Below are 72,089 nucleotides of genomic sequence, written 5' to 3' on the forward strand. Positions count from 1 at the left end.
TATTTTAATGTTTAAGGCACACGAGAGCGAAGGAGGTGGAACTTGTACCTTGAGCTGAGAGGACGCTAGGACCCAGCGCTGTGCGGTATGAGGCGGAGCAGCCTGGAGCGCGTTGTTAAGTGAATGAGCGGTGAGCCCCAGGACAGAGGGAGTGGAGTAGAACAGGCATGAAGGGGTCTGCATCAATCCGGTAATAAATAGGGCAGGGAGAGGCTGAGATTTACTGCATCAGCAAGAGAGAAAAAAAAACATCTTCGGGAATGAAAGTAGAGCAGAACAGCCCGACATAGAAATCATAAGGACGGGCCATTAGACAAACAAAGGACAAAGGAACGAGGACAAGGCTGCAGCTGAGATGTGATGTTGGAAAGCTGCTCAGTGACCAGCTGCTGGTGAATCAGGAGAGGGGCTGCAGAACAGTTCCCCCTCTCTTTCCGCCATCAACCTGCGCCCCGGGCTCCTTCTTCGCTCCAAGGGAAGGAAACTCCAAAATTCCAGCTGGGCAACAAACAGCAAAGGCTGGAAGAGCCGAGGGAGAGGGTTAGGGAGCATGTGGAAGCGGCTCAGGTGTCGAGAAGCTGCAGGTGAGTCTCCAGCCGCAGGGATGGTGAGGTGCGGGGATGGGGAGAGGCGTGGTGGGTAGGGGGAGGGGGGTTGCTGCTCAGAGCCCCAGGAAAACCTGCCTCTGCCATCAGAGTTTAGCAGAGCCATCTCGGAGTGTAACTGTCGGGAGCTGTTCGAAGGGAGGACGCAGGTTATGATCAAACACCCACGTCCATCCTCTCCACTGGATCAGACTGGACACCGCTCCAGGGTACTTGTCACAGTTGGGACATTTCAGCTCGCCTGTTTCTGTTAGTACAGATGACCGAGAGCAATCAACAACTCTGGATTCTAAAGAGTTCGAATCCCCCCTTAATGTTCGAGGCTTTCTAAAGCCGCGGCTGGTTTATTTATGGTATATCGGAGGACAACTCCTCGAGTGTGTTGTCAGGGAGCAAGGAGTTTTCACTCCTTCTCCTCGCTGCCTTGATTTCTTCTTCTAAATTTTTATAATCACGTTTCTTGCTTCTTCTGACCGTCCAGATTGCTCACTGAGGCACCGGGGTACAGTTCCACACATCCAATGGGACCACACCCACGATTCTTCAACTTTGAACAATATTGTCAACAGCGAGTAACAATTATACGTCAGACCTCGCTGGCCACCGGTTTGTTAATCCGTTTTTATAAAGTACAGTCACTGTCATAGAGATCTACAGAGAAAAGTTCTTCGGCTAATCGAGTCTGCTCTGGTTAAAAACAACCGCCGAACTATATTAATCCCATTTTCAGCACTTGGCCCGTTAGCCTTGTCTGCCTCGGCATCTCAAATGTACATCTAAATACTGTATGTAGATCCGGAATGTATGATGTTTCTAATCACTTCAGTAACATTAAGTATAGCTCTTACAGATGAAGTTTTCTAAAGGAGATTCTGTTAGTCCTTTATTTAAATATATCCTCGGAAACATCATGCAACCAATGTGCTGTCAGAAGCTCCCTGAAACGCCCTAGACTGAAAGATAGGTGCCATGTCATCTATTGGACGAGATGTATGAAGTGTGAACAAAGAACAGTTTATTTGTTTGTGTAGTTTCTTATTATTGAAGAGCATATCTTTATTTAAAGAGTCATCTGTGGATCAGTGGTAGGACTCTCATCTCTAAGTCAAAGCATTTTTCATTCAACTTCATACAGAAGTCCCGAGTCCTGAACCTCAACAGCCTCAGGGTGTTCTGCACTGCCCGAGGTGCGGTCTTTCAGCTGAGACTTTAAACCAAGATCCCGTTTGCTGTTTCAGGTGAGTGTAAAAGATCCTGGTGCACTATTCAAAGGAGGGTACCCCTCAAGTCCTAGCAAATATTTATTCCAAAACCATAATCACTAAAACACGATGTAATTATGAGAGGCATGTGTAGGGTGCATAGTCGGAGTCTTTTTCCCAGGGTGGAAATGTCAAAAACGGGTGATGGCAGAGATTTAAAGTGAGAGGGTAAAAGTTTGAAAATGTGCGAGGGAAGTTTTTTTTACGCAGAGGGTGATAGATGCCTGAACACGCTGCCAGGGGAGGTTGTTGAGGCTGATATGGTAGCAATGTTTATGAGGCATTTAGGCTGACACATAAAAGGCCGGGGTTCTGAGAAGGGTCACTCGACCCGAAATGTTAACTCTGATTTCTCTCCACAGATGCTGCCAGTTCTGCTGAGCTTTTCCAGCATTTTTTATCCTGATTTCCAGTATTTGCAGTTCTTTCGGTTATTATTTAGGGAATAGTGGGATACGACCATGTACAGGCAAATGGGGTTAAGTTCGAATGCCATAAAGTCGGCACAGACCTGGTGGGCCGAAGGGCCTGTTCAGGCGCTGTACTGTTCTATGTACTTATCATTGCTCTTTGTGTGATGTTGCAGTGTTTCCTGCATTATATTGACTGCACTTCCAATGGCACTGGCTGATAAGCGGCTCGGGTGGCCTGAGGTCATGAAGATTGCTACAGAAGTGTAATTCTTTCTATCGGTTCTCCCCAACAGTTTCAGGGAGTGTCCGAAAATCAATGCAGAATTTACACTAAACAAGTTTTGTTTTCACGTTTCCATGAAAATTGTAGGGCAAAATCTCTGCTTTGACTTGGCCTATGATATTTTTTTGATCCAGGCAAATGCGGAAGAGAAAGAGCATTCAGTCTATTCTATAGTCTATGCATCACCTTCACCCGGAGATGAGTAAGGCTCATACATACAAGCTGGCCTGGTCCCCACATCCCTCAGCCAGCTATCAAGGAAGACCTTCGTTCCTGCTCCCCATCCAGCGGTTTCTTAGATGTTGCACATTAACATAAGAACCGGGGATGCTGGAAATCTGAAACAAAAGCAGACTCAACAGGTCCGGTAGTATATGGGGAGGGAGAAACAGAGTTAAAGTTTCGGGTCCACGAGCCCTCTTCAGGATGTATGCTTTTCTTTCCACTGAGGCTGCCAGACTTGCTCTGCTTCTCCAGCTCTTCAGGTTTTTACCTTAAATCCTTCAAATGTTTTTCCAGCCTCTAGTCTCCTGATTATCGCTGGCCGTTTTGTTTTTGTATTCGCATGTAAGAAGGTGTCCATCCCAAATTTACCTTTAAGTGCCTCGAGACTGTGTCCCCTTGACACATGTTGAGCTGAAAAGACGGTTTGGTTACCGATACTGACCCATATTGAGCATGTGACCTTGGCAGTGGGAAGACATTGTCAGAGAAGCTTTGAGCATGAGAGGATTCGTGTAGTTGGCGATGGAGCCTCACAGTAGGAAGATCAGGGTGTTGGAGTTTGGAAGCCAATGGGGCCGTATTTTCGACATCGACACATTGTGATCTGTAGACGCCACCGAAATTGCCCCTTTGCCAAGAACGTGCTACATGTCAGGATCTAGCAATGTTTCAAGGAGCGCTATGATTGATAATAGCCTCCTGTGTATGTCAGATTTAAATGAAAAAAAGTTACAGCTGGTGAAATTATCAAGAATGTCAAATTACAGAACGTAACCTAGTGGCTTCAACATTGCTGGTCGGAACATTATTGAAATCGGGTCTTTGGGTAAAAAGGATTAGTCAAGGAGAGCCTTGGTGAGCAACGTGATGAATCAAGGTGGTTTCCATTATGTTTTTCTCCCATTTATTTGTCAGTTTATTCCTCGGTTTGATGTGATTGAGATCCTATTGGATTTTGTTCCTGAGATGGCGGTTGTTTTATTATTTCCTATCGCATGGTTTTGTTGCACTAGCTTCTCCTTTCCACTTTAATTGCGTCTGGTTGCCATTGCTATTATGTCTCTCTCTGCCAGACCCAGTGTGCAAAGGATGCTCTTGCATGGACTCTGCTTTGGATGGCTTTGGTTTGGTGGGTTGTCCTCCTTTCCAGCCTCTGCAGCACTCAAACAGCAACAAATTAGATTCAAAAATATCCCACGATCCATCGAGTTCACCTTCTGTTATCCGGATAGCACAGCCATCAGTCTCCATCAGTTAGTTTAACACACAAGGTGAGGAAACTGCCAGTGGTGGCGAACATTGTGAAGCATGGACCCAGAGACACCTGCTGTTCTCAAGCACTTCAAGCCTCAATTAGCAGATGTCAGGTTTCAAACGTCTCATGCGCTGTAATCCAGATTATTGTTTCCTGGATTTATTTCAATGAAGTTGTGGGTCCTCCAACAGTGCTCAGAGGCTGTAGCCTAATATGAAAGTGAGTGAACTTTGCAGCAGAACACCATTACTAAGACGGTGTGCGGAACAAACCAGCAGGAGTGCGGTGATGTAAACTAAAAACGGGTGTTGGAGTGTGTGGCTCTGCATTTCAACAGGGATAGAAGTCCATGGATCAACCTGTGTAACACAGCATTGTGAAATATCATGTAGCAAAGGCCGAAAGAGCTTTTCTGGTAGATAATAACAACCAACATAACAGTGAGCCACATAGATGTGCTCTCACTGAGCTGGGGCAGTGGCTTGAGCTGGATTGATGGCCTCGGCCTTTCTGGGTTTGTGAAGTAATGGGAAAACATTCCGTTCGTCTGTGCTCGCCACCCCCGTGTGTGTGCGTTTGTGTGTGTCCAGTGAGCAAGGACAGCCTTGGGCTCGGCTCTGACTTCTGTCGAGTCGAGGTTCACTCCTGACGAAAGCCATTGAGCAACTCTTGGAACGTACCCATGGAGCTGTACCCCAGCATTCTGAGTTAGTGTCTTCTGGAGGGTCGGCGGAAAACTGGAATCAGGTAAAGGACTGGTAAAAATAGCTTCCAAAATGCTGAACGTGTTAATTAGTTGATGAAATCGGTTGCTGGTTGATAAATTTCTGTGCTGAATTTCCAAAAGCCTCGGTGAACTGAGCTGACGCAAAGAACAGAAATATGTCATGTCCTTAGAGATTGGAAGTGAAGTGGAGCAAGAGAGAGAGATTGGGGAGGTGGGGGGCTCCAGCTCACGCCACGGCACTTCAGCTGACTGGCTCCGATTTATGTTTGCAGTTAAGTGACTCAGATGGAGTTGCTGTATCTGGGTTTGATCGAGATGAAGTCTGTTTCCGCTTGTGCAGACCCTCTCTGCTGAAGCCTTCTCCCTCACCGAGCTGTCCTTCCCTTGTGGTTCCCTGTTTACTATCGCCCAGAGCTCATGGCCAGAGATCGTCCGCATTCCGAGGGTTATGCAGGCTGTGATCGCAGTCCGCAGGCAGTTCGCGTCGGGGACACTGTGGTGATGGGGTGGCTTGAGCTCACAGGAAGACCTTGACTTCGTTTAACTGGATACTGACACCTCCCCCCCCCCCCGCCCAATGAAAGGGCAGGTACTGCAGCGCCTCCTGGTGCGAAATGAGCTAAACAAATAAGCTCGTCTTCTGACAGACTGGCGAGTGCTGGTTTGCAGGGATTGGGTTACAGAATATGAGGAAATTGTGAAGTTGGATGGATAACTAACAATCTCATTCCACTCACTGCCATCCGAGACATGGGGTTTACCGCAACAGTGGGTGATTGTGGGTGACATTGAGCTGTAGGTCAGGCTTGAGTCCCCCCGACAACTGTGCTCCAAGCACGAGATCGTGGGTCCCTCCATGGCATTGTCCTTGTGGTTTGGGGGTTTTAAATTGAATGAATGGGGCGGGGTTGAGATTTGTGCCGACGCCGCAGGGGCTTCGTGAGCCATTTCTGAACTGCCTACTCCTCCGGGCGAATGATTTGGTAATCTGCTGTTTCTTTTGTTGACTTGTCTTCAGTGCAAGGATGAATGTCTGCGGGACTGAGCAGGACCTGAGCCGAAGCTCACTTGGCACGGTGGGCGACACGGAGGATCTGCAGGCAATGACCGTGCGCAGTCTGTCGGCGTCAGATATTCACAAACATTATGATTTCATCCGAGAGCTGGGCAAGGGGACGTACGGCAGGGTGGAGCTCGTCATTCACAAAAACGCAGGTAAACTTCAGGCAAACACGAACAGTTGCCAGCGCTTGGTGCCTTCAGTCAGTGTGCGAAATGGTCAGGATAGACCCTGGTCACTGACCGCTGTGCTGACCAGCAGCCAGAAGTTTGGCTGTCTTCTGGGGATAGCCTTGAGGAGAAGAACAAGGCTGAGACAGAGCTCTAGTCTATGGCCAAAACTTCACTCTCCCTCAACTGGGGAGGGAGTCAGAACGGAAGAGGTCACTCAAAGAATTGGAAGGTGGAAATAAGGCGACGGCTTGGAAAGTGAATAGAAGGGACCGATATAATAGGAAGAAAGTGGATGGTTTGGGATTTAGTACGGGACAAAAGAACATCGATTGGACTATTACTGTGTGTAGTTCAGAACATTCCAGCTAACAAACTAGAAAGATTCACAAGTATTCGCTATTAAAAGCCCGCATATATAGTACTTAAATTAGCAAATGAGTTCAAAATGGAGTTAGAAATTCCTGGGGGATGGCAGCCTTGGTAGTCTTCCGATAAACAAAACACGGTTTGGACATCACTGTGGTAGTCTCTGCTTACATACACTCTTTCCTGTTTAGAAAGCAGCGGCAACTCCCAACAGGAACTGATTTCCCTGCGTTCTCGGCATCTCTCTGTTCGTCTCTTTCTCTGTGTCTTTGATTCTCATTCTAACATATACTCTTTTATCCGCTGTTTTGATATGTATTACACAATAGTGTTTTTTTGTTGGATGTGCTGGGAACTGTGGTTTTTCAAAGCAAAAGTGTATGTTCCGCAGCCAAAAGAGAAATGCTGGAAAATCTCAGCAGGTCTGGCAGCATCTGTAAGGAGAGAACAGAGCTGACGTTTCGAGTCTAACTGAGCTTTGACAAAGGGTCAGTTAGACTCGAAACGTCAGCTCTTTTCTCTCCTTACAGATGCTGCCAGACTTGCTGAGATTTTCCAGCATTTTCTATTGGTTTCAGATTCCAGCATCCGCAGTAATTTGCTTTCATTGTGTATGTTCCACAGGTTGTATGGACTAGCAAAGGCTCCCTTCTTTCCCCATCACGCCAATAGGAAAGGATGATTGGATGAGTGGGTTGTGGTGGAGAGATATGGTGAGACAGTGGGGATTGAGGAACACCTGGTTTCAGGGATAAGGTGAGACAGTAAGTTGAGAGATACGGTGAAAAATTGCGTTGAGGGATTTGGTGAGGCAGTGGATTGAGAGATACGGTGAGACAGTGGGTTGAGGGATATGGTACGACAGTGCGCTGAAGGATATGGTCAGACAGTAGGGGTTGAACGATACGGTGAGACAGTGCGTTGAAGGATATGGTCAGACAGTAGGGGTTGAACGATACGGTGAGACAGTGGGTTGAGGGATACGGTACGACAGTGCGCTGAAGGATATGGTCAGACAGTAGGGGTTAAACGATACGGTGATACAGTGGGTTGAGGGATATGGTGAAACAGTGAGGGTTTGGGCCACATGAAGAGTGGATTGTTCTGTCTGTTGAGATTACTGCATCTCTGTGGACTGAATTTGCGTATAGAGGAAACCTCACTGGGGTGGATTGAGTTTAGCACTCCAGACATTCAGTGTCTTCAAAAAGCAGTCAGAACTGAAACCATTTTTAATCTCCTGTCTCTGCTCAATTGTTGCTAAGGCAACATGGCACATTTCATAGAAAGACCAGGGAGAAAGCCAAGGAACGTAAAGCAGTCTGTGCTTGTCCTGCATTCAGTGTCTCGCTGACAAAGAGCTTGTGTTTACTGCAATGAGTGCTGCCTTCAGTTCTTTCACTATCCATTCACTAGCATTGTGAACACTCATCTTCATCTCTATTGTTCACTGCCTTTCTTTAACATGGAGCTGAATGTTCAACAATACTAACAAAGGAAACTGGCAGGAGTACACTGAGTGTTTAACAAAACACAGCGTTAAAGATTAGGAATGTGCAATCAAAGATCTCTGCTGTCGACTCTGTTATAAATTGGTTGATTCGACCGCTAATTTTAATTAGCCTATTTTTTTCACTGATGTAAGATGGACTCTATAATTAGGTCAGTTTGAGCTTCCTGGCAGCGAGTCTGCAGCTGTAACTGAGGCTGAGGAGTGCCAGAGATTAACCCTGTGAATACAAATTGCTCACTGTCATTTCCTTAACTCCATATCTTCAGTCACTTCACGTTAACTATAACCCCACTTGATTTTTTAATACAGTATTAATCCCATGAGAGCAATGCTTTCATCTGCAGTATACCAGGTGTCAGGGGTGGAAAATGGCCCTAAACAAGGTAATCACTGACGCCCACAATTTGCAGTGTGATTAATTGGAAGCAAAAGAGTCGAAAAGTATAAACTGCATGGATAGAAAGATGAAGGGAAAGCATGAAGAAGGTGAGACTTTTTAAATGGAAGCTGCAGAGAAACACTAATCCTCACTTAATTTCAAGCAGCAGTTTTCAAATGGTTTTGTATCAGAATTCGTTGCTTGTGATCAAGCCCTTACATATTACTTGTTGGAAAAAACTCCACTTCATTCACAAACAGCAAGTAAAAAGAATATATTTTGGATCCCAGTGTCATTGGCTACATTTGTCATAGAAACAGAAAATTGGAACAGGAGTAGGCCATTAGGTCCATCAAGCTTTCTCTGCTATTGGACATGATCTTGGCTGATACTCCATCACAGCAAAATACTCATACTCTCTCCCCATACCCCTTGATATCTTTGGTCTCTACAAACCTACTTATTTCTTTCTAAAGTATTTCAGTTACTTGATCCCCATAGCCTTCTGTGGTAGAGATTTCCATAGGGTCACCATGCTCTAAGTTAAGGAAAGTCTCCTCATCTCAGTCCTAGATGGTCAACCATATATTCTGAAACTGTGACCCCCTTGTTCTGAACTACCTAGCCAGGGAATCATCATCCCTGCATCCTGTCTCTTCAGCCCTGTCAGAATTTTTAAAGTTTTAATGGGATGCCTGGTCATTCCTCTAAACACCAGTGAGTATAATAATAGCTGAGCTGCCTTCCCATGCCTTAAATTTCTTCCATTCCATTTACTTCCTCTAGTTTAAAGAATATTAACTGTGTACCAGAGACCTTACCTTAGCTCTTATACTTTAAACACTCTGACTCCAAACCAAAGACCAAACAGTAGAAATACTCATCTGATCTTACTTACTTAGACCACCAATTGTCCGAAGCTGCCTCTCAGTCCCACACGTGGAAACTTATGCTCTCCTTGCAGTGTTCACTTTGAATATTTTAAAATTCCTCGTACAGAATGTGGTTTGTAATTTGTAGGTTCAAGCCCCACTCTTGGTACTTGAAGACATATTATAGTCTGACATTTTTGCAAGTTATTGAGGGAGTCTGAAGCATCAGACTTTATGCTGGAATTTAAAGTGGATTTTTTCGTTCTATTTAAAAAAGGTAAGGAGTTTGCCTGGTGTCCTCCTTCAATAAATGTTATCAAAAAATGTATTAACTGGTTAAAAGCAAATTACTGCAGATACTGAAATCTGAAACCAAAAGAGAAAATGCTGGAAAATCTCAGCAAGTCTGGCAGTATCTGTAAGGAGAGAAAAGAGCTAATGTTTCGAGTCTAATTGACCCTTTGTCAAAGCTGGTTACCTGCTGTTTGTAGGATGTTCTTGGTGTGGATTAACTGCCACATTTCTCCCCATAAAACAGTTATTGCAGCTTCAAATCAAATGGTTTTGTAAAATGTTGATAATATCACTTTGCCGTGACTCCAGTATAAATACTGTATTTTTGACCCTCATTTCGGGTCTGGTATTTTGTTAAATATAACTGGGGTACACTAAAATTCCTGACAGTGGCAACCCCCATGATATGCTGTGTGCAGTCAGTATCTCCTGTTCAAGTTACTACTCTCACTACATTTATTTTGTCTTCACTATTGTAGAAAATATTGGGAACTACTCGATGAATGCCTCTTCACCCAGACTTTGGGTTTTATTATAACTTGGTGTTATATTCCATAAGTTTCCTATCCCTAGAAGGCACTGATTTCCTTCACCATCACACCTCGTTGCTGCCTGGGTCAGTCTCACATACCCAATTCTTCTTACAGTATTCTTTCTTTTTTTTTCTCTCTGCAGGAACCAAAATGGCTTTAAAGTTTTTGAATAAAAACAAAACAAAGCTGAAGAATTTTTTGAAAGAGTACAGCGTCACTAACAATCTCTCATCCAACCCCTTCATTATCAAGGTCTTTGACATTGTCTTTGAGACTGAAGATTGCTATGTGTTTGGTCAGGAGTACGCTCCAGGTGGAGATTTGTTTGACATCATTCCTCCCCAGGTGAGGGACTAGAAATTTCCAGAATTGTTTTTACAGAGAAATAAAATATTTGTCCAATCTTGTAGCCATAGAAGCTGTTTCAGGTCAGATACAGGTTAATTACCATTTGGGCAAAGATAAGGGTTGTGAACAGCAGTTTCTATTTCATTATGAATAAATTACTGGAAACAGTCATTGTCAAGGTGAATAATAGACTCATATAGTGGGAAAATGGCAGCTTGGTTTTAGGGTATGGTGTGTTGGGGCTGTTATTGCAGTACAGCTAGTTGTCATTTATACTGCTCTGTTAACTCTAGTACTTCATTGAGAGGCCCAGGTGGAACTTTAGTGTTTCCATATTTCCAATTCATCGCATTTGAATCTGAACCTTGGCCTTGACTCTCTCTCAAGCATGACCCATGATGTTTATATGAATAATGCTTTGTGAAGTGTCAGACCAGCCAGCAGACCATTCTCCCAAATGAAACATGTAGCCTTTGGTGGTTCATGTAAAGCTAAGTAAATAAAGGCAAAGCATAACTTGCACTTCAGCCATCTGTGTATGGTTCACAGAGGGGACATGAATCCAGCTGAATGAACACGTAGAGTCATAGAGGTGTACAGCACAGAAACAGAGCCTTTGGTTCAACTCCTCCATGTCAACCAGATATCCTAAATAAACCAAGGCCCATTTGCCAGCAGTTGGCCCATATCCACCCAAAGCTTTCCTATTCATGTACCCATATAGATGCCTTTTAAATGTTGTAATTGTACCAGCCTCCACTACTTTCTTTGGCAGCTCATTCCATACATGCACCATCCTGTGTGAAAAAGTTGCCCCTTAGGTCCATTTTAAATTTTTCTCCTCTCACCATAAACGCATGCCCACTAGTCCCCTTTGGACTCCTCTACCATGGGAAAAGGGCCTTGGCTATTCACTCTATCTATGCCCTCATGATTGTATAAACCTCTATAAGGTCACCCATCAGCCTTTGACGCTCCAGGGAAAATAGCCTCAGTCTCTTCAGCCTCCTCCTATAGCTCAAACCCTCCAACCCTGGCAACATTCTTGTAAATTCTTTCTGCACCCTTTCAAGTTTCATATGTTCATAAGATATAGGAGCAGAATTAAGCCATTTGGCCCATCAGGTCTGCTCTGCCATTCGATCATGGCTGATATGCTCCCCACTCTAATTTTCCTGCCTTCTCCCCATAACCCTTCAACCGTTTATCAAGTAAAAATTTGTCAAACTTCTCCTTAAATTTACTCACTGTCTCAGCATCCGCTGGACTTTGGGATAGTGAATTCCACAGATTCACAGCCCTTTGGGAGAAGTAGTTTCTCCTCAACTCAAGGTTGGGTTAGTAAGTTTGCCAATGACACAAAGGTGGGTGGTGTTATAGATAGTGTTGAGGGCCGTTATAGTCTTATCCTCAGTCTATACCTTCTCATCCTAGAATGCACCACAAGAGGAAGCATCCACACCACATTTATTCTATCCATACCTTTATTATCTTAAATACCTTGATTTGATCTCCCCTCATTCTTCTAAATTCCAGAAAGTATAGACCTAAACTGTTCAATCTCTCTTCATACGACAATACCCTCATCTCTGGGATCAATCTAGTGAACCTCCTCTGAACTATTTCCAATGCCACAACATCTTTCCTCAAATAAGGCAACCAAAAGGAGTGTCCGGAATAAGAGTGATGAACTTAGTGAATGGATCAGTACTTGGAACTACGACGTTGTGGCCATAATGGAGATATGGATTTCAGAGGGACAGGAATGGTTGCAGGATGTTCCAAGGTTTAGATATTTCACAAAGAATGGGTGGGGGTAAAAGAGGAGGAGAAGTATCATTGTTAATTAGAGAGTGATCATGGCTGAAGAAAAGGAGGTTGTTGAGGACGGTTTATCTACTGAGTCAGAATGCGTGCAAGTCAGTAACAGGAAACTAGTCAAGCAGTGGATGTGGTGTATATGGATTTCAGCAAGGCATTTAATAAGGTTCCCCATGATAGGCTCATTCAGAAAGTTAGGAGGTTTGGGAGACAGGGAAATTTGGCTGTCTGGAAACAGAATTGGCTGGCCAGAAGAAGAGTGATAGTGGATGGAAAGTATTCCGCCTGGAGGTCAGTGACCAGTGGTGTTCCACAGTGATCTGTTCTTGGGACTCTGCTCTTTGTAGTTTTTATAAATGACTTGGATAAAGAAGTGGAAGGTTGGGTTAGTAAGTTTGCCAATGACACGAAGGTAGGTGGTGTTATAGATAGTGTCGAGGGCTGTTGTAGGCTACAAGACACTGACAGGATGCAAAGCTGTACTGAGAAGAGGCAGATGGAGTTCAACCTGGATAAGTGAAGTGATTCATTTCAGAAGGTTAAATTTGAATGCTGAATATAGGGTTGAAGACAGGATTCTTGCCAGTGTGGAGGAACAGCGGGATCTTGGGGTCCATGTTCAATGGACCCGGATTCAATTCCTGCCTCGGGCAACTGTCTGTGTGGAGTTTGCACATCCTCACTGTGTCTGCGTGGGTTTCCTCTGGGTGCTCCGGTTTCCTCCCACAGTCCAAAGATGTGCAGGTTAGGTGAATTAGCCATGCTAAATTGCCCGTAGTGTTAGGTGAAGGGGTAAATGTAGGGGTCTGGGTGGGTTGCTCTTCAGAGGGTCGGTGTGGACTTGTTGGGCTGAAGGGGCTGTTTCCACACTATAAGTAATCTAGTGTATGTAGATCCCTCAAAGCTGCCACCTAAGTTGATAGGGTTGTTAAGAAGGCGTATGGTATTTTGGCTTTCATTATCAGGGGATTGAGTTTAAGAGCCATGAGGTTTTGCTGCAGCTCTATAATACCCTGGTTTGACCATACTTGGAATATTGTGTCCAGTTCTGGTCTTCTCAGTACAAGAAGGATGTAGATGCTTGAGAGAGGGTGCAGAGAAGATTTACCAGGATGCTGCCTGGATTGGAGGGCATGTCTTATGAAGAGAGGTTGAGTGAGCTAGGGCTTTTCACACTGGAGAGAAGAAGGAAGAGAGGTGACTTGATAGAGGTGTACAAGGTAATGATAGGCATAGTAGAGTGGATAACCAGAGACTTTTCCCCAGGACAGAAATGACTGTCACGAGGGATCATAAATTTAGGGTGATTGGAGGAATGTATAGGGGAGATGTCAGAGGTAGGTTACTTATGCAGAGAGTGGCGGGTGCATGGAATACACTGCCAGCGGTGGTCGTAGAGTCAGAGACATTAGGGACATCTAAGTGGCTGCTGGACAACCACATGGACAGCAGTAAATTGAGAGTGTGTAGGTTAGGTTGATCTTAGATTAAGATAAATGCTTGGCACAACATTGTAGGCTGAAGGGCCTGTACTGTGCTGTACTGTTCTAAAACTGTGCACAATAGTCAAGTATCTCACCAATGATTTGTATTGTTGCAACAATACTTCTTTACCTTTATGTTCGAATCCTTTAGCTATAAAAAAAAACATTCCATTCACTTTCTTTATTACCTGCTGTACCTGCATAGTTTTCATGAGAGTGACTCATGAACAAGGACACCCAGATCCTTCTGCACCGGAGCACCCTGAAGTTTCTCCCAATGTTTTTGACCGCACACTTATTCATGTTAAACTCCATCTGCCACATTTTGACCCACTCTCTTAACCTATTTGTAACCATTTGAAAGGTTATTTCTCACTGCGATTTACCAACCCGCCTATTTTTATGTCATCCACAAATTTGGCTGTCGAGCCTTCTATCCCTGTATCCTAGCTGTTAATATAGATGATAAATTGCTGGGGTCCAAGGACTGAACCTTGTGACATCCTATGAGTTACATTTTGCCATCCAGAAAAAACATTATCCCACCTTTCTGTCTTCTGTCCATCAACCAGTCATCTATCCAAGCTAATAAATTATCCCAATCCGATCCAATTTTGTGAATTAACCTTTTGTATGGCACTTTATCAAACACCTTCCAGAAGTCCATATATATTACATCTACAGAATTCCCATTATCTACTTTGCTTGTTATATCTTTGAAGAACTCTAGCAAATTTATCAAACATGATTTGTCCTCGTAAAACTATGCTGACTCTAATGGATAGTGATTTGACTTTCCAAATGTCCTGATATAGCTTCCTTGATAACTGATTGTAACACTTTCTCAACAGCACATGTTAAACTAACTGGTCCGTAATTTCTTACATGTTGTCTCCCTCCTTTTTGAGTAAGGGCATTATAGTAGCATTTTTCCAATCTACTGGAACATTTCCTATGTCCAGGGAATTTTGGAATATTGTAACCAATGGCTCCATTATCTCTGCCACCAAATCCTTTAATACCCTAGGATGTAGACCATCAGGCCTGGGGGACTTTTCCCTATCAATATTGATTGTTCTATCTTTTTTATAGCCTCTGACTTGTCCGTTCCAATAGGAATGTTAACATCTTTCCTGTAGCAGGGAGACTAGAATTGAATGCATATTCCAGAAGTTGCCGAACCAATGTCCCATACAGCCATAACATGACATCCCAACTCCCATACTCAATGCACTAACTAATAAAGGCAAGCATACCAAGTGCCTTCTTCATTATCCTGTCACTCCAATTTCAAAGAATTATGAACCTGCAACCCAAGGGCAACATTTCCCATTAAGTGTGTAAGTTTCACCACGATTTGTCTGATCAAAATGCAACATCTCACATTTATCTAAACCTTGGCCCATCTGATCAAGGTCCCATTGTACTCTGAGAAGTGAAGGAAAATGCAGATGAACAAATGAAAATTGGTCTGTGAACAATAAATATTTAATTTCTGTCTACGTGGAAATTCTGTAGAGAATAGAAAACTCTCTCAATAATAACTGTCAGTTATAGCATAGAATGTCCATAGGCTAGTTGAGTACAGTTAAATTATTAATTGTCACTAACCAAGTTCCATCAACATCTACAGATCTTACAAACATTTGAATTCAGAGCAGGAGTAGGCCATTTGGCCCCTTTGAACGTTTTCTGCTATTTAAAGATAGCAGGAGTTAAAGACATTACAGACATCTCAGAGATGACGAATGGACTACCCCAGCTCCTTGGCATCATGGTAGCCCACAAACGTACGAACACAGTTCTTGATTAATATAAAGCATCCTTTACCAACAACCAGCAGAATGAATGTCAAATACAAAATACTCTGCAAGGAATAGGAAGGATTTGGAGGGATATGGGTCAGGTGCTGGCAGGTGGGACTAGATTGGGTTGGGATATCTGCTCGGCATGGATGGGTTGGACCGAAGGGTCTGTTTCCATGCTGTACATCTCTATGACTCTATGCCTGCAACAAACATTATTTAGGGCAGACTGGCAGAAAACTAGCCCCCAGGATACATGAGCACCAACTAGCCAACATAAGACACGACCAACTGTCACTAGTATTGTTACACATAGACAACGAGGGACACCAGTTCAACTGGGACTTTACATCCATCCTGGAGCAAGCTAAACAAAGATACGCATGGGAATTCCTAGAGGTCTGACACTCAAACCTGAACTCTTATCAACAAACACATCAATTTGGACCCCATTTACCAACCTCTCAGAAAATGAACCGGAAATGATACCATCTACCACAACAGACCAGGACACATAAATAGAAAGCGGGATAGTACACCAATGCTTCAGTGGAGGCTCACTGATCATGTTACCTTGCATGGTGATGAAAAGTCTGAAAACAAATCTTCTAGTTCAGCAAGCAAACTTATAACCTAGGCTAGTGCCACCTGCCAGTCATATCCCTCCAAAAATCTATCTAAATGTCTTCTAAACATTGTAACTATCTGCATCCATCAGTTCCTCTGGAATTTCATTCCATACATGAGCCACTCTCTATGTAAAAAAATTGCCCTCATTTTTAAAAAAATCTTTCTTCTCTCATCTTAAATATATGCCCCGGTTCTTGAAATCTCTCATCCTAGGGAAAAGACACCTGCCAGTCACCTTATTTATACCCCTCAAGCTTCTATAAATATAAGGATAGCACTCAACCTCCTATCCTCCAGTGAAAAAAGTCCCAGCCTGTCCAGCCTCTCCTTATAACTCAATATTCCTGGCAACATCCTGGTAAATCTCTTCTTAACCCTTTCCAGCTTAAGAATATCCTTCTTATAACAGGGAGACCAGAACTGGACACAGTACCTCAGAAGAGGCATCAACAACATCCTATACAACCTCAACATAATGACTCAATTCAAAGGTCTGAGCAATTAAGGCAAACACACTAAATGCCTTCTTAACCACCCTATCTAAGTGTGATGAAAATTTCAAAGAATTATGTACCCAGACCCCTAGTTCTCTACTCAGATTAGCCAGGTCTTATTAAATAGCAGAAAAAGTTCAAAGGGGCCAAATAGCCTACTCCTGCTCCTAATTCACATGTTTGTAAGATCTGTAACCTTGGCTGCATGAACATTACTTGAAAGGGTTAAAGATTGGGGGAGGTGAACGCTGGGACTGGCCACACTTAATTAACTCTTGTCTCTGTGCAGGTGGGTCTACCTGAGGACAATGTGAAGCGCTGTGTGCAGCAGTTGGGTTTAGCTATCGACTACATGCACAATAAGAGCCTGGTTCACCGGGATATAAAGCCAGAGAATGTCCTTCTTTTTGACAAGGAGTGCAGACGGGTGAAGCTGTCTGATTTTGGTATGACACGCAAAGTTGGCTGCAGAGTGAAGCGCATCAGTGGGACCATCCCATACACAGCTCCAGAGATCTGTCAGGCCAACAGGACTGAAGGCTTTTTAGTTGACTGCAGCATTGATGTCTGGGCTTTTGGTGTTCTGATCTTCTGCATGCTGACTGGGAATTTTCCTTGGGAGGCTGCCATGCCATCTGACACATTCTATGAGGAGTTTGTGCGGTGGCAGAGGGGCCGGCTGAATGGGTTTCCTTCACAGTGGAAAAGGTTCACAGATGGAGCCCTCCGAATGTTTCAGAGGCTGCTGGCTGTTGATCCAGAGAAAAGATGTTCTGTCAAGGAAGTGTTTTATTTTCTGAAATGTGACTTGATGGTAGAATTGAGGAGGAGGTCTTCTTATCGATGTAGAACCCATTCGTCTGATAAACCGGCACACAAACATGAGGGAACAACCCCCAACATGCCTACTCCACTGAGAAGAAGCCTTCTGTCAGAAACAGCAGGTTCCAGATTCACATCCCCATCAACAGAGTCAAGTTCACACCCATCTGGAAGCAGGATGGAGGGAAGACAGGACAAGAGCAAAGGTCGAATGATTGTTGCCACGGCAATTGAAATATGTGTTTAACTTTCCAATCCTCTAGTAGGTGTACACTGTTATGGTGAGACGAGGGGAGAGAAGAATGATATGCTATAATTTTCAATCTTTTGATCCTTTAGCTCTGGCAATAAAAACACACCCTGTGGGTGGGTTAAATGTGCAGGAAGTCCCTCCTCCCATGACCAGTGATAAAGTTTACAAACTGTTTCAAAGGTGCAAACTACTCTTAGGAGATGGGAGAACCCAGTTAGGTACAGGTCCTTGATCTTTGGAAACAATGTTTGTGTTCAGCGCAGAGCGGTGGTATAAAAATGTCTTATCTTTTTTTTAGATTCCCTACAGTGTGGAAACAGGCCCCTTGGCCCAACAAGTCCACACCGACCCTCCAAACAGTAACCCACCCAGACCCATTTCCCTCTGACCTAATACTAACATGGCCAATTCACCTGACCTACACATCTTTGGGCTGTGGGAGGAAACTAGAGCACCCGGAGGAAACTCACACAGACATGGGAGAATGTGCACACTTCTCACAGACATTTGCCCAAGGCTGGAATTGAACTTGGGTCCCTGGCGCTGTGAGGCAGCAGTGCTAACCACTGAGCCACAATGCTGCCCTGTGAAGGTCCTAAATGAAATAAATTCATTAAGACTCAATTCAGTTCCAAATTGTCATGGAAAAAATTGCCAATATTTAGCACTATTTGTCATTAAACAGATTGGGAGAAAGTTAGGATTGCAGATGCTGAAGATCAGCGTTGAGAATATGGTACTGGAAAAGCACAGCAGGTCAGGCAGCATCCAAGGAGCAGGAGAATTGACGTTTCAGGTGTAAGCCCTTCATCAGAAATGGCTTATGAATGATGAAGGGCTTATGTCTGCAACGTCGATTCTCTTGCTCCTCGGATGCTGCCTGACCTGCTGTGCTTTTCAAGCACCACAGTTTAAACTCATTAAACAGATTACCTGGTTACTATATCTGAGGCTACTGTTCAACTGAATTGTGCAGTAAATTGATTATGAAGGATTTTCATGCTCAAGCTTGATTCTGCTTGTTCCTGATGTGTGCCTGCATACACTTGTTGATTGAGCGTAATGATGCTCAATACAGTTGAGATATTAGATTAAATTACTTACAGTGTGGAAACAGACCAACAAGTTCACACCGACCCGCCAAAGCGCACCCACCCAGAACCATTCCCTTACATTTACCCCTGCACCTAACACTACAGGCAATTTTGCATGGCCAATTCACCAACCTGCACATTTTTGGACTGTGGGAGGAAACTGAAGCACCTGGGGTGACCTGGGGGAAACCCACACAGACACGGGGAGAGTGTGCAAACTCCACACATTCAGTTGCCTGAGGCGGGAACTGAACCCAGGTCTCTGGCGCTGTGAGGCAAAGTGCTAACTGCTGTGCCACCATGCCGCACACTTCTCTTTGTTCAGCAACACTCTCCAGAACCTTACCATTAACACTGTAAGTCCTGCCCTGATTTGCCTTTCCAAAATGTAGCACCTCACATTTATCTAAGTTAAAATCCATCTGCCTCTCCTCAGCCCATTGGCCTATCTGATCTGTCACTCAGTGTAGACTTGTGTCTCTCAGTGCCACACTGGACTTGCCTACTAGGCCTTCAGAGGGATCTTGTTGTGCTTAAAACACAGCACATTAGTAATTATCTGTGTATTGGTTTTAATGACTTAGCAGACCATTTGGCACAAGGGGCTTAATTATTTTAATTAAACCATTCGGGCATGTTATGATGTACCTCCAGCAGAGATGGAACTTGAACCCACTCCTTCTGCTCAGAAGCAGGGATGCCACAACTGCACCAAAAGAGTTCAACACTAGTGTTAATGCTTCTCACAAGTATCCTTATTTGTCCTTTCATCTCATCCTATAAACATGTCTTCTATTACTTTCACCCTCATGTACTTAAAAAAAGTTGACAATAATTCTATTTTCTGTTGTAATAGGCAACTGTTACAACTGTTACTATACAACAAAACGATTGGCTTCAATATTAAGGATCAATTTATTTTTCTGGACATTACAAATTGTTGAAAAGTTTATGAAAATGCTCTGATTATAACATCTCTAGAATTTCCACGAAACATTACTTTGCGGATGATTGCAGATCAGACTTTTATCTCCAATTTGGGCAAGGCTGAGTCTTCAGCTTTGTTACTTGCTTATCGGATTTCACCAGCAGTGTTGACAGTGAGATGTCACACCTCCTCAACAAACTTATTATTTGATTTTCTAATGCTGTGTGTGTGATTGAGGAAATTTTGGTCAGGATTAAATGGAAGCAGTCCCTTGGGATTATGCGTGTGATGACTTTAGATGGTTCCAGCTCCTGTCTCCTTAGGAGCCAATATCCACAAACAGAACTTTGCTGGTTCATTTGTCTTCAGTAACTTCTGCCCATTGGCCTTTTCATTCATCCAAATACTTCTCTTGTGCCCCTGGAGTACACAGTTAATGGGGCTGACTTTATTCTCGGGTTCACCCTTTGATTGTAAATGCTTCTTTTCACTTATAAAATAGAATATTATATTCTTTGTCAATGATCTGAAGTCCCACGTCTTTATTAGAATATTGGTAAGCTTTTAAGAATTTCAATCATTCTTGCATACAATTTGTTGAAGATCATTGTATCATCCATAAAAATACTAATGATGAGTAGTTAACAAATATATTGTTCAGTTTCATTTTCACTCTTATATTTTTCTGTCGAGTGAGCATGTCAAAGGTTCCACCAACATTGGATTAACAATGGCATTAGTGGGTTGTGTTGCTTGACATTCTTCTTTGTGAATGGAGTTAGTTTTGATTTTGTTCCTCTCTTTAGCTATAGATTGTCCAGTTTTCAACCAGTTAAATTAATCCTTTTTGCCCTCTTGAAATCATAACTGTTTTATTTAAAATTGTGGTGCCTGATTTGGACTATATAGTGTGGTTTTGTCTTCTCTGTTTAAGTTTTCAGCTAACTAACTTTTATATGCCACCTGGTCAAACAGCACTCAGAGAGGCATAGAGATGTACAGCATGGAAACAGACCCTTCAGTCCAACTCATCCATGCCAACCAGATATATCAACCCAATCTAGTCCCACCTGCCAGCACCTGGTTCATATCTCTCCAAGTCCTTCCTATTCATATACCCATCCAGACGCCTTTTAAATGTTGCAATTGTACTAGCCTCCACCACTTCCTCTGGCAGCTCATTCCACACACACCACTCTCTGTGTGAAAATATTGCCCCTTAGGTCTCTTTTATATCTTTCCCTTCTTACCCTAAACCTATACCCTTTAGTTCTGAACTCCCCCACCCCAGGGAAAAGACCTTGTCTATTTACCCTGTCCATGCCCCTCATGATTTTATAATACTCTATACGCTCAGCCTCCAACGCTCCAGGGAAAACAGTCCCAGCCTATTCAACCTCTCCCTATAGCTTAAATCCTTGAACCTTGCCAACATCCTTGTAAATCTTTTCTGAAACCTTTCAAATTTCACAACATCCTTCTGATAGGAAGGAGACCAGAATTGCACACAATACTCCAAAAGTGGTCTAATCAATGTACTGTACAGTTGTAACATGACCTCCCAACTCCTGTACTCAATACTCTGACCAATAAAGGAAAGCATACCAAATGCCTTCTTCACTATCCTATCTACCAGCGACTTTACTTTCAAGGAGCTATGAACCTGCACTTCAAAGTCTCTTTGTTCAGCAACATTCCCTAGGACCTTACCATTAAGTGTATCAGTGCTGCTAAGATTTGCTTTCCCAAAATGCAGCACCTGGCATTTATCTATATTAAACTCCATCTGCCATCCCTCAGCCCATTGGCCCATCTGATCAAGATTCCATTGTAATTTGAGGTAATCTTCTTCGCTCTCCACTATACCTCCAATTTTGGTGTCATCTGAAAATTTACTAACTATACCTCTTACGTTCACATCAAAATCATTTATATAAATGATGGAAAGTAGTGGACCCAGCACCAATTCTTGTGGCATCCCACTGGTCACAGGCCTCCAGTCGGAAAAGCAATCCTCCACCACCACCCTCTGTCTTCTACCTTTGAATCAGTTCCGTATCCAAATATCTAGTTCTGACTGTATATCGCTCTGCCCTCATCAATCCTCTTCAAAAAACTCAGTCAAGTTTGTGAGACATGATATCCCATGCCCAAAGTCATGCTGACTATCCCTAATCAGTCCTTGCCTTTCCAAATACATGTACGTCCTGTTCCTCAGGATTCCCTCCAATAACTTGCCCACCATTGACGTCAGGCTCACCAGTCAATAGTTCCCTGGCTTGTCATTACCACCTTTCTTAAATAGTGGCACCACTCACTCTTTATGCATTTCAGTACTGTTTCAGTTCCTTTCTACTTGTACCCAACAGTTTGATGTATGAGCTATGTAAACAACAGATATCTTGATTATAGTCCTGTTATCTGGTGTCCTTAGCTTTGTTGATAAACAGAATTGAAAAATTGCTTGATAATAGGGAATTTTGATGTAGTTAGAATCCTATGTTTTTGATGGGCTAATCTTCCTGTGACATTTTGGAATGATGTCATTATTTTCTAAGTGGCCTTTTTTGCTACCCATCTCTTTCTTGCACTGGGTTTGAGTGCTCTACCAATTATGAAACTTTTTGTTACAACCAGTCTTCTCCTCTTGTTTTTGCAAGGGATTGTTAGTTCCTAGCACCATCACGTAATGCTTTTGATTAAGCCTATCATATGGGCTGCCGACTCCTCCTTTTACTGACCATTCATCAACTTAAGTCAGTTGGTCATCAAGATCCCTCTTAGTCTGATTATTACTTGAATATAATGTGTAATTTGAGTGCAATCAGTGTCAGCTGTATCTGCATCTTATGGCTCAACCAGTGGAAGAAGGCATTCATCCAAAATCTACTTACTAGTTTTAGATTTCCATGTGTAGAATTTTTCTTATTTATGGCACAGCTCCCTTGGAACTGCTATTCTAATTAAATCAGGACATCTATTTCCTCTTCCAACAATTGAATTATTACTAGATTTTTTTTGTTTCTAAGGCAATCCGTTTCTTGTTCTGCAGTGCAGCATGTTGATCTCTTGCATGCTGTCTGAATCTCCAATGGAAATTTTTGTTGATGCTTTTGAATGGTAATCACTGTTTCAATTGCATTTGGTACCATTTTAAATGTTTTAATTTGATGCCTTTTTTCAAGGTGCAGTGAGAACATATCAATACTTTCATACTTGTGACGGGTTGTGAACTCTAATATCAACTGCATGGTTTAGTTGCACTTGGAATCTGTTTTGTTACCTGCTTGAGTTTTGGTTGAGTCCATTGTAGTATTGTGTCACCATTTTAGATCTTATGACTTCATTCAGGTTTTCAAGCTTGCATCCTCCACTTCACTCTCATTTGCTGTGCCACCTACTGTCTATCCAATGACTATGGATCTGACAACTGGATCAGATGCCTTTGGGATAGTTTGTATAATTTTACTGATTTCATATCTTCTTCACTTGTCTGGTGGAAGAGGAGATTGCTAGTCTAGCAGGGTGGATCTAGCAACTTGTTTCTCACACAGTTTACTGCTTGCTATATCTAGTGCACTTAGTAGGATATTATTGTCTGAGATGCGCTTCAAGCAGTGTAATTGACATAATAGAACTATCCAAGCATTTTGCTTGAACAAAAGTTGCCCCACCTTGTGGGGGCAGTGATCTATAGAAAGTCATTTTAACTAACAAACAATTGCTATTATGAGCTGGATGAAAGGAGGCTCCATTCACTGCGGTTGGTGAGAACTTGGAAGATGACTGCAGATATTATTAATATCTATTGACCCCATTTAAGAGAGCCCATAGTCCCTAGATCTGGTCTCATTTGCGAGACAAATATCTTCCTTTGAATGTTTTAGAGTAATACTCTTTTCCTGTACTAACTTTACAGTTTATGTCGGCATAGTCGTTTTTTTCTTATCACCCCTCTAACCACATCTCCACCAATGTGTTATGTATAATTCCTCTTCTGAAAAATAGTATACAATCCTGAAATTTTTGTTTGTGAAAGAAATACTTGCGTTTATATAGGACCTTTCAAAACCACCAGTCATCTCAAATGCTTTGTAGACTGAAGCACTGCTGAAGTGCAGTCACTTTTGTACTATAAGAAATGCAATAGCAAATTTTGCACAGCAAACTTTCACACAGCAATGTGATTAAGACCAGAAAATCTGTTTTATCCATTATATTGATTGAGGCATACATTTTGGTCAGAAACAAGGGAGAACTGCCCTACTTTTCTTCAAAATAATGCCATAGGATATTTTACGCTCATTCAAGGAGGTAGATTGGGCTTTAGGCTAAACCAAAAGGTGACACCTCCAACAGTGCAGCACTCCCTCAGTGCTGTATTGGACTGTCAGCCTTGAATTTAGGCTGGAGCAGGATTTGACTCTAGAATCTGTCACTTAGGGAATGCTGCCTAAAGAGCTATGTCTGCTGGTAGTTGGTTTAATGGTTTCTTTATTAATTCCCAATTACATTATTGCTTTTCAAGTTTGCTATTTTGTCTAAAATAAAATTAAGAACTACGATTACTAAAGGTCTGAAACCGAAACAGAAATTGCTAGCAAAACGTATCTGGTTGGGCAACTTCTGTGGGATGAAAACAGAATTGACTTATCAAGTCCGGTGATTCTTCAGCAGAACTTGGTGATTCTTCATCAGAGTCTAGTCACCAGGCTTGAAATGTTAACTCTATTTTCTTTCCATAGATGCTGCCAGACATATTGAATTTCACCAACAATTTCTGTTTTGGTTTGTCATTTTGTCTCTTGACTCCAGTATGAAACAATGAAAAATTAATTGATGGGAAAAAACCATATCTTTAGAATAAGCAAGCTTTTGAGCAGTATCCCCATCATTGCCACCCCCAACCTGACAATTACTGGTAATGTTCCTGTCAGTCACTGCCAGAGTCAAAGAATTGATAGAATAGACTATTAATGGATGTTAACCAGATAATGGCTATGTGTAAACATGCCATCTTCATTCACATTCCCAAAGAAAACACATTTAGAAAGTGAATCAAATAAAAAGCCCTCACCATGGAAGCATCACTCACATGCTCAAACTCAACACAAACTAAGATCACCCCCTCCCCCATCCCAGTAATAACGTGTTGCTACTATTTAACTGGGGAATTGAGGAACTAACTTTTCATTTTCCTTCACCACCCACTTCTTATTCACCAGCATTGCTAACTCTAAGGCAGTACCCAGAGGAATGGGATTGCTACTGAACATCAGGGCCATATTGTCATGTATTGGGAGAATGGAATTAGCATAAAAATAGAAGACTGAGCAGACAGGGTACTAGAAATGGGAAAAATGCCAAGAAATGATCGGCAGAGCCTTAATCTCAGGGCCAGTCCTGTTGTCCAAGAGAAAGGTAAAATTTTTTAATAGTGAAATTAGCTAAGTGGATCACAGTATTTAATTCTAGTCTGCAAGGTAAGTTTCAATGTTAGTAACACAGCTCATAAATAACATTATTAATAACTCATTACTTGTGGTTGATATTAATATTTTCAATTAATTACAAGTCTTATTAATACTCATCACTGCAATTTCCATAATGTGTAACAGTTGATGTGCGAAACTTTCGTAATGTGCCCATTTGGTCTGTGAAAATTCCAGCAGTAAATTGAAATTACAATGTTGAATCAATCCAAGTCGGCATTTACCTTCACATAAACTCAATAGTTCGTTGAAAATGTTTTGAGCTAATTAATGGGGTGGCACAGTGGCTCAGTGGTTAGCACTACTGCCTTACAGTGCTAGGGACCTGGGTTCAATTTCAGCTTCGGGCGACTGTCTGTGTGGAGTTTGCACTTTCTCCCTGTGTCTGCGTGGGTTTCCTCCTAGTACTCTAGTTTCTTCCCACAGTCCAAAGATGTGCAGGTTAGGTGAATTAGTTAGGGGAGAATGGGTCTAGGTGGGTTACTCTTCGGAGGGTCGGTGTGGACTTGCTGGGCTGAAGGTCCTGTTTCCACACTGTAGGAATTCTAATTCTGAAAAAATAAACATTGGGTTGCAGTACAGGTCTGTTACTGGCAGTGACCCCAATCTGAAGTGGTAAATTGAAAAAAAACACGTGAGAAGCATATTAAAGATTCAAGTGAGTTGAATGCTTATTTTCCACAAAAGGGTAATTTTAAATAAGTTGTTCTTTGTTTTTTGTACATTTAGGATATAACAGAAATTTGGATCTGGAGGCCAATGGTTCCTACAGGATTTTCTGTCTATTAAAAGAAATATACAGAAAATGTAAACCATCTTACTTCCTAATATGTGCTCCCTCACCACTAAATCATTAATTATGAAGAAGAATTTGTAAAATATTTGTAGCAGCACTGATATGTCAACTAGGTTAAGTGACAACTGATTAATAATAGTAAGAATTGCTCTCAATAATACATGACATGCAAAGTATCAGCATCAATTGGGAGCGTTAGACCTTAAGCTTGGGACATGTCAGCCAGAAGGGCTCATTATTAACAATGGTTGGTATAAAAAAGTGCTACCAACAAGTTCTTTCCTGATACCTTGGAAATTATCCAATAAAACAGCAGAATCAAACTAAAGGCATGTTTCAAATTAAATTCCTGATCTGCGCTGAAACAGATGGTACACTACTGTTCGGCTTCAGTGCCCCAAAACAGAAAGATTAGCAAGGGTCCTTGCTCCCAACTGTTCCAGCACTGCGTAGATAGCAGTGATGGTGAAGGTCTTCTATTTTTGAATAGTTTACCAATAAATATTCCAAAGTTCATACATTAGGAATAACCATTGGATACGGAACAGAGGGGGATATTGAAAATTTACACTTTCAAGCATAGCAAACATTGAGCACTTAAAGAAAATATAGGCAGTGATAGAAGTCCAAAAGCTGGTTTTATTTCTGTGCTTACTGTGAATTCTGGTAAAGTGGGAGCTTTAAGGATCCTTGCAGAGAAAGCGTCACTGCTATGGGCTGCACAACTTGCAATTTCTCTTTGTTGTTACTCCCTGGAGGCTCCCTGCTTACTAAATGCTTGACCCCACAATAATCAGTTGAGGGCATCAGGTAAAGGGTCCAGCCAAACTGTCCAGCTGATTATGTTTAGGGATATGGCCTCTGTTTAAGCTGGTCTCTTACTAGTGCTTAATGAACTTCACTGAATGTGGAAGTATTAAAACATGGTTTTAACAAGATTAGTATGTCTTCTAAAGGTGTTGTAGAAATTGTAAAGTTTGAGTATAATAATAATTCTTTTAACTACAAGTATGATATTTGAAGCACACTTTAAAGGAGGGGGAGGTGTTGCAAAGATTACTGTGGTTTGGTTGCCTAGTTACATGTTGTAGAGTTGGAGGTTGAATGACCCATTGATTTGATTCACCCTAAGGAATCTGGTCACAGCAACCCAGGCAGAACACATTATGACAGACTTTTGTAAGCACAACATTGTGCTTTGTTTGGTCTGCAACACTGGAAAAGAGTAAACAGAGAATAATTTTAAATAGAGCACTGTTTGTAGAAAGGCCTATAACTGTTAGTGCTGCTGCTAAGGACAATAGTCCTTTAAAAGTTACTTGTGTATGTTATGCAATAATTTTAGGAGTAGAGCTGTTGTAGATCTATATATAAAAACAATGCTCTTTTACCTCAGTTTGTGATATGTACATACCTCAGTCTCATTATAGTAGGCAGATAAAATAACTACATAAAAAGTGAACTATACATTTTGTGGTAAATAATTTGATGCTTGATTTCAAAGACTGCTTTGAAATAGTTTAGCCTTCCCAACAGTGACTCTTCCATGGGTTATAAGAAAACATAAGATAGAAGTAATCTCCTTTGCTATGGTGTAATACCAGTTTCTCTCATCATTCTGTTGTGGGTTATTTGATTTTACCAGTGAAGGTCCATCCTCTCTTTGTTCACTGATCCTATTGTAACCTTCCTAAAACAAATTACTATGGATGCTGGAAATTGGAAATAAAAATATAAAGTAGTGGCAACATCTGTGGAGAAAGAAAATTAATTTTTTGGTTCTGAGGATAGGTCACAGACTTTACCTGTTAAGTCTGTTTTACTCTCTCTACCAGACTGCTAGGCTGCCAGACCCACTGAATATATCCATTGTAACCATAGTCTAGTATAGTCGGGCTTTAAAGCATTTATTATCCACCTGATTTAATCAGTTCTACTATAAAGCAATTCAACTGTTCTTCACTTGTCCTGAAAGATTGTGATGGGACATTGTTGAAAGAATGTTACCCCTATTTGTATTTAACCCATGCTGTACCTGGTTTGGAGGTTTACAGTGTTGACAATGGTTGTCTGAAATGGGTAAATATTTGATTCTTCAAAACTTACCTCCCTCATCTTCAGCATAAAATAACCTGGATTTTGATTCTGCATTTGATTGGAGTGCACATTTTATTTATTCAATCATCTTGTGCCGATCTGCAGGGTTCAAATTAGTTGAAGGAATTTTCAATTTGGTGAAGTATGTGTAAAGTCAATTGTGTCTTTGATGGTAAAACCAATATGAATCTAGATTTCAGAATCCCATTCCTTTTCTCTTTCTGTCTCCTCATCCCAGGTTAAGGCTGGAGACGTTCGCCGAGCTGGGAATTTGTGTTGCAGATGTTTCGTCCCCTGTCTAGGTGACATCCTCAGTGCTTGGGAGCCTCCTGTGAAGAAGGCTCCCAAGCACTGAGGATGTCACCTAGACAGGGGACGAAACATCTGCAACACAAATTCCCAGCTTGGCGAACAGAACCACAACAACGAGCACCCGAGCTACAAATCTTCTCACAAACTTTAAGGCTGGTGACCTTGTAAACATTTCTGTGGGAGCTGCTGAAAGGATGTTCCCTTAATCAAATCACAATTCCACCTAGGAATGACCTCTTGTCAGCCCCTTTCTGATTGGGGCATCGTGTGTTATAACCATCTGCCAGGGTGGATGGTGATGAGGGCTTATAACTACTTATATAATATTCATACCAATAATTTGGAATTGCTAAACAGAGTTAAATTTTGCTTTCAAAGACCCTTTGTTGTTAAAAATAGCAATGGATATGGGATCTTGAGCAAGCCATTGATTAGCATCAGGTTTATTCCACATGCAATGCACTGCCATTTGAAAAGTATAAGAATCATATTGGTATTATTAATTTGGGGAATAAATTAATTCTTCAAAAATATAAATAAAGGCCCTGACTCCCATTAATACCTCTAGATATGAATGTGCTTTGTAGATAATGTGCACATATTGATATCTAACCTAATTGAGGCTGTTGCCTTTGCATAATAGCACATGTTATTGATGTTGAAGAAATTGCCAGCCCTATGGCTGAACACTGAATCGTGAGTAGGTGCTATTCTGATGACTGTTAATGCAATGTTAAGCATATACAATCAGACCTCATAGTTTAATGTATATGTAGAATGTGAATCATTGATGTGTTGTCCTGAGGGTCCTGGAGTGTAATATGGTCAATGACCAGCTCTCAGTAGTGTTGGCAATGATTCATCTGCTCTGTAGAATTTCTCCATGTTTCTAACCAAATAGAATAAAAGATGTGATTTGAAATAAAGCTTGCACTTTGACTTTCTGTGTTCTTACTTTTCGCTGTTACTAGTGATGATTTGACAAAATAATGCACAGAGTTTATAGAGAAAACCTTTCATAGTTGAGAGGAAATATTGTCTGGGATTTAGCAAGTTAACTCTGATCATCTTCCTATACCACCATGGAGTCTTGCATATCCACCTAATTTGCTGGGTCCTTAGGAAAGACAATATCGCTGATGCTAAAATGAAGTACTCCTGCAGTACTATTCAGGCACATAAAAATGTATTATGTCCTCACAGAACATAATGAAATTTGATTCTCTCAAAACATTATTTTTACCTTTATTGACTATCCTGGTATGTTGTACTTACAGTGCACAGTACCTCTAAGGTAGTGAAATTAGTTAAATCAGGAAATAAGGTTTAGGGAACCTGTGAATGACTGGAACTCTGGATGTATGCTGGGCTTAATCCCCTGGTTCTCTTTTAAGTAAATTAGTTCATAGATCCCAATTAGCTTCTAATTTATTATTCATTACCTTAAGTGGGTTAATGAATATGACTGTAATTAACCAGTGTGTTAAAAAGGTACAGAAAGAATTAAAATTCCTAGGTTTTAAGAATGTTCACAACTTTATCCAGTTCATTTGTTTTAGCTGCAAAAAACATTTAGTTACATGAAAAATAAAGGCAAAATACTGTAAATTCTGGAAATCCAAAACAAATATAAAGAATGCTGGAGAAACTCAGGTCTGGTAGCACCTGTGAACTTGGAAGATACACACCAGATTTGAAACGTTAACTCTGTTTCTCTTTCCACAGATGTTGCCAAACTTGCTGAGCTTTTCCAGCATTCTCTGTTTGTAATAGATGCATTACATTCATTCCTATTCATTACTGAAGAATAATGCAAACTTAGCCATTTTATAGAAGGTATAATAGTTAAAACTGTATAGAATGTGCTAGGTTAGTGGATAATTAACATAATACTTTAAACAAAACAGCTTGTTATAATCATGTAATCTGATTCAGTCACCCGACAGTCTAGGATTGCAATAAAACTCTAGATTGAATCTGCTGCCTACTGCAATACACAGGTCTCACTGTACATAACCATGCTATTCTGCTATTGACAACCAGCGTAGTAATTGCTGTTTATAAATTGTGCTATGGCTCCACTTTTCCCCTCTAATGTGTAGATTTTGTATTATAAATAGAGGGTTGGTGGCAGTTCTTTTGTACATCTGGGGTTCTCACAAATTGCAGACAGAAATTAAAGAACTACTGGGAATGGAAGGTGTGTCATTTTACAGCCTTAAGTGAAAAGAAAGTTTATTTCACACTAAAAAAAAGTTTCTGTTTGACAGTTTTAGCAATGGTGAAGTTATGAGTGTTCCATTTAGTGAAGATTATAATAATGATACATTACTTCAGTACATCATGATAGAGAATCATTACTCCATTATACCTTCAACCATACACAAATAGAAATACAATAATAGGGATTCACTGGACAAAAATTACAAAATGCGCATGAAGCAGATCAATAACCATGTTATGGAAAAGCAGAATGTTAATGTATAATTTCAATCTTGTGAAATAGAAATGAAATACCCAAAGTGTCATATCAGAATCCCATATTCTCAAATGTGACAGAAAAAATGCATCATCTCATACTACAGGAAAGAAATGAATTATTCTCAATATTTCATAATGGCATTTCAATACTGCGGCATGTCATAAAGTCATAGATTACATCAGAAAATATAATGTGGGTATATTATTTCAGTTTATAAATGCAAGTTTAATTGTCATGTAGAGAATCAATATTTTTTCTCACTGAATTGCACAATGTCCAAAACCAAATTAGGAGTTAAGCATTGCAATACATTGCAGTGGAAGGAACTCTACAATTGACTGCCATTTCCAGTGCATTCTCCAAGGAGATTTACTCTTCAGTACATAGACACATCATATTTCAAAGGTTGTACAAAAGACTTAACAACAGATGGTAATAAAGCTGAAACTTTCCAAAACACTTTAATAAGGATGGAGGTTTCTAATAAACTGTAAAAAGAATGGATCTCTAAATAATGACATCTCATAAATGGACTCGAATAAGCATAGAACTCACCAATAGACTGTAATCAGCATAGAACTCAAAATGGAATATAATAGGATGAAACTCATCAATGTACTCGTCAAAGGAGGCAAATGTAATGTTGACATTTATTTTGAGAGGACTTGAATATAAAAACAGGGATATACTTCTGAGGCTCTATAGAGCTCTAGTCAGACCACATTTTGAGCACTGTGTGCAGTTTTGGTCCCACATCTCAGAAAGGATGGACTGGCCCTGGAGCATCTTCAGAAGAAGTTCACAAGACAGGAATGAAAACCTGAACATATGGGGAATGTTTGAGGACTCTGAGTCTAACTTGATGGAGTTGAGAAGGATGAGGGGCGATCTAATTGAAACTTACAGAATACTGAATGGCCTGGACAGAGTGGATGTTGGGAAGATATTTCCATTGATAGGAGAGATGAGGACATGAGGGCACAGCCTTTTAGAATGAAGATAAGGAGAAACGTTTTCACCCAGAGAGTGGCGAATCTGTGGAATTCGTTGCCACAGAAGGCTGTGGAGGCCAGGTCATTGAGTATATTTAAGACTGGGTTCTTGAGTATCAAGGGGATCAAGGTTTAGTGGGAGAATGAGATTGAGAAACTTATCAGCCATGACTGAATGCTGGAGCAGACTCGATGGGATACATGGCCTAATTTCCACTCCTATGACTTATGGTCATATGATACTGGAACAAGGGTGGAATCCATCAAAAGACTGCAATAAGGATAGAATTCATAAGTGAATGTAATAAGGATGGAAGAACCAATGAGAATGGAGTTCAACAATGATGTTCAGTAATATGGATGGAGAAAGTGAGGACTGCAGATGCGTGACAGTCAGAGTCAAAAAGCACAACAGATCAGGCAGCATCCAAGGAGCAGGAGAGTCAACTTTTCAGATATAAGCCCTGCATCAGAAATGTGGGGGATGGCTGAGAGATAAATAGAAGGGTGGGGGTGTAGCTGGAGGGAAGGTAGTTAAGAAGACGCTACGTAGATGCAGGTAGGGGTGATTGTGATAGGTCAGTAGGAAGAAGGATGGACAGGTAGGGCAGATGAAGACAGCAGTGTCGAGTTGGAGGGTTGGATGTGGGATGAGGTGGGGAGAGAGGAGATTTGGATACTAGTGAAGTTGACGTTGATGCTGTCTGTTTGAAGGATCCAAAGGTGGAAGATGAGGCATTCTTCCTCCAGTTGTCAGGTGGCTTGGATTTGGTAAAATCTTGCATTACATTGGATTTGGTGGTGCAGGAGGCCCAGGACTTGTATTTCCTTGGTGGAGTGGGAGGAGATGTCAAAATGTTTGGTTATGGAGCAGTGGGGTTGTTTGCTGCGTGTGTCCCAGAGATATGCTGCCTGAAATGCTCTGTAAGTTGGTGTCCTGTCTCCCTGATGTACAGGAGACCACATCGAGAGTAACAGACACAGTAGATATGGTGGGTGGATGTGCAGGAATATGGATGGTACACTCAAACACTGATTACTCCAATTGACTGAAATAAGATGGTACAGTGCAAGATGGATAGAATTGTCCAATCTAGAACAACAAACACCAAATTCTCCAATGCCATGTAATTAGGATGGAACTAGTTAATATACATAAAATGGCAAGAACTTGTCGATGTCCAAGATGGCTGTGGAGTTGCAGGGCTGAGACTGAGGCTCGTCCCCTTTCCTCTGCTTTCTTTCTTTTAATGTTCTTTTTGATTTTGCTCTTTTTCTTTAGTCTAAAGCCTGAAGAATGGTGGGTAGAGGCCTCCAGTGGCAGCAGCAACAATGCCAGGATGACCTGGACACGGCTCTACTCCAGCCTGGGTCTCCTGGTGATCAAGAGCAAGTCCCAGGCTGACTCCTCAGCCTAGACTCACAGGCTCAATCAAGGCTCCAGGTCTGTGGTTAGGCCCTGGCACCTGAAGGAGAGGTAGCATTGGTGAAAGGGACGGCGGAGGACCCCAACAACTGATGACTGGCAGCAGCGTCTGGAGGAGCATTAGATGGGGACAGGAGGGATGAAACCCACACATTCCCTGGCCCCTGCCTCCAGCCTGGGTGTGGCAGTTTTGTTTGACGCAGCTGTGGAAGCCGTAACTGGCAGCCGGGGCCATGACAGAGATCCTGGAACCCACTGCAGAGACTCCAGCCAATATGAAGCAGTGACTGGGGGTGCAGTGGAGGGGGAACAAGAAGAAGACTGCAAGATGAATTATATTGCAGTAAAATCTTGCATTATATTCACTGGTTGAACATGGCACCAGAGTGTGGCAACACCTTGCGTATAAACATGTGACAAAACACTTATCACTGTATTTTTTATGTACATGAGGAGGTTGCATGAGCAAGATTAACCATGGTTAATCTTGCATTATGGGGAAGGATGGGGGATGGATCTGGGTAGGATGCTCTTTAGAGAGTCGGTGCAGACTTGATAGGCCAAAATGCCTCTTTCTGCACTGTGGAGATTCAAAGATTCACTGGAATGCAATATAGGAAGATTTCAACAGTGCAGCATGGTGTTACATGAGTAAGTGAGAGGAGCTTGCGACTAATCACTCAAAATGACAACTGACCTATCATGTTGCATCGTGCTTCAACTCACAATACTTCAGTGATGACTAATATACTGTAAGGGAGTTTTGCAGGAGGATTTTAACTAGTAAGGTAGGGGGTGGGACACACAGGGAAATAGTGAGGAAAAAGATCAATGTGAGACTGGTACAGTTGGGGAAAGCAGCCAGTCAAACAATCAGGGCAAGCAGGAACAAAGCAGAGAACAAGATAGGACTGATAAATTAAACTTTATTTATTTCAATGCAAGAGGCCTAACAGGGCAGGTAAAGAACACAGGACAGGATATCATAGCAATTACAGAAACATGGCTCACTGATGGACAGGACTGGCAGTTTAATGTTCCAGGATACAAATGCTATAAGAAGGATAGGAATGGGGGTAAGAGAGGAAGGAGAGTGGCATTTTTGATAAGGGCTGGCATTACAGCTGTGCTTAGGGAGGATATTCCTGGGAATACGTCCAGGGAAGTTATTTGGGTGGAACTGGAAAATAAGAAAAGGATGATCATCTTATTGGGATTGTATTATAGATTCCCTAACAATCAGCAGGAAATTGAGAAACAATTTTGTAAGGAGATCTCAGCTATCTGTAAGAATACTAGGTGGCTATGATAGAAGATTATAAATTTCCGAACATAGAGTGGGACTGCCATAGTGTTAAGGGTTTAGATGGAGAGGAATCTGTTAAGTGTGTACAAGAAAATTTTCTGATTCAGTACGTGGATTTACTGCATAGAGAAAGTGCAAAACCTAACCTACTCATGGAAAGTAAGGCAGGGCAGGTGACTGAGGTGACAGTGGGTAGCACTTTGGGGCCAGGGACCAGAAATTTAAGAGCTTTAAAATAGTGATGGAAAAGAATTAACCGGATCTAAACGTTGAAGTTCTAAATTGGAGCAAGGCAAATTTTAATGGTCTTAGGCAAAAATTTCAAAAGCTGATTGGGGGCAAATGTTCACATGTAAAAGGATGGCTGGAAAATAGGAAACCTTCAGAAATGAAAAAGCAAGAGTCCAGGGACAGTACATTCCTGTTAGGATGAAAGGAAAGGCTGGCAGGTGTAGGGAAAGCTGGATGACAAGATAAGTTGAGAATTTGGTTAAGAGAAAGAAGGAAGCATATGGTGGGTACAGACAGGAGAGATCTAGAGAATCCTTAGAAGAGTATAAAAGCAGTAGAGTATTATTAAGAGGGGAATCATAATGATAAAAAGGGGACATGAGGTAGCTTTGGCAAATAGGGTTAAGGATAATCCAAAGGGCTTTTATGGGTGGCATGGTGGCTCAATGGTTAGCACTGCTGCCTCACAGCACCAGGGTCCCAGGTTTGATTCCAGCCTCAGGTGGCTGTCTGTGTGGAGTTTGCACATTCTCCCTGTGTCTGCATGGGTTTCCTCCGGGTGCTCCAGTTTCCTCCCACAGTCCAAAGACGTGCAGGTCAGTGAATTAGCCATGCTAAATTGCCTACAGTGTTAGGTGCATTGGTCAGAGGGAAATGGGTCTGGGTGGGTTACTCTTTGGAGGGTCTGTGTGGCCTGTTTCCACACTGTAGGGAATCTAATTGGAATAAAAAAATACATTAAGGACAAAAGGGCAACTAAAGGGCGAATAAGGCTCCTCAAAGATCAATAAGGCAGCCTATGTGTGGAGCCACAGAAGATGGGGGAGATAATAAACAAATATTTTGCAGCAGTGTTTACCATGGAGAAAGACATGGAAGATCTTGAATGTGGGGATAGTCACAGATGAGGTGTGAGAAGACTGGAGATGGGCTTACGTTGTGCCACTATTGAAGAAAGGTGGTAAGGAAAAGCCAGGGAACTACAGATCGGTGAGCATGATATTGGTGGTGGGCAAGATGTTGGAGGGTATCCTGAGGGACAGAATTTTCATGCATTTGGAAAGGCAAGGACTGATTAGAGATAGTCAGCATGGCTTTGTGTGTGGAAAATCATGTCTCACAAACTTGATTGAATTTTTTGAACAAGTAACAAAGAGGATTAATAAGGGCAGAGCAGTTGATGTGATCCATATGGACTTCAGAAAGACATTAGACAAGGTTCCTCATCGGAGACTGGTTAGCAAGGTTAGATCTCATGGAATACAAGGAGAACTAGCCATGTGTATAGAGAACTGGCTCGAAGGTAGAAGACAAAGACTGGTGGTGGAGGGTTACTTTTCAGACTAGTGGGCCTTGACCAGTGGTGTGCCACAAAAATCAATGCTGGGTCCACTGCTTTTCATCATTTACATAAAGATTTAGGCACATAGGAGGTATAGTTAATAAGTTTGCAGATGACACCAAAATTGGAGGTGTAGTGGACAGCGAAGAAAGCTACCTCAAAGTACACCGGAATCTTGATCAGGTGGGCCAATGGGCCGAGGAGTGGCAGATGGAGTTAGGAATATGTGAGGTGCTGCGTTTTAGGAAAGCAAATCAGAGCAGGACCTATTCACTTAATGGTAAGGACCAAGGCAGTGTTGCTGACCAACGAGGCCTTGGAGTGCAGGTTCATAGTTCCTTGAAAGTAGAGTCGCAGGTAGATAGGATAGTGAAGAAGGCGTTTGGTATGCTTTTCTTTACTGGTCAGAGTACTGAGTATAGGAGTTGGGAGGTCACGTTGCGGCTGTGCAGGAAATTGGTTAGGTCATTTTTGGAGTATTGCGTGCAATTCTGGTATCCTTCCTATTGGAAGGATGTTGTGAAATTTGAAAGGGTTCAGAAAAAATTTACAAGGATGTTGCCAGGGTTGGAGGATTTGAGCTATAGGGAGAGGCTGAATAGGCTGGGGTAATTTTCCCTGGAGTGTCGGAGGCTGAGGGGTGACCTCACAGAGGTTTAAAACATCATGAGGGGCATGGATAGGATAAATAGACAAGATCTTTTCCCTGGGATTGGGGAGTCCAGAACTGGAGGGCATAGGGTTAGGGTGAGAGGGGAAAGATGTAAAAGGGACCTAAGGGGCAAGTTTTTCACACAGAGGGTGATGTGTAAGGAATGAACTTCCAGAGGAAGTGGTGGAGGCTGGCACAATTATAGCATTTAAAAGGCATCTGGATGGGTATATGGCCCCAGTCCTCGCTGTCATTCTTCTCACTCCATCTTCATTCTTTCGGTGGCAGTTGGAGTGGGAGGAGTGACAGTGAGGACCAGAGGCCAAATGGGAAGGCACATTTTAAAAGATATAAAAGCTTACCTCGTATACGGGCGGAGCACACACTGAGCAGGAGCAGACACGGAACTGCTGGGTAAGTGAGACTTTATATTTGGATGGTTGCTTTACCTGAAACATTACTCGGGTAGTGTTTCCCACTCGTCTTCCTCCTCTAACCAAAGAAAAAGGTTCTGTGCGCCGGGTTGGTAAGCTAACTAGTTTCTTTTTATTAGCTTTTTTCTGTAGTTTCGTTGGGAATTTAGAATAGTGGGAATGGAGGTTAGGGCAGTTGAATGTTCCTCCTGCAGAATGTGGGAGATAAAGGTAACCACCAGTGTCACTGCTGACTGCATCTGTGGAAGTGCACCCAACTCCAGTTCCTCGAAAGCTGCATTAGAAAATTGGAGCTGGAGCTGGATGAACTTCGGATCATTCAGGAGGTGGAGAGGTTATTGAGAAGAGTTATAGGAAGTAGTTACACCTCAGGTAAAAGAAGAAGGCAGATGGGTTACCGTTAGGGGATGGAAAGGGAATCAGCAGGCAGTGCAGAGATGCCCTGTGGCCGTTCCCTCAACAACAAATACACTATTTTGAATATTGTTGGGGGGGAACGACTTACCAGGGGTAAGCAATGGGGCACAGATCTCTGTCCTTGTGTCCAACAGGGAAGGGTGGAGATGAGCAGAGCATTAGTCATTGAAGACTCCATACTTAGGGGGACAGATAGGAGGTTCAGTGGGAACGAGAGAGATTTACAGTTGGTGAGTTGCCTCCAGGGTGCCAGGGTTCATGATATCTCTGATCATGTTTTTGGGATCCTTGAGGGGGAGGGGAAGCAGCCCCAAGTCGTGGTCCACATAGGCACCAATAACATAGGTAGGAAGAGAGATGGGGATTTAGGGCAAAAATGCAGGGAGCTAAGGTGGAAGCTTAGAGCTAGAACAAAACAGAGTTGTATCTCGTTTGTTGCCCGTGCCATGCGCTAGCGAGCCGAGGAATAGGGAGAGAGAGGAGTTGAACACGTGGCAATAGGGATGGTGCAGGAAGGAAGGTTTTGGATTCTTGGATAATTGGCTTTCTGGGGTAGGTGGGACCTCTACAAAGAGGGTGGTCTTCACCTGAACCAGAGGGGTACCAATATCCTGGGGACGAAATCTGCTCATGCTCTTTGAGTGGGTTTAAACTAAGTCAGCAGGGGGATGGGAACTGAAATTGTAGTTTGAATATATGGGAGGTTGAGAGTAGTGAAGTCAGAACTAAGATTGCAAGGTCACAAGAAGGCACAGGCGAGCAAGAATTTGGTTTGAAGTGTACCTTCTTCAATGCCAGGAGTATCCGGAATAAGGTGGGTGAACTTGCAGCATGGGTTGGTACCTGGGATTTCGATGTTGTGGCCATTTCAGAGACATGGGAAGAGCAGGGACAGGAATAGTTATTGCAGGTTTGGGGAATTAGATGTTTCAGTAAGAAGATATTGGGTGGCACAGTGGCTCAGTGGTTAGCACTGCTGCCTCACAGCACCAGGGTTCCAGGTTCACTTCCAGCCTCGGGTGACTGTCTGTGTGGAGTTTGCACATTCTTCCTGTGTCTGCGTGGATTTCCTCCCACAGTCCAAAGATATGCAGGTCAGGTGAATTGCCCATAGTGTTAGGTGCATTAGTCAGAGGGAAGTGGGTCTGGGTGGGTTACTCATCGAAGGGTCAGTGTGGACTGGTTGGGCCGAAGGGCCTGTTTCCACATTGTAGGGAGTCTTAAAAAAAACACAGAAAATGGTAAAAGAGAGGATGATGTGGCATTTTAGTCAAGGACATTATTACAGAGGCAGAATGGAAATTTGAGGCAGTATGGGCTGAGATTAGAAACAGGAAAGGAGAGGTTACCCTATTGGGAGTTTTCAATAAACCTCCAAATAGTTCCAGAGATGTAGAGGATAGAATAGCAACGATGATAGCAACGAGAGCGACAGGGTAGTTTTTATGGGGGACTTTCACTTTCCAAATATTGGCTGGGAATACTATAGTTCAAGTACTTTATATGGGTCAGTTTTTGTCCAATGTGTGCAGGAGGATTTCCTGACACAGTATATAGACAGGCCAACAAGGGGGTGAGGCCACATTAGATCTGGTACTGGGCAATGAACCTGGCCAAGTGTTAGATTTGGAGGTATGTGAGCACTTTGATGATAGTGATTACAATTCAGTTATGTTTACTTCAGTGATGAAAAGCGATAAGTAGACATCGCAGGGCAAAAGTTATGGCTGGGGGAAAGGCAATTATGATGCAATTAGGCAAGATTTTAGATGCATAGGATGGGGAAGGAAACTGTAGGGGATGGGCACAGTTGAAATGTGGAGCTTATTCAAGGACCAGCTACTGCGGATCCTTAATAAGTATGTATCAGTCAGGCAGGGAGGAAGTTGTTGAACATGGGAGCCATGGCTTGCTAAGGAAGTTGAATCTCTTGTCAAGAGGAAGAAGAAGGCTTATGTTCAGATGAGATGTGATGGCTCAGTTAGGGTGCTTGAGAGTTACAAGTTAGCCAGGAAAGACCTAAAGAGATAGCTAAGAAGAGCCAGGAAGGGACATGAGAAGTCATTGGCAAATAGGATCAAGGAAAACCCTAAGGTTTCTATAGGTATATCAGGAATAAAAGAATGACTAGAGTAAGATTAGGGCCAATGAAGCATAATAGTGGGAAGTTGTGCATGGAGTCTGAGGAAATAGGGGAAGTATTACATGAATACTTTTCGCCAGTATTCACATTAGAAAAAGACAACGTGGTTGAGAAAAATACTGAGATACAGGCTATTAGACTGTATGGGATTGAGGTGCATAAAGAGGAGGCGTTAGCAATTCTGGAAAGTGTAAAAATAGATAAGTCCGGTCGGGATGTAGACAAAAGTGAGGACTGCAGATGCTGGAGATCAGATTCAAGATTAGAGTGTAGTGCTGGAAAAGCACAGCAGGTCAGGCAGCATCTGAGGAGCAGGAAAGTTGATGTTTCGGGCAAAAACCCTTCAGAAATGATCCGGGTTGGGATTTATCCTAGGTTTCTCTGGGAAGCCAGGGAGGAGTTGCCAAGCCTTTGGCTTTGATCTTTATGTCATCATTGTCTGCAGGAATAGTGTCAAAAGACTGGGGGATAGTAAATGTTGTTCCCTTGTTTAAGAACCCTGGAAATATAGACCTGTGAGCCTTACTTCAGTTGTGTGTAAAGTATTGGAAAGGGTTACAAGAGATAGGATTTATAATTATCTAGAAAGGAATACACTGATTAGGGAGAGTCAACACTGTTTTGGGAAGAATAGGTTGTGCCTCACAAACCTTTTTGAGTTCTTTGAGAAAGTGACCAAACAGGTGGATGAGGGTAAAGCATTTGATGCGGTGTATATAGATTTCAGTAAGGCATTTGATAAGGTTCCCCATGGTGGGCTATTGCACAAAATACGGATGCATGGAATTGAGGGTGATTTAGCAGTTTGGACCAGAAATTGGCTAGCTGAAAGAAGACAGAGAGTGGTGGTTGATGGAAAAATATTCATCCTGGAGTTCAGTTACTAGTGGAATATCGCAAGGATCTGTTTTGGGTCCACTGTTGTTTGCCATTTTTATAAATGACCTGGATGAGGGCAGAGATGGATGGGTCAGTAAATTTGTGGACGACACTAAGGTCGTAGAGTTGTGGATAGCGACAAGGATGTTGTAGTTGACGGAGAGACATCGATAAGCTGCAGAGCTGGGCTGAGATGTGGCAAATTTAGTTCAATGTGAAAAAGTGTGAAGTGATTCACTTTGGAAGGAGTAACAGGAATGCAGAGTACTGGATTAATGGTAAGACGCTTGGTAGTGTAGATGAGCAAGAGAGATCTCGGTGGCCAGATACATAGATCCTTGAAAGTTGCTACCCAGGTTGATAGGGTTGTTAAGAAGGCATACGGCGTGTTAGCTTTTATTGGTAGAGGGATTGAGTTTTGGAATCATGAGATCATGCTGCAGCTGTACAAAATTCTGGTGCGGCCACATTTGGAGTATTGCATATAATTCTAGTCACTGCATTATAGGAAGGATGTGGATTTGGAAAGGGTTCAGAGGAGATTTACTAGGATATTGCCTGGTATGGTGGGAAGGTCTTATGAGGAAAGACTGAGGAATTGCAGCTGTTTTCGTTAGAGAGAAGGTTGAGAGGTGACTTAATTGAGACATATAAAATAATCAGAGAGTTAGATAGGGTGGACAGTGGGAGCCTTTTTCCTCGGATGGCAATGGCTAACATGAGGGGACATAGCTTTAAACCAAGGGGTGATAGATATAGGACAGATGTCAGAGGTAGTTTCTTTACTCAGAGAGTAGTCAGGGTGTGGAATGCATTGCCTGCAACAGTAGTAGACTTGCCAACTTTAAGGGCATTTAAATGGTCATTGGGTAGGCATATGAACAAGAATGGAATAGTGTAGATTAGATAAGCTTCAGATTGGTTCCACAGGTCGGTGCAATATTGAGGGCTGAAAGGCCTGTGCTGTGCTGTAATGTTCCATGAATAGGAAGGGTTTAGAGGGATATGGGCCAGATGCTGGCAAATGTGACTAGATTAGATTAGGAAAACTGTCTGCATGGATAAGTTGGACTGAAGTGTCTATTTCTGTGCTATACATCTATATGACTCTGAAAATGTGTTGCTGGAAAAGCGCAGCAGGTCAGGCAGCATCCAAGGAGCAGCGGAATCGACGTTTTGGGCATGAGCCCTTCTTCAGGAGGGCTCATGCCCAAAACGTCGATTCCGCTGCTCCTTGGATGCTGCCTGACCTGCTGCGCTTTTCCAGCAACACATTTTCAGCTCTGATCTCCAGCATCTGCAGTCCTCACTTTATCTCCATGACTCTACAAGGCAGAACATCAGTAGAGAAGGAAAACATTCCACTACCTCATGGGAAATCCTGCCACATTTGCACAATAATCTATGGATTGAAAACTGAGCTGTTCAGTCAGATTAAGACACCTGACAGTAACTCATGGTCCTGAGTAGCTACCACCCTCAAATCAATGGATAGTCAGCATTAGAAGTACTGTGTAACAACAATTGTAGGACAAGCTAAAATTATTTGTTTATTTAATTGTTTCAATTTGCACTGAAAACCAAATTATAAACAATGTTTCAACTATACTGACAGACTAACAGGTGAAGTGCTATAAACAGGACAAAAGGGATTTCTTCTCAAGACTGAGGTGATCATGAGGAAGTTCTGAACATTAAGAATTGAATGCATCTCACTCAACTTCCAAGCCAGTTTAATTTTCTGAATCTGTCTGTAAACCTTTAATCAATGTCAAAATCAGCAAGATATAATTAACCTTAAAGTAACATTTTCAGCAAAGGTACCAATCAATTCCAAAATGCATAACCCAGCTCTTCTGTCATTCCAGCTGAGAGCAGATACCACAACACAAACTGGGAACCAAACGGAGCTTCCACTGAAACTATTAAGCTAACATCGCAAAGGCTTTGCAAAACGTAAACCATGAAATCCACAGTTGTAGTGAATGCTTCGTACAAGGACATCCCATTTGCTGCTCAGCCAGTCAGAAAATATTCATCTGCTGTTTATATTCTTCATGGATCACAGGATTTATGACTACTTTGGATAAAAGAAGACAAGCTTTTCAAATACAATAGAACCAAGCAGAAAACACAAGCTAATTTCAAATTGTGTGTGAAAAGTTATGTTTCAGAAAGAGATGGTTAGGATTGAATATTTCAGAGAAAGCAAACTGAAACGGTCATTAAGTACTAATTCCCTATTCGCTCCAGCGATCCCAGCACATGGTTGTGGAGTAGGTTTAAACATTCTGTGAACTCACTTTAGATTAAAAGCAGTACAATAACATTAATCATCTCCAAACATTTTTTTTCATAACAAGGAAGATAAAATAATGCAAAACACAACCCTAGAAAGACAGGCAGCCAATGAATGGGAACATCTCTGCCTGCAAAGTTCCCTCTATGTTGCATACCAACCTGACCTGGAACTTTATTGCTGTTCCTTAACCATTACTGGGTCAAAATTGTGGAATTGTAAAAACTGTGTACGGGTCCACAAAACACAGACCACAATGTTTCAAGTAGGTAACTCAACAAAAACTTCAAGGACATTTACGAATTGACAATAAATGCGGCCTTGCCGACTACAAACACATTTCAATTAAATTTTAAAAAATGAATGTCAGGAGGTGATGGCCTAAGGTATTATTGGTGGACTGTTAATCCAGAGACCTAGGTAATGTTCAGGGCACCCAGGTTTGAATTCCATCAAGGCAGATGGGAGAATTTGAATTTAATAAAAATCTGGAAATTAAGAGTCGAATGATAATTACGAATCCATTGTTGGGGAAAGCCCATCTGATTCACTAGAGTCAAAGAGTAATACAGCATGGAAATAGACTCTTTGGGAGAAAGTGAGGACTGCAGATGCTGGAGTACCAGAGTTGAAAAATGTGGTGCTGGAAAAACACAGCAGGCCAGGCAGCATCTGAAGAGCAGAAGAATCGACGTTTCGGGCATAAGCCCTTCTTCAGGAATAGACTCTTTGGTCCAACTTGTCCATGTTGACTAAGTTTTCCAAATTAAAACAGTCCCATTTGCCTGCATTGGCCCATATCCCTCTAAACCTTACCCATTCATGTACCAATCCAAAAGTCTTTTAAATGTTAAATCTACGACTTCCTCTGGCAATTCATTCCATATGAGAACTATCCTCTATGTCAAAAAAGTTGCTCCTCAGGTCCCTTTTAAATCTTTCTCCTCTCACCATAAAAATTTGTCCCCTAATTTAGAACTCCCTCAGCTTAGGGTAAGGACCTTTGCATTTACCTTTGTTGCCTCACAATTTTATAAACCTCTATAAGATGACCCCTCGATCTCCTAGGCTCCCATGAAAGAAGTCCCAGCCTATCCAGCTTCTTCTTGTAATTCAAATCCTCCAGTCCCAGCAATATCCTGGTTAATCTTTTCTGAACCCTCTCCAATTTAATACTATCTTTCCTATAACAAAGTGACCAGGACTGTACACAGCACTCAAAAAGTGGCCTCACCACGACCTGTTCAACTTCAACGTGATGTCCCAACTCTTATACTCAACGGTCTGAGCAAGGAAGGCATATGGGTTAAACTCCTTCTTAACCACCCTGTTATTGTGATGCAAATTTCAAAGAACTATGTACCTGAACTTTTTTTCAACAACACTACCCAAGACCCGACCATCAACTGCTGGTCTAACCAGCAATGTCATCATCCTGTGAATGAATAAAAAAGAACTATTACAATTAAAGTGGTACAATCCTACAATAGTTAATATTTAAATGTATTTAGATCAATGAGCTTCATAATAGAATCTAATTTTTGTTACAAACAGTGCAATGATATTGTATTCAATTATTGATAGCTTTGTGTTATTTAGTTGACAAAACAATGAACTGTAGAACAATTTTAATATGATCACACATTGACTGAAGTCTAAGGTATCTGAATGGATAGGAAGGATTTACAGGGATATGGGTCAAATGTTGGCAAATGCTACTAGATTAATTTAGGATATCTGGTTGGCATGGACAATTTAATCCAAAGAGTCTGTTTCCATGCTGGACAGCTCTACGACTCCATGACTCAGTGACAAATTAGAAGGATTCCATTGCTTCTGGTATTGACCAGCTATCAATTCACCCTGTATTTCAGCAGTGATTCAACATTTTTTTTCAACAAGGTCCTACTTTGATTTGATGGACCTGATATTCTGTTTTTTTCGGAGTTTTGAAATTAGAGAGGAATTATTGGTTCAGTTGTAGCTTCTAGAAAGAACATAACAGGGTACAATTTTTGCTCAGGTGGTTGTTTCATGTGTATATATTTAAGAGCTACAGAGTTCCTGTTGATAAAGAATGTATGCTCTTAGACTTGGGATATATATACTTTCATTATCAGTCAGCACCAAACTTCATGTGTTCCAATTTAGGCAAGGCCTTTGATGCATACGTCTAAAAGGATATAGATTCGAAAATGATCAAAAATATTCAGGGAACACTGAATTTCACAACAAGAACTACAGAATGTAAAACTGAAGAAGTGATTCTGCAGTTATATAGTGCATCAATCAAATCACTTTTAAAATGTGCTTGATTTACATCTTGATCCCTACACAGTTATAAATTTATCAGAGAGAGACCTTCCCTCATTCAATGCCTAACATTCCTGACATTGGGACAGGAATAGGACGTTTAACCACTTCACCTGTTCTATCATTATATGGGATCATGGTTTATTTATTATCTATCACAACACGCCCAGAGCCATTCAGTACGGAAAGAGACCTTTTGGCCCATTGTGTCTGCGCCAGTCATCAAACATCCCACTCGCATCCTGGCTGCTAACGGTTTAAGTTTACGGAGGGCATGGTGGCTCAGTGGTTAGCACTGCTGCCTTATAGCACCAGGGTCCCAGGTTTGATTCTAGCCTTGGGCAATTGTCTGTGTGGAGTTTGCACATTCTCTCCGTGTCTGCGTGGGTTTCCTCCAGGCACTCCGGTTTCCTCCCACAGTTCAAAGATGTGCAGATCAGGTGAATTGGTCATGTGTAATTGCCCATAGTGTTGGGTGCATTAGTCAGAGGGAAATGCGTCTGGATGGACTGGTTGGGCCAAGGGCTTGTTTCCACACTGTAGGGAATCTAAACAAAATTCCATCTATCCGTCCATCCAATTTCCAGGACCATAGCGTTTCAAGTCATACAGTCATAGAGATGTACAACACGGAAACAGACCCTTTGGTTCAACTTATCCATGCCGACCAGATATCCTAACCCAATCTAGTCCCATCTGCCAGCACACAGTCCCATATCCCTCCATGCCCTTCCTATTCATATACCGATCCAGATGCCTTTTAAATGTTGCAATTGTACCAGCCTCCACCACATCCTCGGGCAGCTCATTCCATACAGGTACCACCCTCTGCATGAAGAAGTTGCCCTTAGGTCTCTTCTATATCTTTCCCCTCTAATTCTAAACCTATGCCCTCTAGTTCTGGACTTCCCAACCCCAAAGAAAAGATTTTGTCTATTTACCCTATCCATGCCTCTCATGATTTTATAAAGCTCCTTTTTTATATAACATATTTTTATTAAGAAAAAATAGATTTTTATTTATTACAACAAATACAAAACAATGCAATTCAAAACAGTACAAAAATAGTACAAAACTAAAACCCAAATAATAAAAAAATTCCCCAACCCACCCTCCTATACGAATGTATAAACATATATAGAGAAGTATAAAATTAAAAAAAAACATAAACTAGCTATTCAACTAACTAAATAAATACCTAACAACAAACAAATAAATAGTAATAACTCAGCCCAGCCAAACAAAACACTCATACATTCACAGTTCCTCCTCCCTGGATATTGGACTCATGAAATACAATCGTTACGGCTATATAAAAGCCCTTGTTAGTGTGGCAGATAAATCTGTGTCCAGGTATTTCTAAAAGGGTTGCCATGTCTTGTAAATATTATCAGTTTTGTGGTGTACCATATTTGTGAGAAAATCCAGGGGAATATGCTCCATAACAATCTTCCGCCAACCCGGGGGGAGGGGGGAGGGTTTTCTGATATCCAACCTAGCAAGATATTCTTCCTTGCACAGAATGGAAGAATATTGAAAAGTTTTTCCTTATGCGAGTCTGCAGGAAATGCAATGGGTCCAAAAGGAGCGAAATAGGGTCCTTCTCCATCCCAAAACTTAACTCCTCTCCATTGCACCACCACAGCGCTCCAATATGTTTGATGCCTGTCACAAGACCAAAGACAATGGGTAAGAGTACCCGTACAGACCTTGCACTTGGGACATGCTGAAGATACCCCTGGTTTAAATTTTGACGAACGGTCTGGGGCCAAGAGGACACTGTAGAGAATCTTCAACTGTAAAGCATGGGTCCTATTGCAAATTGATATCTTCCTTGCATTCTCCCAAATATCCTTCCATACCTCTGAAGAAACTTCAACACCCAGTTCTCTTTCCGATATCTTGCAGAGTCAATCAGACTCACCAATTAGTGATATAGAGTACTGAAAGAGAGTGTACTCTTAGCCCTTAGTACCCCTCTTTCTATGTCAGATTTGTAGGGATCAGTCAAAAGTGTGGTCTTTTTTTGAATAAAATCCCTAACTTGAAAAAAACAAAAGAGGTCTCTATTAGGTAACTCGTACTTCCGTACTAACTGATCAAAAGACATCATTACATCTCCCTCAAATAAATCACCTATGCAAGATATACCCCTAGCTGCCCAACATTTAAATCCTGAATTTATCATACCTGGTTGAAAGCTTGGCATACCCACTAAAGGTGTAAACAAAAATGTTTTGCCAGTATTACCTTCCCTCTGCCGAATTGCCCTCCATGCTTTAACAGTATTGATGACTATTGGGTTATGGCAATATTCCCTAACTGTCTTCACTTTGTTCAAAAACAGCAAACTGGTAAGAGGACACCTTGCCTGGGAGGCTTCGATATCTAGCCATATTGAAAGAGGGTCCCCACAAACCCAATCACTTACATAGGTCAAAAGTGAGTTTAATTGGTAATTTTTAATGTCCGGAAGGTCTACTCCTTTTTTTTAATTTCAAAAATATACTTTATTCATAAAATATTCATAAAATAATTTGATACAGTGTGCATTAGGTAATGCCATACATATTTCCACATTTACATACACAGCTCAGAATTTTCATTATTACATACAGATCTGTGCATTTCTCACTCATATATTGAGCTGAGGCGTCAGCAGAGCTCAAATGACTGCATGGGCCCCCTGATCTTCTTTAGGCAGGCAGATGTTAAACGGTGGTCTTTCCCCACCGCGCCTTGGCGGCAGCTGCCCCAAGCTTTAATAATAGACGGTAACACAGTCTCCAGCCTTAACACAAGAGCCTTAGAGAGGATGTTAAAGTCCATATTTAAGAGTGAGATGGACCTGTATGAAGCACAGTCTTCCGGATCCTTCCCTTTTTTAAGGATAAGTGAAATATTGGCCTCTCTCAGAGAAGGTGGGAGACAAACATGACTGGATAAATCATTAAATATATTCAGCATCGGGCCTGACAGTATACTTATAAATTCCTTATAGAATTCACTGGGAAGTCCATCAGGACTGTGCGCGTTTCCATTCTGAAGCTGCCTCACAGCTTCCTGCACTTCTTGCTCTGATAATGGGGCATTGAGAAAGGACTGTTGTTTGGGAGTCACACCCAGGAGCTTCAGATCTCTAAAAAAGGATTCCATTTTAACCTGCCCCTCCTCACAATTCTCAGACTGATATAATTTAGAGTAGAATCTCTGGAACGTCACATTAATCTTTTTAGAATCACATGTTAGGTTCCCAGACCCTTCCCTAATCGCTGTAATGGTTTGTGGGGCATTTCTCTTTCTGGCAAGGCATGCTAAGTATTGCCTGGCTTGTCACCATGCTCGTATAACCTTTGCTTTGCAAAAGCCAGCTCCTTCTTTGCCGTCTGCATGAGCACGGAATTTAGTGTAGACAGTAGTGCCATAATCTTCTGCAGTTTGACCAACGAGTATCTTTCAAAATAGGCCTTCTCGGCTGCCTTCAAGGAGACATTGCTGCTCACCTTTCTGCCACTTCCTACTGGTGGAATATGAAATAACTAACCCTCTGGCATAGGCTTTAGTAGTTTCCCAGAGAACAGATGAGCTATCAACCGAGCCTATGTTGATGTCTAGGAATGCCCGAAATTCCCTAGAGAAATACTCCACAAACTTGCTGTCCATGAGAATAAAGGGGTCCATTTGCCAGTACCTTGAATCCACTATAACATCCTTAATTTTAACCATGAGGTACACTGGAGCATGATCAGAGATGGCAATATTAGCAATCGTACAGGATGCCACCAGATCCAGGGTTACTGCAGGGGTCAGAAAAATAATCAATCCTCATGTGACATCTATGCGGATTGGAGAAAAACATGAAATCCCTACCTGTAGGGTGGAGACACCTCCAGACGTCCATCAACTCCAATTCCCCACATAGACCCAATAACTGTTTAGTTTGTGCAGAGGGACCTTTAGGCAACCTATCTACTGTGGGGTCCATGAGGCAGTTAAAATCTCCCCCTATAATGATGTGCCGAGACTTGAGACTTATCAGTTTAGAAAAAGCATCTACCAAGAATTTAAGAGGATGAGCTGGGGGACAATAAACATTTAAAATGCCATATTCTTCCCCATTTATCAAGGCTTTAAGAATTACAAACCTTCCGTATGTGTCTTTAACACATTCCAACAATTTAAATGAGAGATTTTTCCTTACCAATATAGCCACTCCCCTACTTCTGGTATTAAATGATGAAAAATAAACTCAGTCAAAGCCATTCTGCTGTAATGTCAGATGCTCCTTGTCATCCAAATGTGTCTCCTGTAACAAGCAATATCCACCTTCTCCTTTCTAAGACTCAAGAGTACCTTCTTCCTCTTAATTGGTGAGTGACTTCCCTTGATATTCCAGGTACACCATTTAATCATATCATTAGCCATAATCTTCTGCATTTACATTTAAACTCCAGAGAGGAGGAACCCAAACCACAAAATTGCTGAGCCTTAGTGTCGCATGGTCCACCAAATATAAAAACTACTTAAACTAATACCACTACATTTAACAAACATACAAATTATTAAAAATAAAAAACAACAAAAACCAGAAAACAAACCAACATATAAAGCGCCAATAGCACTGAGTAAGGGAACTCACCCCCTGCCCGGAGGGGGCAACTACCCGTCCCGAACTGCCCATAAATAGGCATCTAGCCATCTCAACCATCTTCACTTCTCCCAGCTAGAGCTGCATCGCAAGCACAAGCTAAAAAGAATAAACATCCCATAGAATATCAATATGAATAAAAAAAACTTTCATTAAAAAAGGGGAAATAAATACCCCACCCATCCTTTGGTATGTCCTAACTTAGAAATTTAAACTGTACATCTTAACCACTGCCAAACATAGTTTGAACCAAATTATTATCAATAGAAGAAAAAAAGGGGAAAAACAAAGCTCCAAATGGATTTCCTCCATTTCTTTTACAGAATGATAAATGCATACCCAAGCAACAATATTTATACATACTACAATTGTTTAAATTAGGTTAGTTTGTCCACAAAGTCTGTTGCCTTCTCCGATGTGTCAAAGAGGTGCATGGATCTATCTAAGGTGATCCGAAGCACTGCCGGATATCTCAAGGAGCACTGAATCCCAAGCTCCTTCAATCTTCTCTTGACACCATCATACAATTTTCGTTTCTGGATCACCACTGCTGAAAAGTCCTGAAAAATCATGATCCTAGACCCCTCGTAAATTAGGGCCTTTGGATCCTTCCCCTGGAGTCTGGAAGCCTCCATGACTCTCTCCTTATCCCAGTAATGATGGAACCGCACCAGGAAGGACAAGGGCATTGACCCAGACCCGACCTCCGTGCTATCTTCAATCCTCTCATGCCAGTCTCCAAGTCAAGGAATTTCGGAAGCCAATCTTCAACAAATTCCGCAGGCCGCTCACCTTCCTTACCCTCAGGCAGACTGATGGTCCGAATGTTTTTTCTCCTGCCCCTGTTTTTAAGATCATCCACTTGGTCACGCAAATTACGAACCTGCGTCTTCAGGGCTTGGATCTCTTCCTTGAATGAACTGGCATCAGCTTCCATCACTGTGACCCTGTGCTCCACCTCATCCATCCTCTTCTCCAGGTCTCCCAGCTGCTGCTCATGCTTCCGCAGCATGAGAGAGACTGGAGCCAGCTTCTCTTCAATCTGTTTTCCCAACGTCTCGCGAGATTTCGAGAGCTGGTTCACCGGGTCCTGGAGAGTAATCAGCTCCGAGGCTGCTGCAGGCCCGGCTTCAGGTGCTCCTCCTTCCTTTTTAGGCATTTCTGGATAGCTGAAAATACAGGTAATCAATTTTTGAATGTTTCTTGGGGCTCCACAATCTTTCCAATGTCCCAAGAAATCCTGATGACCTGGTTTGGGTGGGTTAAAGGACCGTCCTGCTCATGCTGCAATGCAAAGTCTGCAGTGTGATCTTCTCAGATCGCCGCCATCTTAGATCCCCTAAAAACCTCTTTAAGGTCACCCCTCTGTGTGAAAAAGCTGCCCCTTAGGTCTCTTTTATATCTTTCCCCTCTCCCATTACATCTATATACTTTATAAATATCTCAAAAGTTCTTATTTTTGTCACCCTTTTGGGCAGAAATTTCCAGATACCCATAACACTCTCCTTGGAAGAAAAAGTCCTCACATCCCCTCTAAACCTCCTGCTCCTTATTGTGAAACTGTGCCCCCTGGTTATTGACCCACTACTAATGAGAAAAGTTTCTCCCACATGTGAACTTTATATTAGTCAGATCACCCACATCCTTTTTTGTTCTAAGGAAAACAACCATAGCCTGTCTAGTCCCTCTTCATAGCGAAATTTCTCCAATCTAGGTCACATCCTGGTGAATTTCTTCTGCATTCTCTCTAGCACAATCACATCCTTCTTATAGAGTGGCGACCAGAACTTAACATAGTACTCCAGCTGTTGCCTAACTAATGTTATATACAGTTCCATAATAGCCTCCTTGTTCTTGCATTCAATACCTTGACTGCTAAAGATAAGTATCTCATAGGCTTCTTAACCACCTTACCTACTTCACTCATTGTCTTCAAGGATCTAAGGACATGCACACCTCTGGTTCTTTGAACCTCCAGAGATTCTACCATCCAATGTGCACTCCTCTTACTCCTCCCAAAATACATTACCTCACACTTTTCAGGATTGGTGCCCATTTAATGTCCACTGTTCAGCCAATCTGACCTGAAGTCTAAGACTTTCCTTCTTGCTATTTACTGCATCACCAATTATCGTGTCATCTGCAATCTTACTGATCATACCTCCTACATTCATGTCTAGATCATTCTTGTCTTTGTCCCATCCCCTAATATCTTTGGTTGACAATATTATATTTCAGGAAATATAACCGTAATTTAAATAATCTTTTCTGATAAATTAAACCTTGGAGTCCAGGTATCACTTAAGTCCGTGGTGCAGTCACTTCAAAACTAATAAATCCTACCTAAAGTGTGATGCCTATAATTGCTCACAGTACTTCGGGTGTGACTGAACCTGAGCCTTGTGTAGCTCGATTCCATTGTATTCTAGCCCTCCAGATAGATGTAAACTCCATATTGCATTTACGTTTTAGCTTATTTTCTGTATTGGTTCATAAAATTTTGATGATTTAAGTACTTAAACCCAGCAGATCTTCTTGGGTCAGGGTTAGTTGAATATTTTTGGTTGGGCTCCTATAAATATTCTTCTCTTCATGAGAGGATGGAGAGAAAGCGCTACAGATTTTGGGGCCCTAAAGCAGTAGACAACTGCAAAGATAAAAAAAAATTTAAATGACTCAGACATAAGAAGCATGATCAATTCCCCATACTTTACTGAATTCCAGTGGAAACTCTAAATATAACTCTCCCATGCCCACTTCCCAACGTTGCATGGCCGGCTTCGGTATAGCTAGAAACCCTTCATTCAGAGCTTTGTCCAAATGTCTTTGGAAGCGTTCTTGGAAAATCAGTTCCTCAAAGTCAGGTAAGATGTTACTCTTAGTCCACATTTACTGTGTTTTGTTAGGTTACTATAAAGAAAACTCTTAGGTACACAGCTGAGGAATGTGCAGTACCAGCCTTTGCCCTATCCCTTTGTTTTACAATTATGATATAAGTTTTGTTCATTTGAATTTGAATCCATTTCAGCTTTGCTTTCAGACAGCAGCTTTTCTATTTTTTTATCTAGATAGGTACTGAATTCTCTTGTCTAAATATTGAAATTGCAATTGGAATAGATTCACATTGTTAAATAATCAGACACAGCTAAGATGAAGAACTAATATTTTCACCAATGAAAGTGGGTTAATCAAATGACCTCTCTTGGGAACTTTCAACTATAGCTCGGAGGAGCATTTATCAGAAGAATTGAATACCGGTATTCCAAAATCTGCAAAAAGATACTGACGTTCAAGTGGACTGAAAATAATTGCTAGGGAATGAATCCAAAATAACAAAAAGGTTTCAGTTCATAGCACTGTCATCTCTCACCTTGAAGAAAACAAACCAATCTTATATTATCTAAGTGAGACAGGTTTACATGTTGTCCTTTGTGAGTAGGCTCAACTGCTAAAGTAAGGTTGTACAGATCCTACGCTTGAGACCTGAAGATCTGATATCTTGCCTTGTTGGGATATGAAAGGAAACAAAATGAGCAGTAAAAACCTTTTGGGAATGCTCATCACAGAAATTTATTAAATTGTCAGAGATCACAAGATGAAGGGGTTTTAGTGTTTCATTGTAAAAATTACACATGTCAAACTAAATTTAATACAGAACTAATCCCAGGTAGCAATGAAACTATCTTAGTTTGAGTCATGGCAGATAGTGTGACTCAATCAGTACTGTGAATTTCATCTGGGGTTCCTAGTTTGAATAAGAAAGGCAAATTAATTAGATCGGGTAAACAGCAATCTTCATTGGCACATTGCAAATTGGGTAGGCTGGCAAATTCTCATCAATATATCATGAAACTGGAACAATGGGTAACTGAATGCAAAGTAAATTATGTAAAGGTGTTCACTGCATTGCAGACTAATTCACTGTGTATGAATTGAATTGAATTGAATTTATTGTCACCTGTACCGAGGTACAGTGAAAAGCTTTGTCTTGCAAGCAATCACATAGTTAAGTAGCATAGATAAATAAATAATAGGTAAGCAGCGGCAAAAACAAAAACACAGGTACAGGCGAATGTTAAGAGTTTGTGAGTACATTCAACATTCTAACAACAGTAGGGTAGAAACTGTTATGAAACCAACTGGTGCATGAATGGAGTAAAGACAAGAATAGTAGATACATGGGAGTGCCAGCACCTCTCCAAGCCACTCACCATCGTGACGTGGAGTATATATTGCCGATTCTTCATTGTCACTGGGTCAAAATCCTGGAATTGCCTCCTCAACAGCATTGTAGGATGACATATTGTACAGGACAGAAGAAGTTCAAGAAGTAGCTCATTACCACCTGCTCAAGGGTAACTAGGGATGGGAAATAAATACTGGCCCAGCCAGCAATGCCACTGTCCCAAGACTGAATTAACAAAAAAGGAATGTGGAGTGTACTCAGTTCAACCAGGATCTTGTTGAATAGTAGAGCAAGCTCAAGGAGCTGAAAGGCCTACTTTTTGTTCCTAAGTTATGTGTTCACATGATGATCCATTTTAGCCTCCTTCTGAGGTTCCCAGTATCACTGACACCAATCTTCAGCAAATTCAATTCACACCAAGTGAACAGCTGAAGGCATTGACTATTTCAAAGATTATCGGCATTGACAGAAGTGGCAATAATACTGATGCCTCATGCTCCATCATAAGTTAAGAAGTAGGGATTTTCACTGATGATTCCATAATGTTCAGCACTATTTGTAGTTCCTCAGATACTAAAACAGGACATGTTTTATTCAGCAGGAATTTTACAATATCCAAGCTTGGGTTGGTGTATGGCAAGCAATATAAGTTCCAGGCAATGAGGATCATCAACAAGAGAGAATTTCACCATGTTCAATGGTATACCGGTGGAGAAATTCCCACCAACACCGCCACCATCAACAGTCTGGGGGTTACCACTGACTACAAACTCAACTGGATCAGCATTATAAGTGCTTTGTCTACAGTAGGTAGGTGGCTTCTGAGGTGAGTAATTCACTTTCTGATCCTCAAAACCTGTCTAGCATTTGCAAGGCATGAATAAGTAGTGTGATGTCATATTCTTCACTTGTCTGGATGACTGCAGCTTCAACAATATTCAAGAAGCTTGTCAGCATCCCTGACAAAGCAGCCTGCTTCATTAGCACCCCATTCATCACATTCAATACCCACTCCCTCCACCACCATTGCTCAGTAATAAAAGTGGGTACAATCTACAAAATGTCCGAAAGCTACTCATCAAGGCTCACTTGACAGCATCTTCCAAATCCAAGATCTCTATCACCTAAAATTACAAGGACAGCAATGCATGACAGAATCCCCCCCTCCAAGTTACACACTATCCTGACTTGGAACTATATTGCTATTCCATCTAGTTATTAGGTTTAGATCCTGGAACTCATTTCTAAACAACTCTCTGGGTAGAACAAATCCTCATAGACTGCAGCAGTTTAAGAAGGTAGCTCACCATTACGTTTTCACAGGCAGTCAGGAATGGGCAAGAAATGTTGGCCTTGCCAGCAATATCCACATGCATGAATGAATAATGAATACTTTGGAATGATTAATATTAATTTGTCACAGAAATGGAAGTGTCCTTAACATGGCATGCTATCCAAAGCTACCTAGGATGTCTTTCTAAATTGACATACCATTCACTTTACAGAAACAAGATTGAGAGGAGATTTGATAGAGTGGCTCTAAATCATGAGGGATTTTGACAAAGCAGATGGGAAGAATTGTGATCATTGGGGTAAAGATTGACAATTTATGATGACTGGCAAAATCATTAGAGATATATGAGGAAAAACATTTTTATGCAATAAATGGTTAGCATTTGAAGTGTACAACCTGGAAATGTCATAGAAACAAACAGCACAGAAACATACCCTTTTATCCAAGTTGTCCATGCTGACCGGATATCCTAACTTAATCTAGTCCCATTTGGCTCATATCCCTCCAAACCCTTCCTATTCATATACCCATTCAGATGCCTTTAAAAAAAGTTGTAAAATACTCGTTTAGTATCTCCCCCAAATTCATGTACATTCTGTCCTTCAGGATTCCCTCCAACAACTTGATCACCACTGTGTCAGACTCACAGGTCAATAGTTCCCTGGTTTGCCCTTACTACCCTTCTTAAAGTAAACACTGATACTAAATACTCATTTAGTATCTCCCCCATCTCCACACAAAGGCCGCCTTGCTGATCTTTGAGTGCCCCTGTTCTCTCCCTAGTTACCCTTTTGTCCTTAATATATTTGTCAAAACCCTTTGGATTCTCCTTAACTCTATTTGCCAAAGCTATCTCATGTCTCCTTTTTGCCCTCCTGATTTTCCTCTTAAGTATACTCCTGCTTTTATACTGTTGTAAGGATTCATTCGATCTATCCTGTCTATACCTTACATGCGCTTCCTTTTTTTCCTTCACCAAACCCTCAATTTCTTTAGTCATCCAGCATTCCCTACACATACCAGCCTTTCCTTTCACCCTAACAGGAATATACTGTCTCTGGACTCCTGTTATCGCATTTCTGAAGGCTTCCAATTTTCCAGCCGTCCCATTACCTACGAATATCTGCCACCAATCAGCTTTTGAAATTTTTGCCTAACAGTCAAAATTAGCCTTCCTCCAACTTAGAACTTCAACTTTTAGATCTGGTCTAACCTGTTCCATCACTATTTTAAATCTAATAGAATTATGGTCGCTGGACCCAAACTTCTCCCCCACGGTCACTTCAGTCACCTGCCCTGCCTTATTTCCCAAGAATAGATCAAATGTTGCACCTTCTCTAGTAGGTACATCCACATATTGATGTACACCCTTAACAAATTACTCTCCATCTAAACCCTTAACGCTATGGTAGTCCCAGTTTATGTTTGGAAAGTTAAAATCCCCTACCATTACCACCCTACTATTCTTACAGACAACTGAGATCTCCTTTCAAAGTTGTTACTCAATTTCCTGCTAGCTATTAAGGGGTCTATAATACAATCCCAATAAGGTGATCATCCCTTTCTTATTTCTCAGTTCTACCCAAATAACTTCCCTGGATGTATTTCCAGGAATATCCTCCCTCAGTATAGCTATAATGCTATCCCTTATGAAAAATGCCACTCCCCTCTTCTCTTGCCTCCCTTTCTATCCTTCCTGTAGCATTTGTATTCTGGAACATTAAACTGCCATTCCTGCCTATCCCTGAGCCATGTTTCTGTAATTGCTATGATATCCCAGTCCCATGTTCCTAACCATGCCTTGAGTTCATCTGTCTTCTCTGTTGCATTGAAATAAATGCAGTTTAATTTATCAGATCTACTTTGTTCTCTGCTTTGACCCTGCTTGCCCGGGCTGCTTGACTGGCTTCTTTTCCTAACTGAAAAATGTGTTGCTCAAAAAGTGCAGCAGGTCAGGCAGCATCAAAGGAGCAGGAGAATCGACGTTTTGGGCATAAGCCCAAATGAGGAGGGTGTGCCAAGCAGGCTAAGATAAAGGGTAGGGAGGAGAGACTTGGGGGAGGGGCGTTGGGAATGTGATAGGTGGAAGGAGGTTAAGGTAAGGGTGATAGACCGGCGAGGTGGTGGGGGCAGAGAGGTTGGGAAGAAGATTGCAGATCAAGAAGGCAGTGCTGAGTCTGAGGATTGGGAGGAGGGGAAATGAGAAAGCTGGAGAAATCTGCATTCATCCCTTGTGATTGGAGGGTTCCTAGGCGGAAGATGAGGCGCTCTTTCTCCAGGCGTCGTGACACACATCATTTACTGCATCCGCTGCACCTGATGTGGCCTCCTATAGATTGGGAAGATAGGCCGCCTACTTGCGGAACGTTTCAGAGAATACCTCTGGGACACCCGCACAAACCAACCCAACCGCCCCGTGGCTGCACACTTCAACTCCTCCTCCCACTCCGCCAAGGACATGCAGATTCTTGGCCTCCTCCATCGCCAGACCATGGCAACATGACGCCTGGAGTAAGTGCGCCTCATCTTCCGCCTAGGAACCCTCCAACCATAAGGGATGAATGCAGATTTCTCCAGCTTCCTCATTTCCCCTCCCCCCACCTTATCTCAGTCCCAACTCTTAGACTCAGCACCGCCTTCTTGACCTGCAATCTTCTTCCCGACCCCTCCACCCCCACCCCCTCTCCGGCCTCTCACCCTCATCTTAACCTCCTTCCACCTATCGCATTCCTAACGCTCCTCTCCCAAGTCCCTCCTCCCTATCTTTTATCTTAGCCTGCTTGGCACACCCTCCTCATTCCTGAAGAAGGGCTTATGCCCGAAACGTCGATTCTCCTGCTCCTTTGATGCTGCCTGACCTGCTGCGCTTTTCTAGCAACACATTTTTCAGCTCTGATCTCCAGCATCTGCAGTCCTCACTTTCTGCTAGTTCTTTACCCAACTGTACCAGTCTCAGATTAATGTCTTTCCTCACTATCTCCCTGGGTTCTCCACCCTCCCCCCACCCACCCCCACCCACCTTACTAGCTCACTGCAGCTCTAGCAAATCTCCCTGACAGTATATTCATCCCCTTGCAATTCAGCTGCACTCCATCCTTTTTGTATAGGTCACTTCTATCCCAGAAGAGATTCCAATGATCCAAAAATATGAATCCTTCTCTCATAGACTAGCTTCTCAGCCATGCATTCATCTGCTCTATCCTCATAGTCCTATCCTCACTAGCTTGCAGCACCGGGCATATTCCAGATATTACTACTCTCAGGTATCTCCTTTTTAAATTCCTGCCGAACTCTTTGTATTCTTTCTTCAGGATCACATCCGTCTCCCTTCCTATGACATTGGTTCCAATCTGTACAATGACCTGTTGACCCCTCTCCCCTTCTGCACCCTCTCTGAGACATCCTTGATCCTGGCACCAGGGAGGCAACACACCATTCTGATTTTTTGCTGCAAGCCACAGAAAAGCCTGTCTGTGCCTCAGTCGAGAGAGTCGCCTAACACAACCCTTTGTGATTATTGTCTAACAGGTCCATGTAACTTGATGTAAGAGCAGATTACACAGCTTTGTGCTAGAGCACATTTCACTCATCAATAGCACCATTCACAAGTAACGAGCTAAATTATAATTTCATTTTCTCCGAAATTTTCTCAACTCCTGTTTTGTGTTGGGAGAAAGTAAGGACTGCAGATGCTGGAGATCAGAGTTGAGTGTGTGGTGTTGGAAAAGCACAGCCGGCCAGGCAGCCTCTGAGGACCAGGAGAATTGACATTTCAAGCATAAGCTTGAGGCTGAGGCTTGTGGGCTAAGGGGGTTAAGGGGTAACTGAGAATGTGATAGTTAGATGAAGGTTGAGGTGAAAATGATAAGTCAGAGAGAAGGGTGGAGTTGATAGGTGGGAAGGAAGATGGACAGGTACAACAGGTCAAGAGTGTGGTGTTGAGTTGGAAGGTTGGATCTAGGATAAGGTGGGGGTGGGAAATGAGGAAACCAGTGAAAACCACATTGGTCCCAAGGTGAAAAATGAGATGTTCTTCCTCCAGGCATTGGGTGGTAATGGTTTGGCAATGGAGGAGGCCCAGGACCTGCATATCCTTGGGGAAGTGGGAGGGGAAGATAAAGTGTTCAGCCACAGGACAGTGCAGTTGTTTTTACCAGTTTCCTCATTTCCCCTCTCCCCATCTTATCCCAGATCCAATCTTCCAGCTCAGCACCACCCTCTTGACCTGTCCATCTTCCTTCCCATCAATCCACTCCACCTTCCTCTCTGACCTATCATCTTCAGCCCCACCTTCATCTACCTGTCGCATTCTGAGCTACCTTCCCCCACAGCCCCACAATCCTCCCATTTATCTCTCAGCCTCCTTGGTTCTCAAGTCTCATTCCTGATGAAGAACTTATGCTTGAAACATCAATTCTCCTGTCCTTGGATGCTGCCTGACCAGCTGTGCTTTTCCAGCACCACACTCTCAACTCCTCTTCTGTATTGCCATTCCACAATTGTCAGCATGCTGTTCATCTGTGCTAATTCTGTCCTCATTCAGTCTTCATTATTCTCGTGAGGGTCACTGGATTACATGCAGGCTCCTTCCCAGATTTCCCCAGTCTAACTCAGGGAAAAGTGATACATTTTTTGCAGGAAGAGTGAGAAGAGATATTATAAATAAACAATTCTAAAGGGACACTGATTGAATAACAGAAACACAGAAAATAGAAGCAGGCCATTTAGTCCTAAGAGCTATATCTTTCTTAAAAGCATTCAATGTTTTAACTTCAACTGCCTTCTGTGGCAGAAATTCCACAGGCTCACCACTGAAGAAATTTCTCCTCATCTCAGGCCTAGATGGCTATCCAATATCCTTACGCTGTGACCCGTGGTTCTGGACCTCCGCCCCACCACTGCCTGTCACTGGGAACATCCTGCATATTTCCTGTCCAGTCCTGTTAATGGTTTTATAGGTTTCTATGATATCCTCCCTCATTCTTCTAAACCCCAGTGAATGTAGTCCCCTAACCAATTCTTCAGTGCTGCCATCCCAGTAATATGTCTGGTAAACCTTCACTGCACTTCTTCTATACCCACAATATCCTTCCTCAGATAAGGAAGTATTTCAGGTGTGGTCTCACCAAAGCCTTGTACAATTGCAACAAGACACCCCAGCCCATGTATCCCTACCCCTCTCCCTCCCACTATGTCTACTGGCCAACATCTCTGACTTGGGCTTGCTACAGTGTTCCAGCGAAGCTTAGCTGTAAGAACAACTCATTTCCAACTTGGGAACCCTGCAACATTCTGGACTCAATATCAAGTTCAATAATTTTAGGGCTTGAACACTTTCTCCCATATCCTTACTCAACCTCCACATTCCAGGCTTTGTCATCACACAGGCTGCTATCGGAAACAACAACCCATTATCAACCACGAACAGTCTCCATTACAGCTATTCATTCTCCCAGGCTGACCTTTGTCTCTTCCTTTGTCTGCCCTCTCTCATCTGCAGTCCTTGTTTTTACCTCTCTCCATCTCCACTTGTTGTTGACTCCTTCTCCCTCTCCTCCATCCCCTCTACAGCATTTTATCTGTATATAAAACTTTTCCTGGCTACCATCAGTTCTGAGAAGGGTCACTCAACCCAAAATGTAACCTCTGATTTCTCTCCACAGATGCTGCCAGACCTGTTGAGCTTTCCCAGCTATTTCTGATTTTGTTTCTGATTTTGAGCACCTACAGTTCTTTGGATTTTTGCAATTATGTTATTTAATTGATCTGCCATCATTTCCCTCCCTTTATAATTACCCCTGTTTCTGATTATAAGGGATCTACATTTGTCTTCACTATTTTTTTCCTCTTCAAATACCTATAAGAGCTTTTGCAATCTGTTGGCATGTAATCACAAGCTGCCTATTTTCAATCTCTACTGCACTCATGTAGTTAATTTAGATATTGATGTTGAGAATTGAATTGAATTGTAGAATGGTTACGGCACAGATGGAGGCCATTCAATCCTTGCTCTTGTAAGAATTACCTCCCAGCCTTTTCCCCATGGTCTCTTCCCATTTATAACTTTGTGAAAGTCTCAATTGAATCTGCTTGCACCTGCTGTAATACACTGAAAAGAAGCTTATTCATTTCAACTTATATTTTGACATATGTGGATGACAAATACGTTTCAATAATTCAATTCTATTGCTCCAATGGCTGATTATACTTAAAGCAATTGAGCCACATGCTGGTTGCTTAATACTGTCTTTCATTTTTGAAACATGGGTTAATACTATTTTTGAACATGGGTTAATACTATTTATGGTAAATATTTTAAATGCATATGAGAATATTCAGCTGTAATGTTCTGCTTGAGTTACAAAATTCCTTCCTGGGGTTGACCCCAAGCCAATTCTGACCCCAACAAAAAGACACTTGTCCTCTCAGGAGCTTATCATTAAAATGGGACAGTTTTGACTCTTCAATGGAAAGACTAATTATGCTATTTTTTTTTCACTTTATGTGGACAGTAGTTGCAACTAATGCAACCTTAACTCTGGAGATCTTGTAAGGGGTACTGAAGCAAGAAGTTAGTTGGCTAGTAAATTGAACAATTGGTGGTGTGACTCACGTAAAATTTGCAAAAGCTGTGAACTGAGACACAATTTTCATGAACAGAATGAAATATCTAAAATAGAACTGACAGGTAGAAAAACAGATTTTTAGGTCTAGAAAATGGGGCTAGATGATCAGTTTCAATTTGATTGTTGATCATCAAAATAATTATGTCAATAAAATCAAGAGAATCCAAAGGGTTTTTACAAATACATTAAGGACAAAAGGGTAACTAGGGAGAGAATAGAGCCCTCAAAAAATCAGCAAGGTGGCCTTTGTGTGGAGCTGCAGGAGATGAGGGAGATATTAAATGATACTTTGCATAAGTGTTTACTGTGGAAAAGGATATGGAAGATATAGAATGTAGGGAAATAGATGGTGACATCTTCAAATAATGTCCATATTACAGAGGAGGAAGTGCTGGATGTCTTGCAACACATAAAAGTGGATAAATCCCCAGGACCTGATCAGGTGAATCTAGAATTCTGTGGGAAGCTAGGGAAGTGATTGCTGAGATATTTGTATCATCGATAGTCACAGGCGAGAAGGTGACTGAAGGTTAGCTAACGTGGTGCCACTGCTTAAGAAAGGTGGTAAGGACAAGCCAGGGAACTATAGGCCTCTGAACCTGACATCGGTGATGGGCAAATTGTTGGAGGGAACCCTGAGGGAGAGGATGTACATGCATTTGGAAAGGCAAGGACTGATTAGCGATAGTCAACATGGCTTTGCATGTAGGAAATCATGTCTCACAAACTTGATTGAGATTTTTGAAGAAAACAAAGGATTGATGAGGGCAGAGCGGTAGACGTGATCTATATGGACTTCAGTGAGGCGTTCAACAAGTTTCCCCATGCGAGACTCTTTAGCAAGGTTAGATTTCATGAAATACAGGGGGAACTAGCCATTTGGATGCAGAACTATCTCAAAGGTAGAAGACAGAGGGTGGTGGTGGAGGGTTGTTTTTCAGACTGGAGGCCTGTGACCAGTGGAGTACCACAAGGGTCGGTGCTGGGTCCACTACTTTTCGTCATTTATATAAATGATTTGGATGTGAGCATAAGAAGTATAGTTAGTAAGTTTGCAGATGACACCAATATTGAAGGCGTAGTGGACAGCAAAGAAGGTTACCTCAGATTACAATGGGATCTTGATCAAATGGGCCAATGGGCTGAGGAGTGGTAAATGGAGTTTATTTTAGATAAATGCGAGGTGCTGCATTTTGGGAAAGCAAATCTTAGCAGGACATCTACATTTATGGTAAGGTCCTAGGGAATGTTGCTGAACAAAGAGACCTTGGAGTGCAGCTTCATAGTTCCTTGAAATTAGAGTCGCAGGTAGATAGGATAGTGAAGAAGATGTTTGGTATGCTTTCCTTTATTGGTCAGAGTATTGAGTACAGAAGTTGGGAGATCACTATGTGGCTGTACAGGACATTGGTTAGGCCACTTTTGGAATACCGCGTGAAATTCTGGTCTCCTTCCTATTGGAAGGATGTTGTGAAACTTGAAATGGTTCAGAAAAGATTTACAAATATATTGTCAGGGTTGGAGGATTTGAGCTATGGGAAGAGGTTGAATAGGCTAGGGCTGTTGTCCCTGGAGTGTTGGAGGCTGAGGGGTGACTTTATAGAGGTTTATAAAATCATGAGGGACATGGATAGTACAAATAGACAAAGTCTTTTCCCTGGGGAGGGGGAGCCCAGAACTAGAGGGCATAGGTTTCGGGTGAGAGGGGAAAGATAGAAAAGAAACGTATATAAAAGAAAGATATAAAAGAAAAGACATAAAAGCTTTTTCATGCAGAGGGTGGTACGTGTATGGAATGAGCTGCCAGAGAAAGTGGTGGTAGCTGGTACAATTGCAACACTTAAAAGGCATCTGGACGGATAGGTGAATGGGAAGGGTTTGGAGGGATATGGGCGGGGCGCTGGCAGGTGGGACAAGATTAGATTGGGATGTCTGGTTGTCATGGATATGTTGGACCAAAGGGTCTGTTTCTGTGCTGTACATCTTTCTGACTCTATGCATAATTCTTGCAGCTATGAGCAGTAGAGTAGTTGGTGACAAACTGAGTTGAATACCGAAAACACAGGCTTTCAAAATATTTTTTAATGAACTGAGGAAAGAAAGACAAAATGGTTAGCTTTTACTTGCACATTATTTCCAGATTTTGCCAAACGTTATTGATTCATTTTGCTTATTCAATTTCCTGTTTCTGTGCCTCATATAAAAGCTGAGTTTTGAATTGCTGCATTGTAATTGTTGTTAAATGGAGACTATCAAGCAGCAATATCTGAGGGGGAATCACAGAAAAAGCAGCTGACAGGGGAGATAGTGCAGAGTACAGCAGCTGTCAGCAATGATCGGCCTTCCTGAGCTCCTCTCCAATATGTTAACACTCATTCATCAAACATCGTTAAGGAGGAAGAGACAAATGTAAAATATTGTCAATGCTGGAAATCTGAAACTAATGCAATAAATGCTGGAGAAACTCAGCAGTCTGGCAGCATCTGCAAAGAGAAAAGCAGAGTAAAGAAGAGTCATACTGGACTCAATGCGTTAACTCTGTTTTTCTCTCTCCACAGATGTTGCTGGATCTGTTGAGTTCCTTCAGCATTGCATTTATTAAAGAGGATGGGAGTTTGGCATGCACTAAATCGCAGTTATAGACCTGGACACATACCAGCACTGAGACACTCAGTCACATATTGGGTCACAGAAACTCACTCACACACATCAGGACACAAACATTGACACATGCTGAGAGATACACACAAAGACATTTGCAGAATGACAGACCCAGCAATACTTCAGGACACATATTGAGTGACAGGCACACAGACATACAACAGAGTACAGATACACACTGACATCATGAGCAGAGACTGACAAAGATCTTTGACATAACGGTGCTACTATTGAGTGTAACTTTAAAGAGGTTCTGGGATTTACATGTTAATGAGTCGAAGCCTGCAACCTATGAAAGACTTAACACCATTCTAGGTTTGTTCAATATATCATTTCAGTTGCATGACACTGTAATCTTCTGCTATAAATTCTGTGCTTTATGGTCCTGCTCCACAACTACTTAATGAAGGAGCAGTGCTCTGAAACCTAGTGCTTTGAAATAAACCTATTGGACTACAACCTGGTGTTGTGTGATTTTTAACTTTGTCCAGCCCAGTCCAACACCGGCTCCTCCACAGCATGACTATTGAAACTGGTAGTTTCTGATATTGGAATGTGGTGATCAGGGTATGGCTCTGATATACTAAGATTGTGTTCTACAAAATCTCCCTTGTTCTGTGCCTTTGACTTACTTCAGTCAAAGTGATTGTGTCCCAGAACTTTGATGGCTCAGTTTTGTCCTTTAGTGAAGGGCATACAACCAGCCAGCAAGCAGCTTGGCTCTCTGAGGACTTGATACTTTTCACCCTTGCTCATGAATATTAAATATGGAACTCAATGGAGATAACTGACAAGTACAGAGACCTTTATTTCCCATAGTGCATAGGTTGAATTGTAAACTGGGAGAAAGGGAACAATGGCAAAATATAGATTAATTTCTTCCCCCTTTAGCTCATCAAAACACTGTAATGTGCAACAGAGGTGACTCTGAAAGAAATGTCAATAATCTAAATAAAACAAAGAACTGTGGATGCTGGAAATTGGAAACAAAAACAAATTGCTGGCAGAACTCAGCAAATTGCTAGCAGCAACTGTGGAAAGAAAGCAGAGTTAATGGTTCGTGTCTGGAGATTCTTCATCAAAACTCAAGGGTCAATAACGAGTGGGCAAAGATTTAAGGTAAGGAGCAGGAGGTTTAAACGGGCTTTGAGGATAAATATTTTTCAGTCAGAGGTCAGTGGGCACCTGAAACTCATTGCCTGAAAAGGTAGTAGGGATGAGAAGCATCAGAACACATATGTGGACAAATACTTGAAATCCAATAACATACCAGGCTTCGGGCCATGCACTGGGAAATGGTTGGATAGAGTGTTTGATGAACAGGGGGGTCACATGGACCAAAGGGTCTCTTTTCATTCGATGACTCTGGAATTTTTATCTCGGAGTTCTTTTCCAGTAGATACCCTCACCCTGGAGGTGAAGAGAGAGGAAAATAATTGGACAAGTTAGCTTGGAGAGATATCTGCCCCATTCTTGCCACCTCAGCTATTAAGTGCTGGATGAGAAAGTCCATGGACAACTTTCTCAATTTGCCACCAATCAAACCTCTTATGTGGTCACCTAATTGCCACTTAAAAGCCTCAATTCAACAGGCAAGAAAAGTGGACTGCTTTTCTGACCAAGGCGACATGCCTGTCAGGTTAGGCAGGCTTCCATATGGGGGTAAGTGGGCAGCTGGTATAAACAACACCCCTGCTCTTGCCTTTGACCTCCTTGAAATCCCTGTACTGTGACAGCCCTCCCTCCCACCCACCGCCGGCCCAAAAAAAATCACCATGTCAGCCCCTCATGGCTGCACAATCTGGGATTGTGGTCACCATCTCTAGGACCTAGAAGCTCCAGGCCTCATCTGCTCCCAGGATGTGGTGTTCCACTCCAGGGCATCCTAGAATATCCTCCCACTTTAGAGACCATAGCTTCCCCTCCTCAGTAACTAAGGATGCCCTCAACTGCATCTCCTTCATCTCCCACATATATGTCCTCAAATCCTCTCCCCCAAACAATTAGAATCCCTTTAGTCGTCACATACCACTCCAACAACATCCAAATCTAACGCATCATCCTCTGACATTTCCACCACCTACAATCAGATTAAAAGATATTTCCTTGCCCACTTCGCCTGCTTTCCGCAGAGCCTGCTCCACAAGTCTCTTGTCAACTCCACCCTCCCCACCATCTCCATCACACCTAGTACCTTTCCCTGCAACCGCAAGTAGTGCAAACCTGCCCCCCGCCACCCCACACCTCCATTCAATGCCCTAAACCATCCTTCCAGATCTTACAGAGATTCACCGACACATCATCTAACCTCACCTACTGCCCTCTTTGCTCCCGATGTGGTCTCCTCTATATTGGCGAAACCACACAGACTCGGGGACCAGTTAGTGGAGCATCTACACTCTGCATGCATTAACTCCAACCTGACCTTCCGATTTCTGTCCACTTTAATTCTCCCTCCCTGGCACTAAGTCCATCCTTGGCCTCCTTCACTGTCAAAGTGAGGCCAATTGGAAACTAGAGGACAGCACCTTATATTTTACTTGGGAAGTTCACAGCCCAATGGCCTCAACATGGACTTCACCAGTTTCAAAGTCCTTCCTACCCCAGCTTTGTCCCATGTCGAGCTCCACCCCTCCATTTTGCCTCCCTGGCCTGTTCTAACCCGGCTATCTTCCTACTCACCTTTCCGCGCCACCCTTCCCACTGATCAATCGCAATAACCTCCACCTGTATCCACCTATCCTTCCCCCTCGCTCCAGCTCCACCCCCCTCATTTACTTATGGGTGCCCTTCCCCAGTCCTGATGAGTATTGGCTTGAGACGTTGACTTCTCTGTTTTCAGATGCTGTCTAACATACTGCGCTCTTCCAGTTTCATATCTATTGACTCAGATTGATTGGCAAGTTGTGGCAGAGTGGGATTGCAATGGAGAGGCTCCTGATTGAAGCTGCACAGTTATTAATTTAAATACTCAATTGGTGCTTGATCTGGCAAATTACTTTCTAGTGGGGTTGGGAATTAGTTAATTGCTCTGAAGTTGAAGTCCCCATATTTATGTACAATCCAAGTATCCTTTGTGTTTTGATATTTGTGTGGGGCAGACAGGCATTTTAAAATGAGTATGATAGTTGTAAATCCAATGAGGAATCCACAAACTTTGATTATACCTCCCAGAACAGGGTACAAAAAAACGAGTCAAAGTCCTAACCTGTGAAAATTCTGACATTGCCTCCCAACCCAAATATTCTGACTGGTGCTTGAATACAATTCCCCTGCTTGGGTGCAGTCAGTGTTTGAGAAGTGTTGTATAATGTCGCCACTCTCCAGCATGATCTTAAAAGTCAAAAATAAATCAAAACACAGAATATAGAGGCAGAAAAATAAAGAAGCAAAGTTCTACTTTACAGTCCTTCTTGTTAAGTGCTCACCTGTGGGTCTGGAGTGACCAAACTTCAGTCCACTCCCTGTGCTGCTGGAACAAGAGTCGCCACTCTCTGGTGTCATCTCACCTCTACTGACGCTGCCACCACCATGAGATCTCACTGGGCCTCACCGATGGAGCCACCAGCAGTGCCACTAGGTCCCATACCGGCCCGAACTCAACTCCACTGCTGCTCCCAAGCATCCAATTTGGGCTTGCCTTGCAAATGCCGCCAGGTCTCAGACTGGGCTCAAACTCGCCTCCAATGCCTCTGCCACAAGTTTACGCTTAGCTCACTTTGCTGCGGCCCATGCTGTCGCTATGACTGAGTTCTTCACAAGAGGTAAGTAAAATTTTTTTAAAAACTGAGCAGAGAAAAGAATAACAAAAACAGCTGATGCAGCAGACAACCCCAGCTCAGGAGCCATACTCTGTTGCCATCTTGGTTGGTCTTGCACCAGACAATACTGAACATGGTTGGTTTCATTTCACTAGCAAAGAGATAATCTTTAAAATTATATAGAGGTTTGATAGGGTAGACCTACAGAAGATGTCCCACATTTAGGGAGTTCAAAACCAGGGACCATAAAATGTAAGGCTAATTGACCATTGTAATGACTGGGATTCATAAAGCTTTTTGAAAATTCAGGAAAAGCTTCTGTATCCAGTGAGTAGTTCCATTCCAAATTTGTTAACCTAAGATTTTTTTGATTTGTTAACACAAGGATTAGTTGAGGTGAATAGCATAAAAGCATTTCTGGGTAGCTAGACAAGTACATTAAGGAAAAAGGAATTGAAGCAGGGCAGAGAGACAATGAAATTAGGCTCTTTGTCATGATCATTATCCAGTTATTCCTGTTAGATAGCATATGGATCAACTTCATCTGAATATAGCACATAATCAGGTTTCATTGTGAATTTCCCAATGATCAATTAGTTGGGTAACAGGTTTCATTGTGCATTTCCCAATGATCAATTAGTTGGGTAACACACTGTCTAGACTTACAACTGGGAGAAAGTGAGGACTGCAGATGCTGGAGTACCAGAGTTGAAAAATGTGGTGCTGGAAAAACACAGCAGGCCAGGCAGCATCCAAGGAGCAGAAGAATAGACGTTTCAGGCATAAGCCCTTCTTCAGGACTTACAACTAAACAATGACCAAGAATGAGATAATGAAAGGTGATCAAAGTTGTCAGTGTCTGTGCAATTACACCCTGCATCAGTCAGCACTATCATTGAGCAAGGCAGACAGTAAGTAGCTTATGTGAAGGATGGAGAGATATATAAGTGAGCAGTCCTCTTCAGTATACAAAACTTTTCTTTTTAGGATTCTGGTGTGAAGGTAAGGAACAACACACCAAGAGACTAAGGAAGCACTTTTTTTTCTCTGTCAGTGCCTCTGTGTAAACACACTGATGCAACCCTAAAGGAGATACAAAGTAGGTCTGGAAGCACCTGTGGCATCAGGCAGCAATGTCAATCTTAAAGCAAAAGCTGTCAGAGCTGCTGTCTTGATTAACAGTAGATGGGAACAAACATTGATGAGTAATGATCAGCTCTCATGCTAGCTGTTCCACACAGCAGCTTTCTCTTCTCAAAGAATACATTCTTACTGTAATAATTCAGTTGGACTGGAGTTTATTTTTGGATTCTGACAGAGATGAATCCACTGATCCCTGGATCAGTTGACTATTTGTTCTAGCAACTGGCTCAGGTGCTATTATCAGAATTAGGACATCCGCATCATCCCAGAAGGGCTCCTGCTGCCATCCAATTAGGGCAATGTCCCAGCATCCCTCACTTGCCACCTGTCACCAGGTAACAAGACAAAAACAAGTTATGGAAATGCATAATAGGGACAACAACATCTGACAACACAAAGGTTAATGTTTCAGGTGAACAGAAGAAGATGGAAAGGCAAGGTGACAAAGGGTTGATAAAGGTCTCCACCCCAAATGCTCTCCTGTCAACACTGTCTGAAAATGCTAATGGACCTGCTGTGTATTTTTAGCTCCCAGCAATATGCAGTAAGGAGCAGGAGTAGAACTTGCAGCAGCTGAAGTGACTATGTACAGGCTGCAACTGAGACTTTGACACAGCAGCTCATGTGTTTCTTTTGAGTTCTTTTCCTTATTAGCATAAAGGTCAAATTTATTATGTAACTTGGTCTTCTGATTAAACAGGCTAAAGTGAGGACTGCAGATGCTGGAGGTTAGAGTCGAGAGTGTGGTGCTGGAAAAGCACAGCACGTCAGGCAGCTTCCGAGAAGCAGGAGAGTCAACGTTTCGAGCAAAAGCCCTTCATCAGATAGCTATTCCTGATGAAGGACTTTTGCGCGGAACGTCGACTCTCCTGCTCCTTGATGCCACCTGACCTGCTTTGCTTTTCCTGTAACACATCTCGACTTTTGTTTAAACATCCAGTTCTCCTGGAACCAATCCAGTTATTCACAATCTCTAAGGATTTACTTCTGTTCTAATCCTTTCCCAATACTACCTAACACAGTGAAAGTCTTCCTTAAGATTTTTCATCTCGCTTCAGCAAGGCAACTTTCCAGCCTTGTTTCAATTCATCACAATATTGAGCCATGGAATAATGCAAGAGAGATAAAATCAGAGACATGGGCTAGCCACATTAAGCCACCAAGAAAGCAAAAAAAAAGACATGAGCTTTATCAGTTACGGAAATCTAAGCAAGTGGCTTAGAATTTACAGGATTAAATTTCATTCTTGCAACTTGTGAAAAGCACCAGAAAATCGACAGCTGCCATTTTATCATTAAAATCCAACTGATTCATCAATGTCTTTCAGGAAAGCAAACCATCTATCCCTGCTCAGTTGGGTTACATATGATGCCAATCCTACAATCTGTTGATTTTTATTCCCCTCAGGCAACATGAGATGAGTAAGAATTATTGCTTTCTTATACCACCTACTTGCTCAAGACAAGAAATAATGAACTGTGGCAATTAAGACACTATATTTTTCAGTTTACAAGATTATTATAGTTTGGAAATTAACTATAGGTTGAATAAAGGGATCTTATGACCTATGCTGGAGACTATCTGATGGTAAATGTGGGTATTTTAACTTTTAAAGATCAAATGATTGGCTTATGACTGCATTTCAGGTCTTCTTAGAGAATTGGTTGGTTGCAAATTCCAGTTTGTTGCAATTGAAAAGGTTAAGGCTATGGAGAATGCTCTATAATTACAGTCAATTGGATATGAGCAGGAAACCTGGGAGAATGGGTTTCTCTAGGATCCTGCTAAAGTTAACAGCAGAAACTTTTTTTTTAGTTGATGGCTTTCCGGTGAGGACTGAAGAATGCAGCTGGCTCGGGATAACCTTTGTTACGACACACGGTAAACCCGCCTGCTTATTGTAACCCAGCAACACAGGAAAGATTTATCCCATACAGTAATCTGTCAAAATTCGATAGGCCAAGAAGTAGTTAAAGTAAAAATTAACAACTTTCTTTCTGAAGGTTTAACAGAGAATAATTAACTAACAACTATTCACAACTCCTTCCTCTAACCTTTTACTTTCCCCTTCCACAATCTAGTCCAATAAAACCCCCGATTAAGATTTACAAAACAAAACTTCTTATCTCAAAAACAGGCATCTTTCGGTTCTTCTCTGCATTCCTGACTTCTTTTCTTCTTCTTGGGGATTCTGCTTCACAGGTTACTAATTGATAATGGTACCTTTCTTCTCTGGGCAGTTTGCAGATGTCATTGACTTGGCAGTTCTCCCCCCATCTGTTCAATTTTCCCGGTCTGATATCCCTAAAGCCTCGGATTTTGTCATTGGCTTTTAAGATTGCCAATATACTAAATTCAAACTGGACTAGAGTTTGGTATTTTTTGGGATATATTTAAACTGATTGGCCTAATTCAAATCTGTTTTTGTCTCCAGACAACCAGCTACCCACCTCAGTAGCTGCATCACATGTTACATTGCATTTTATTCAAATACCACACTGCTAGCTTTTAACTCTTT

At 42.0% G+C, this 72,089-nt stretch overlaps 1 protein-coding gene across 1 annotated transcript; it reads left to right on the top strand.

Moving 5' to 3' along the window:
- The first annotated feature begins 550 nt into the window (after positions 1 to 550).
- On the top strand, positions 551 to 33,228 carry LOC132825588 (serine/threonine-protein kinase SBK1-like). The gene is made up of 8 exons (XM_060840968.1): positions 551 to 584; positions 696 to 814; positions 5,111 to 5,268; positions 5,789 to 5,985; positions 10,103 to 10,305; positions 16,832 to 17,590; positions 22,692 to 22,759; positions 33,093 to 33,228. The coding sequence occupies exons 1-8, from the start codon at positions 551 to 553 to the stop codon at positions 33,226 to 33,228; spliced, it is 1,674 nt and encodes a 557-aa protein (XP_060696951.1).
- Positions 33,229 to 72,089: the final 38,861 nt, after the last annotated feature.

Source organism: Hemiscyllium ocellatum, chromosome 20 (assembly GCF_020745735.1).
Source record: "Hemiscyllium ocellatum isolate sHemOce1 chromosome 20, sHemOce1.pat.X.cur, whole genome shotgun sequence".
NCBI classification, from domain to species: Eukaryota; Metazoa; Chordata; class Chondrichthyes; order Orectolobiformes; family Hemiscylliidae; genus Hemiscyllium; species Hemiscyllium ocellatum.

Excerpts from the sequence above, each read along its gene's own strand:
- LOC132825588 (XM_060840968.1), top strand. The coding sequence starts at position 551 with ATGTGGAAGCGGCTCAGGTGTCGAGAAGCTGCAG. Across the intron at positions 10,306-16,831 it reads TTGACATCATTCCTCCCCAG|GTGGGTCTACCTGAGGACAA; the intron begins GTGAGGGACTAG and ends GTCTCTGTGCAG. Across the intron at positions 22,760-33,092 it reads TTTGTTGATGCTTTTGAATG|TCTAAAGCCTGAAGAATGGT; the intron begins GTAATCACTGTT and ends CTTTTTCTTTAG.